Here is a 67858-nt window from a genome sequence, read left to right on the forward strand (position 1 = left end):
AAGGACTTCATCTCCTAACGCAGAAATAATTTGTTCTTGTGATCTATGTGCTAAATGATGCACAATTCTGTTTATATGATACATTAGAACAGAGTCGTATTTACTTAAAACTACGACTATATGCAAATATACATATAATTTTATATGGCCGACGGCCACAGTATTATTTTCATTTCTTAACGCGGGCTATATGGTATTGAGATTTTTTTTTTTAAAGTCGAATTTAGGTGGGGATCCTCGGGAGTTTCCCGAATCAAATAACAAAAACTAAACATTCGCATCACCGAGAATTAGTTTGAAGATTGTCGAAATTCAGAGATTACAATAATAATGTTTACGATAAAATGTACTTTTCGTCATACTGACAACGATAGGAATATTGTCGAGTTTTCTTGTGCATTCTTGACAATGTTAGGGCCCCCTCAATCGCGGGGCCCCGGTGCACAGCATCCGCCGCACCCTCCCCCCCGATGGCCGACCCTGGGTGATAGGAGGAACGAGGGGAAGTTAAGATGGGGACAACAAAGGGAGTTAGGGGAGTGGAGAAACGAGAGCAGACTGGAAGTGAGAGAAGGGAAAGGACGGGAGACTGAGAGGAAGGAGGTGGAAAGGGGAGATCGAAAGGAAAGCCCCTGTAAGTTTGACATTGTATGGTGAGAGAAGAAAAAGAGGACTTTAGAACGAGAGAAAGAAAAAGGAACTTGATTGAGAGGAACCAGACGGATCGCTCCTTTTGGATTAATATCTCAGTGTGAAATAAGAATTGAGTGAATCAGCCCCCTCTCCGTCCGACGAGAAGCCTCATCCACGAGCCCACACAATTTAACCTGCACCATCAAGTTTTGGGTACCCTCTTTCCTTATTCTTTTCTTTCACCTTCTAAATCTTCGAATAAGCCGGCTATATTCAATTAGTTTAAGTAGTAATAGGAACCTAGTATTAAGTAAGACAATTTTAGTTAATCGGATGTTCGGTTCGGGAAAAGGGACAACTAGAATTGTTGGTATCCTATGAAATCCTGTATTTGAACTAGCGAGTTAATAAATAATTGTATTTTATTTTATCTAATCTGGATTGTGTGTCTTTATATAACTCGAAGATTTCACAATGGCGTCCGCACAGGATACCAACTATAACGGCTTGTCTTGCCCGTTGTGCTACCCATGTTCTACCGTAATTTTGTCGTATAAGCACTATTCTGTTTGTATTTGTAATTAATGATTGGTAACATGGCCTCAGATAGCCCTGCCGAAAGCACTATGGTCAGTGACTCAACTGCTCTAAATCCCCCTCTCGTTGTTACTGGATTTTTAGGAATGATCCCCTCTTTCTCAAACTCCCAAGGTGATTCTGTCAATATCATTCAATTTTTCCAAACAATTGAAAACGTCTCAAGATTAGCTGAGTGGAGGGATGATGTAAAGATAGCGGTATTACAGGCGAAACTAAAGGGGGAACCTTTAGATACATTCTTCTGCCTCCTCGACCAATATCCCTCCTCGTCTGGGGATATTAAGCGCGATCTAATTAAATGTTTTGAAAGAAAAGCTAATAAGGAGAGGAATGTGATAGACCAGATTATGTGTATTAAGCAGGGAATGAACGAGCCAGTTACAGACTACATCATTCGGACTAAAACCCTCTATGCTAGGGCTATTAATTAAGAACAATCACAATATGGCCTCATTAAAGGACAACGTCATCATGGAGCGATTCGTGAAGGGACTGAGTACCCGCGTAAAATATAATGTTTTAAGACGTGACCCCAAAACCCTGGAGGATGCGTTCGACTTCGCCGAAGCAGAAGAACAGATTGAAGTGGAATGTGGAAACTACGGGGGGAAGAGGAACATTAACCTTGCGGTCCAAAATCCCTCCGATAATCAAGGACGAGGGAACGTGTCGGTGAATACCAAAGACCCAAATAGCGATCACATTAGAGCATTGGAGAGAGAAGTTAAGACCCTAACCGAATCGGTAAACCGACTGATGCGAACGCAAGAAAAGCGGAGTGGTACAAATAGACCCCGCGCGTGTTTCCTGTGTGGTGACTTAAGTCATATAGACAGGATCTGTCCGACACGTATTAGGAAAGTGTTAAACTAACAGGGAAGCATGGTGAAGATCAGTGCCATGCTTCTACTTCTGTGATAAACCTGACCTCGAGCGCACTTTTGTCGAGTAAAGGTCTTCCCCTTATTGAAGGAAATATTTTCGGTCGTAGTATTAAATTTTTATTGGACACTGGTGCAGCGAACTCGCTGTGCAACCTGGTTGTGTTTGACACCATCCCTAGGGATAGATTCGCAGAATTAAGAATAGAAGATGCAAATTTCGGTATAAGAGGCATCAGTGGGGAAATTAATAATTGTAGGTATCTGTTACATGCCACCTTAAACTTCCAGAATCATCCTTACTCCCTTAAGATAGCGTGTACGAAGTTTCCCGATGATTTTAGAGTACGAGGATATATTGGGTGTGGATATCTTAACAAGGATCCCTAATTTGCTCGATCGGATAAAAGATATTTTCCGCGAAACATTTCTAGCTCCCCGGAGTAATGAAAGCATGTCGTTCAATTGCTCCAACTCTAGCCCAGCCGGTCTACCGAGCCTAATGGGGCTCCATGCCCAAGTGCAGGATAGGATCCATAACATATTTAAAAAATACCCAAATTGCTTCGCTTCTACTATTACTGAGCTCAATGGCACCCAGTCATTCATGCATAAACCCCTCATCGATTCTCCATATCCGGTGAACATCCGGCAGTATAGAATCCCTGAGTGTTACCTGAGAGAACTCAGAAAATTAATCTTCTCATACGTTGAAGCGGGGATAATCGAAGAGAGTTCGTCAGAGTGGAACTCCCCAGTTCATGTTTTAGAAAAAGAAACCGGCGAGTTGCGCATGACTCTCGACCTCCGACGTATCAATGAGGTGACTAAATTCCAAGAGTTTCCTATGTCCCGTGTTGACGAAATCCTCAGCAAGTTTCACGGCAGTCGTTACTTCTCGGTTCTGGACCTTAAATCTGGTTATTTCCAGATCCCGCTACACCCTTCCGTGAGGCACATCTATGCTTTCTCCACCCCTTGGGGAAGGTATCAGATGTGCCGTTTGCCCCAAGGGGCGAAGAATAGTGGCCGATATTTCCAATATGTGAAGTCAACCCTTCTTGGGCGGTTCGTAGGAATAAATTGTTTTGTATTTCAGGACGACGTAGTCCTATTTTCTAGAACCATCGAGGAGCACCTCCAATTAATTGATAACGTCCTGGGTATATTAAGTAAGGCCAATTTAAAATTACATCCTACAAAAAGTAAGTTCCTCATGGAGGAGGCGTGCTACTTAGGCCACGTGATAAATAAAAATGGTATACTCCCCGACCCTAAGAATGTATGCGCTATCAATGATATAAATCCACCCACAAACGTAAAAGGCGTACGTAGCTTCCTGGCAATGGTCGGGTTCTTTCGTGATTTCATTCCGAACTTTGCTAACAAGTGAGATTGCCCTCCCGTTAACGGAATTGACAAAGAAAGGTAAGAAATTTAACTGGGACTTACGGTGCAGAGAGAGTTTTGAAAACTTTAAAAGGTTATTAACTAAACCCCCGTTCTCATTCACCCTGATTTTTCGATTCCCTTCCACATTTACACTGCTTCCGATCAGTGTGCCGGGGCAGTGTTAGGTCAGATTAGGGATAGTAAGTTCGCACCAATTGGATATTTTAATAAAAAGCTCCATGGTGCGGAACTTAAGTACTCAACTATTGAAAAGGAGTGTTTATCCATCATATTATCCCTCCGGCATTTTAAACCCATTATATTAGGGCATGAGGTAAATATCTACTCTGATCATAAACCGTTAACGTATGTGAAAGCAATGAAGAACCATAATAAACGTCTAATGAGGTGGTCGATGGAGCTATCGGATTATAACTATAACGTGTGCCATGTGAAGGGTAAACTAAACCCAGTCGCTGACGCAGTACAGAACCGCAGAATTTAAAAAAAAGTACAGAACTGCGGCTCCCATACATTTTGCAAAACCTACATTTCGGCTCCCATACATTTTGCAAAACCTACATTTCGGCTCCCACTGAACTCTTGCTTCCCCACCCCTGTACTATAATATAACGAACGTTAAAATGATAAGCATATAAAGAGTTTGGTTAGTTTTGCTCCATGGTTCTCAATCCGTTGTCGGCGGATCACAAGTGCTCCGTGAAGCCACTTCAAGTTTCCGAGAAAAAATCAAATATACAATTAAGTTCTATTAATTATTATTATTTTGTTAAATACGGGAGTATTTTAAACTACATTAAAAGTAGCATGTGTAAAATACTCTTACCACGTCTATGTTTTTTATGCAAGTTAATGTTTTCATTCGCAGTGTGTAGCTTTTATTATAATCTCATTCTACTATATTCATAAGGTGACCATATGGTATTCTAAGAGGTAGCAATGAGGTAATAGTGTTACACGTTGACAGTAGTTAAACCTAATGTTGCTTTCGTTAATGGTAAAATGAATGCTATTGCTTATAGAATCTTCCATTTGGTAAAATAATTGGAAGTGCCTATTGAATGTTTTGAGAAGACAATGCTTGGAATTAGCAGTAATAGCATTGGAATTAGCAGTAATAGTATTACCAATTAGCAATTGGAATTAGCAATTGGAATTAGCAGTAATAGTATTACCAGCAGAAGATATTTATTCTGAAGTTAAAACAGTTGCAGAAACGGAATTAGGACTTATAATTAGGACTTATAACTTCCAATCCATACAGAAAGAAAGAATGTGTGAGCTCTTACACCTACGTAAGATTTCTTACGTAGATGTGTGCAAGATACAAATGTCTCCTAACTTACACCCAATGACAAACGCGTTAGCAAAATTGGCAAACTGTAGGCTATTGCTTTGCAAATTTTGTTAACCGCTCCCTCTGTCAATTGGATTAGTATCGCCATATCTAGCTTACACATGAGAAATAACGCCACGGAGTAGTTTGTTCCTCTCAGGGGCGGACTGGCCTAAGCCCTAAAATTTTTGTGTGGAAAATTTATTCCCAGCCCAGCCCAGCCCACAAATAAAAAAAAATGTATTTTTTCTATTTATATTTAAGTATATTCAAAATACAACATTAACAAAAATTACAATAAGCACAAGTCTATATTCTACAATATTAATTTTTTATTTAGAAGTTTGCTTTGTTGAGCAATAATATTAATCACATCATCAGAATGTATTTCGTTTAAAAAATCCTTCTCCACTAACATTAACACGAAGGCTTCTAGATTTTCTTGCGAGATACTTATAAGTATCTTAGCCTGCTTTTAATTAATTTTAACATAGAAAAGCTTTGTTCACCGGACACTTGTGTTACAGACATAGATAGCAGATATTTGTATGCTTGACCAAGTATAGAATAAGCGCCACTTAACATGTTATATCTGAATAATATATTATAACAACAAATAGAGCAATTTTTGCAAGCAATGCAGTAAGAGGATAAAATCGCATCTTTATTAGTTTCTACTTGATCATCAGTAGAATGTTCATTTTCGTTTAATTTTATAAAAGTTTCATTGACATTTTCCTTTAAAATATTCCATGACGATTTAAAATGTTGCAATTCTGAAATAATATTGTGTTGAGTAGCTACTGGATTAAACTGTATTAAAATACTGCTTAATTTTTGAAATGCGTTTTCAGGAATATTTAGTGATGGTCCCGTAAATTTTGGTCTAATGTGCTTTGAACTCGCTGTAAGATGACAGTCGAACTCTCCCCGGTTGCTCTCTCTCCCACCTTCCCTGATCTAGATCGAGGACGTGTGAATTTGGTCCGGGAATGCGACAATTAAATCGTCTTACACTCGTTCCTGTTTACGAAATAAATCGTCGATATATTAGCTTTAGCTCGACAACCAGTTTCCCATTGGAGGGGGTGGGGTCCCGGCCTCACACTACAAAATAGATTATTTTTAATTAAATCGTTTGGAATACAGAGAAATTATTATTGAATAACATTTTTTACTTGCCTAAAATAAAGGAAATAATATAAGTGGCCATTAAATTTGTTATGACTACAATCATTGCTTTGGTGGCTAGGTACAAAACTAATAACGTGCATTTCTATAGTTTAGCATTAAGATTCATAGGAGTGGTGAACAGTTTCTAGCAATGTAAACAAATGACCAATTTTCTCTGTTTAGAACAGCGTTTCTCAACCTCTAAGGAATCGTCGCCCCCTTTAACGTAGTATCGCCCTCTTCAATAAAACCGTTACGTAGTAGCGCCCCCTTCACTCCAAAATTCCGATGCCGAGGGCCAAGGCTAACGCCAAATTCATACTGCATTGAATAGACTAGTCACTAGTATAATGTTATTTGTTTGATTATTGTACGATATAACGAATAAAATATCTAATTATTCTTAATATAATGTTTTACTATATCGCCCAGAAAATTGTTTTTCGCCTCCAAAATATAAATTGTTACTAATCGCCCCCCAACATGGAAAAACGCCCACATGGGGGCGATATCGCCTCCGTTGAGAAACATTGGTTTAGAAGGTAGTTTTGATTATTTTTCTCTTAGGATGCTTTCTGTTTGGGCCGAATCGAGCTAATGTAGTGTTTGACTCAGATCGGCCGAACTAATTTAACTTCGGATACGGGTAGCGCCGGGTAAAATGATACAGGCCTACACATATACCTATATTATACCTAAAAATTAAAATTTACCTTACTTAACAAAAAAATAAATGAATTTTTTAAAATTAAACTTAACCAAACGGTACGTTATATACATATTTAAAAAAAAACGGCCCAAATTGTATACGGCCCATGTGGAATTTTCCACATTTTCCACATGGCCAGTCCGCCCCTGGTTCCTCTTATTTTTTATATCAATTTATAAACGAAAAACGTCTCTAATTATTTCACGTTTTCATTATATATACACGAAATTTTTTTAAAATAGTCTTCTGTATTTTGGCTATAAACTGGCGATTAATAGGTCAATAGCGGAGTAATACGGTTGCATCCTTATGGTCAAAGCTTATTTGAATTGTGTGTTTTGTTTTGATTGATTAAATATAAGAAGAGCTATATTGTATTTGATAGGTTTGTATTCGTTTTTGTTGCTCAGATTAACTATCGATAATATCCTTGCTAAATCCTGCTAGAAATTAAAATAAATTACAGTTAGAATAACTGATTTATTTTAATATCTATAAAACACTTCTTTGACAAAATCTCAGTTCTTATTGAATTAGAATTTGGTAGAAGTTACCTTTAGTCAGCATTCACATATACGTTCTGTTTCGCTTTATATTTTATTAAATGAATATCTACCTGTCTAAAGTGCCCATTTAGTAATGATTTGCTCTAAGTATTTACAGTCGGTACATCACACGTTTTAATTGATGCAAATTATTATTTCAAAATAGCCCCTTTAGACAGATGTTCGTTTAATAGTGACCAAAAAGTGATAGAGAACTGGGCACTTATGCAGTTTGAAAGGTTTTCTTTCATAAAACAGAAATTTTGGGGATGATCTATCAATAGTACATTTTTATGGGTTACTACATTTTACACCTAGACCCTTCATTTTATGAATTGCTTTATTAGAAGGTAAATATATTGAAGTTTATAAAATAAAATAATTTTATAATTTTATACATTTTTTACTTTAGTATCATCTAATTACAGTGGAACCTCGCTTAATGAGCAAGTTGCATAACAAGCAAAACAAATTGTAAAAAAATGACTCACTTAACAAGCAATGTTTTGCATAACGAGTGACAAGGAGAGGGGAAATCCTGGATTTTCGCATGCTCCATCAGACTGTGTTTAGCTAGCATTTAAGTGTCGCTTGTGATCACAAATTTTTCCAAACTTGTGTTCACACATATTACATATAAACATCAACAATCATAACTCGTTATATAATAAACATGCCATCTCATACTAAATTTAATGACCAATTCCAAATTAAATTTTTAAAATGTCTAAATTAAAAATTAATTATTTATAGTTATTAAATTTAATATGAGATGGCAGCATAACTTCCTACCTCTAGTCAAATTAATTAATTTCCAATATTTAATTATAGTCTTTACATAGCCCAGAAATTTGGCACATTGTTTAGTGTCTTCATCAGACATTATCTGTGGTTTTTTTTTTGTTTTCAGCAAATCGAATTTGCATTTCAGGTTGGTTCATTCCATGCTGGAAGAAAAGATGAAGATGATTCTTGCTTCTTAACAATGTATATTGTGTAATTTTCTTTGAATAAACATTATGCATAAAATATTTGAGTATTTTTTCTTCATGGAATGTATTATTGTATTTTACATTAATTTCTATGGGAAAAACTATTTAACTTAATTAGTAAGATTCGCATTATGAGTAAGATTCTGGAACGAATTATGCTCGTTAAGTGAGGTTCCACTTACATTTTGAATTTACAAAATAATTCTGAAAGAAAGCTGAAAACAAATCTGTATAAAAACAATTTTTAAAGATTAACTAAAAAAAACACTGCATTATTAGATTAAGATTATATAAAATTTTTATATTGGCAAATAAATTCATTTTCAGTGGAATAAACTAAAAATTTTTAGATTACAAAGTTCTGAAGTGCGGTACATATTGCATTTTATATTCTCTGAATTAATTTTGCATATTGTTGTTTAGAAGTATGTGATTGTTAATTATACTCAATATAGTCAAAACTGTGTTGGATGAACGAAACAGTTACTTTGTCTTATTTATAGCTGTTGATAACAAACAAGTTTTTCTATCGTATATTTGGAATTAAGTTTGCTTGAACAAAGTAAAGGATTTCAAAAATTAAAAAGCTGACAAAAGAAGTATTTTTTCATCTATTTCTCCTTGTGTATATAATGACAATTTAAAAGTTGTGTACTGCTAAACTGCAAGAATCCATGTCTTCTGAATGAACACAATACACAAACTGGTATGACATTGCATGGGGTACTTGTCCTTACACTTGTTCATTTTGCCCAGAAAGTGTGTACATTTCATTCAGAAAGTGTACACTTTAACATCAATTTGATGTCATATTTTCAGTTTTACATGAACAAGTTTAAAAATGGTCAGTTTGACATCATTTTTAAACTTGTTCATGTAAAACTGAAAATATGACATCAAATTTTTTGCTTATACTTATTTACCTTTTATTTCCTTTTGCTAATCAGCCCAACACTTTTTCTGCTATCATTTTCTGGGGTGGGCTGTAATTCTCGCTGAAATTGTAGTTTTTTAATGTAGTGTAGGACCTACAAAAACTTGTCTTTTTCTTCTACCAGCGACCGCCCGTGTAAGGCTTCACGATCCCCCTGGGGGTTGCAACCCACAGGTTGAAAAACACTGCTATAGATAATGAAATCCCCACATTGAACACATATCAGTTGTCTCTTGTTGAAAAAATTGTTTTACTTTTAAAACCATTCGAAGAAATTACTGTGGAAACCAGCAACCGAGAAACCACCTCATCTTCAATAATTTACACAATAGCGCTTATACTCTGAAATTATTCTTATTATCAAAAGCAAAGAGCAGTAGTTCCTTTAGTGGCAATAATACCACAATAGAAGGACTAGAAAATTCAATAAAAAAAAACATTTTCAGCATATATATTGGGTTGTTCGGAAAGTAATTTCGTTTCTTTTACCACTAGACGGATTATTCGTATTTTTCCCGCCATTTTCATTCTAAACTGTATTATCATTATATATTTTGACAGCTAGCATTTTAAATTAAGGCTTATTTGTAAAAAATTTTGTTTGATTTTCTGCAATTGTTTATTTTTTGTGTCCCATCAAATATGGACGGTCGAAAGCAGCATTTTCGGCATATTTTGTTCTTTTATTACCAAAAAGGTAAGAATGCTGTTCAAGCGAGGAAAAAATTGTGACATGTATGGAGAAGATGTATTAACAGAACAACAGTGCCAAATCTGGTTTACAAAATTTCGTTCTGGCAATTTCAATATTGAAGATGCACGACGTTCTGGATGGCCAGTTGAAAGCCAATGAAAACAAAATAAAGGTACTGATTGAAGCAAACTGCCGAATAGCAACGCGTGAAATCACTAAGAGATTAAATTTTCAAATTGAACTGTTTATGATTATTTGAAACAAATTGGTTTTGTTTCAAAGCTCGCTATATGGGTTCCACATGCTCTTAAAGAGAGATGCTCTCTTTGGTGGGATTTTAAGGAATTTTTTTGAGCTTTTACCAGACAGTTTAAGAATTGATTCGAAAGTGTACTGCCATCGAGTAAACAAATTGAGTAATATCATAAAATAGAAAAGGTGACCAGAATTGATCAACAAAACAGATGTAGTGTTTTACCATGATAATGCCAAATTTCACACAAGTTTGGTAACTTGTCAGAAACTGTTATAACTTAGATGGGATGTGTTATCACACCAACCATATTCACCAGATCGAGCACACTCAGATTATTACTTGTTTTGGTCTATACAAATTTTTTTTAACTGTAAGACATTTACTTGAAATGAAAATGTCAAAAATCACTTGGATCAGTTTTTTGTAAGCAACGATCAAAACTTTTATGAATGTGAAATCATGCTACTACCAGAAATGACAACAGGTATTTGACCAAAATGGTTAATATATAATTCAATAAAATATTTATTTATTATAAAAATATTGTATTTTTTTCCACGGAAAAAAAATGAAATTACTTTGAAAACAACCCAATAGAAAACAAGTCTTTACACTTGTAATCTTTATTAGATCCAAGATTCAAAATGAAATTTCAAAAAAAAGAAAAAATGATATGGTAGAGGAAATAAAAAGATGAACAATTATAGCTTAGATGATAACGATAATTCAAAATCTCAAGAATTAAATCCTGAAGCTTCTATTTCTGGAGATGATCAAGATGGAGGATAATCTCTACGTTTTTTTAATTTATTTGATGCTTCTGGTAAATGAAGAATGAATAAGAGCATGTTTTTAAAAAGGAAGAAAAAATGAAACAAACAAATGTTTCAATCAAGAATTAGAAAAATATTTACATTTACCTCTTATACAAAGGCATAGTGACCCATTTTTGTGGTGAAGTTCAAAAGAACTTTTTCCTAATTTGAGCAAAATAGCTATGAAATATCTAAGTGCCCCAGCATCTTCCATTGAAAGTGAAAGAATTTTTAGCACTGGAGATAACATTTATGAACTGGAAAGAAATAGGCTATGCCCTGAAAATAGTGAAATTCTCATGTTTATGCATTACAATTTAATGGTTTTAAAGTTTGAATATTAAATTTGTATTAGTTTTATATATTTAAAGTTTAAACTTTAAATAAAAGAGATAGCTTTGAATAGGTTATATTATACCTTATAATATGTATTGATAAAAGAAATAATTTAACTTAAAAATTTTTTAAATATTTAGCTTGTCATGTAATAAATAATAAATATATAACAAAAATTTATTATTTTTTATTCCTTGCCATTCTAACAAAAATATTAAAATGCAAAATTGGCTGATTATTAAAACCGATTAATCAGGGAAATGGCCGATATGGCCAATTACTGATTATTTACCAATTAATCAGTGCATCCTTAGTTTTGAGTCTAGAACAGCAGTTTCCAAAGTGTGCGCTGCGGCATCCTAGGAAGCCATGGCTTCCTCACAGGGGCGCCATGAAATATAAAATTTTCATAATTTTACTTCCACTTTCAATTCAATGTGATAAGATGCAATATCTAGTAGATCTGATGCAAATCATTAACTCAGTAATAAAGGTAGCACATAGAATTACAAAATGTAGAAAGCCTCATACCATTGCAGAAAAACTCATTCTACTGGTTGATGTAGATATGGTGAACATTATGACCAGTAGGTCTGCTAGGTAGCAACTTTCAAAAGTGCCTTTGTCCAGTAACACTATTGGTCGCAGAATACAGCACATAGCAAAGGACCTCCAATGTTCAGTTATTGAAAAAATAGAAGAGAAGGAATTTGGGTTGCAGCTGGATGAGAACACAGATAATAATAATGATGCTCACTTTGTTTGCTATGTACAGTTTATTGATAATAACAACATTGTAGAAGACACACTCTTCTATAAAAGTATCACTGCTGGTGCTAAGGCTCACGACTTGTTTGAGGTCCTTGATATTTTTATATTCAAAAATAATTTGGAGTGGACCAAATGCATTGGTATCTGTACTAATGGTACTTGTTCTATTTCTGGGTGTTATAGAGGATTGCAAGACTTTTTGGAAGAAATGACCCTGATGCATTGTGGACCCATTGCATTATTCACAGGGAAGCACTTGCATCAAAATATGAGAGTCCTGCATTGAACCTGAATATGTAGTACATGTAGTATACTTTATAAAAACGGCTGTTGAAGGCAAAGATTTTTCAAAAAACTGTGAGGATGTGAGAACCAAGCACATGTCTTATTTTGTAATATAGCACTTCGAGAAAGTACAAAACATTTTCATAAGAGCGATGGCTGTCTCAGGTAATGCTTTGTCTCATACGTTTGAACTGCGACAGGAAATTTATATTTTTCTTTAAGAGGAAGACGATAAGTATGCCAATAATTTTGTGATTGAAGATGTTTTGGTAAAACTAGCATAATTATGTGATATTTTTGAAAAGCTGAATGCTCTGAATCTCCCTGCAGGGAAGCAACATGCACCTTTTAAAGTCGATTGAGAAAATTTCAGCTTTTATAAAAAAAAAAGAATTAAAACTATGGAAAAGAAAAATAAATGAAGATGGAAGAAAGGATGTTTCCCCTTGTTATTACAGTGTTTGACTTCCAATGGAGTTGATTTCTCTTGAAGTATGAACTGTATTTTTGAAGAAGATTTATCACAGCCTATCCACCTGGTTTGAGAAATATTTTCAAAATATTTCTCAAACAAGTATCATATTGATAAATTTTCATGGATTCAAGATCCATTTAATGCCAGTGCTCCATCTGAATTTACTGCTGTAGAAAAAGAGAATCTTATTGAGTTGTCTTGTGACAATACATTGAAAAGAAAATTTAGCAGTATGGAATTAACTGAACTTTGAATATCAGTAAAAGATGAATATCCCTTCTGAGTGGTACAGCTTGGAGAATCTTAATTTCATTTGCAACTTCTTATTTGTGCAAAGCTGAGTTTGTGGCTGTGATAAAAACTAAGCATTGCACGAAAATTAATGTGGAGAAGAAATGAGGGTGGCTGTTTCCAGTTTGATTCCAAGGTTTGAGAAAATGTGCAGTGATCAACAGGCTCATCCATCCCACCAATTATAATTAATTGAATTTGTTCAATTACATCTTTTTGTTACCTTAAATACATGTTTTATTTATTTTTTACTTAATGTCCTAACTCTAATTAAAAAGATATTGACTGTTTCCCTATTTTGCAAATTGTGCTTGTTAGAATTTGACATTAGGGCACCCTAGGAAAATCTGAATTTAGCAAGGGCACCAAGAATCAAAAAACCACTGGTCTAGAACATTCCTGTTTTTAAAGTACTTTTCTTGTATTTCATGTCATCACATTCCTTTCCAAAATTTTCTTCATGCAAATAGTAACATGCTAATTAAATATTACATTAAAGAATTAGAGAAATGTTAGCAAAAACAATAATTATATTTGATCTTTCTTTTAATTATGTTTTTTGATTCAGCAGGTTATTCAAATCAGAAAATAGACTGCTCATTTCCTTGAAGGTATTGTATAATGTTTTATTTTATATATTTGATATACTTTCTGTAATTTCATATTTAAAAAAAACTGAGTGTTATAAATACAATCAGTCCAAAAAGTTTAGAATATTATTGTACATTATATCTCCTTTATTATGAATTACAGACTTTATTCTTTTTAGCATACTATCAATATGTGGTTGACATTGTAGAAGATTAATTTCAGACAAAAGTTATGTTTTTCTTTTAAATCTTTTGTATTGGTTAGATTAGATACAGTTGTTTTTTATAAATATTTGGGACAAGTCTGGTGAGTTTCCAGGCCAATACAAGAGCTTTATTTTTTTTTAGATACAAATCATTCTTTGCTTTTTTGCATGTCATTTAGCTCCATCCTATTGAAAGATTACATCATTATCATGAAAATGATCTTCCATTGTTGGGATGAGGAAATATTTTAAAACATCAGAATGCACATTACCATTTACTGTCTCATTAAGTACACACAGTTTTTCAAGTTCATTATAGTCAAATGAACCCCACACCATAATTTCAGTGGAAAATTTAATAACTCTTAAAAAATCTAGATTGTTGGTTTCACATTTCAAGTGCCAAACTTTTTCTCCATTATGTAAATCAACACAAAACATACTACTCTCATCACTAAAAATGACTTTTTACCATTGTTTGGATGTAAAATACACCTTTTTTTGGCCCAGGTTAACCATTTTTTTTCTTTTAAACTTTTGTCAGATGAAATCTCTTTTTTTGTTTGGCTACTTTTTAACCCATCACCTTCAAATAATTGTAAACCATTGTTTTTGAAAGTGGTTTTCCAATTACAGATTTCAATTCTTTTGACATCTGTTGCATGCTTGCATGTCCGTTTTGTTTTTAAATTTTTAAAGTGCTGATTTCTGTTGTTTTTGAAGAAATTTTGAACAACCAGAGTGTTTTTCAGCATTTAAACTTCCAGTTTCAGTAAACTTTTGAATTACTTTTTGCACTGTAGCCTGCAAACAATTCATTTTTCTTGCTATTTGTTGTTATTTAACATTTTCTTCATGTAAAGCAATAATTTTGGCTCTGATCCAATTTTATTGTTGACAGTTTATACCATATTACACGCAGATTATATTGTGGTAAAATTTACATATTTTATCACGATATACTTATTAATTTATTTCATATTATTCTAAACTTTTTGAATGTCATGCATTTAAGTAAAAAATTATGACTTTTTAACACTATTTAGAAATGAATTTTTTAACATGAAAATATAGCTAAAAGACTAGACTAAGTATCATTTATTTAAATTTTTCATAATTTTTTATTTCATTGATTTCTTGTTGTTCAAGGGTTGATACTTTATGATGGAGTTAAATTATTCTAAATGTTTTGAACTTGACTGTACATTATTAGGTTTATAGGTTAAATTACCATATATTAGACCTAAAATAATTGCACATTTTCAAATCTTAACGTGTTAAGATTTGAAAATTTTGATAAGATGATTGGGGAAAGAAAATGACTTCAGGTAAACAATTTTGAGTTATTCTGGTTCAAGTTTTCAATATATTTAATATTTTTTTTGTTGCTTTCTAATCCACTGTATTTCAATTTTTGATTTTGTTGGTTTCTAATTTTTAGTAATTTGTCTGTCTCTTACAATTAGATTATTAATTTTCTGAACAAAGATTTAATTTTAAAAAATTATGTTTTATGAGAATACAAAAGTTAATCAAGAGTTGTGGCAGTGACTGTGCACCAAGTAAAAAAGTCATTGGCTGACTGTATATATACAGGAATCATAGTTGCTGATTTTTGGGGATTGATTTCTCTGCCCCAAATGCCTATAGTAATTCTAAACATCTCATTCAAAAGATAGTTGTTTTTTTTAAATAGTGTGTAAAATTTCAGGGTTTTCTGTAAAAGGTTGCCACTTTTACAACTTCCACATTGATCAAAATGAAATGATCCCCATGAAGCTGTTTTACTTTTATTCCTTATTTTTTGCTTTTAAGGATAAAATTGCATTGAAATGAATATTTTTCATTCAAAACGTTATCCAAAATAAGAAAAACTCAAATATATGACACTTTTTATAACAATTTTACTAATCTCATGTAGAAAGCATTTTGGTCAGTAGCTGTTATCACTGAGTGCCATTAACTGAGTACATCATCATCTTGGGTCTTGATGTAATAACACAATCATTAATCAAAAAATAATTGATATCCAAACAAAAACATCTGAGATGTAAAAATTTCACTAAATAAAAAATTATGACAATTTAGATGACAGTCAAATTTTTTATTAGGAGTTTTTCTTTGATAATAATAAACTTACCATTTCAAAGCAGTAACCACAAGATTTTTACTTAAATTAATGTTTTTTACATTTTGCTTTGAAATGCCAAGCTTATATTTATCAGAGAGAAACACTCATTCAAAAGATGCATTATGCAAATAATGCATCTTTTGAATTATCTCATCATTATGCAAATAATGTTTGATTCTATGCAGCAAAAAAACTCTTAAGAAAAAAATTTGATTGTCATCTAAATTATCATAAGTTTTTACGATAATTTTTAGTGAAATTCTTTACAACTCAGATATTTTTGTTTGGATTATTAAATTCCTTTAAGTAAAATTATTAGCTTTCACAAGTAATTCCATTTCTTGCTTGAAATGCTTTTAAAGTTTTACAGAGTATAGCTATTTTAACTGAAAAAAGAAAATTTAATTGAAGTTTGGTTTATTATTTTTCTAAGTTATATTACCTGAATAGGTTATGATCTATAGAAATAATTTCACAAAGCTAAATGTAAACTGGAATTTTATGCTTTTTTTTTTTTATTGAATATTTGATATTGCTACTGAAGAAAGAAACAAAATAAATCTAAGTGTATAAATCAAATGTCTCTTCAGAAAAATAAAACATTTATCAGGTTGTAAAAGTTAAATTTAGACATCTTGAAAAGACACTTTTTTGACAATTAACTAAATAATGATTATAGTTCAGTTTTGTAGGTAATCACCACAATATCAATCATATCTTACCACTTTTGCTGCAAATTTTCAATCCTATGAGCATAGAATGACTAACTTTTTCTTTGAAGAAAGTTTTGAGCATCAAGAATTGTCATTGAACTGTATATTGGTGATAAGGTTCTGCAGGGTATGAAATACATGATAGTCAGTTGGTGCCAAGTCTGGACTGTAAGGTGGATGAGGCAGAACCTGCCAGCCCAGACTGGCTAGCTTCTCTATGGTCATTTTTGCTCTGTATGCTGGCTCATTGTTGTGGTATTATACTTTGTTAGTTTTTGGATGAAGTTCTTTCAACTTGATGTTCAAACAATCTAGTTGTTCACAGTAGAGTTCTTTTGTGACAATAATGTTGGTTGGAAACATCATGATGAAGCCATGTATGGTACTGTACATCCCACCAAACACAGATCTTTATCATCTGCATTATTATCCCTTTGACATTTGCAACAGCTGGTTAATCTTTGTTGATTCAGATAAGTGAACTTTACTTTCTTCAGAATTACTAAAATAGTCAATATCATTAATATCCATTAACAATTTATAAAATTATAACTTCTCATAAACTCTAATTTTTGTTTGAAAGAAAAACTATCAAAAACAAGTCAGATGCTTTCAGATTCCAAAAAGATCATTCAATGTCAAGTGATCAAGGTTTCCAGTGATTAAACAGCCAACTTTGTCGTTTAATGGTTCCTTGACTAATAAAAGAACTGTTGGAGTGTCTTTTAATAAATATTAATAAAATTTAGTTAGTAATTATGTTAATAGTATATAAAATCTATATTAAGTTTGTAATATTTACTAAAACTATTAATCAGGGTTAATAGCAATCAAATGTTGTACTATTTTATAATCTATTTAACACAAATATACAAATTTTTAGTAGTGAAAGGGTTGTGGAAGAAGACGACAATATTACATTTACAGAATAGAGTAAGGAATAAACTCAAATGTTATATGACAGATTAGATATATATACTACTTTTATAAAATATAAAATAAAAGTAATGATATATAAAGAAAATAATTGGAATGTAATAAGTAATTACATTTTATTATATGTATTTAACAGAAAATAATTACATTCACAAATTATTAGATGGACAACTATTTATATGATATTTTTCAACAAAACAAAATAAACGAAGAACTTCTTGATGTCATGCACATTTAACAAATAAAACATTTTGGCAATTATTCTTAACACAGTGTACACTGTCAGTGTTTAAACAAGAAAAACAAACTTGTTTTACATTTAAAAATTCACATTTTTCATGTGTGAGTTCAGAAGCAAACCATGCATATTTAATCAAATTATTAAATATTGATAATTGATGAAGAAGAATTGAATGTAATTTAATTATTCCATTTCTAGTTGTCCAAAACAGTTTCATCGAAAAATCATTACAAAATAATTGTATAGCGTTTAAAATTTCTTTGTTTTACTTGCCTATGAAATCCAACATCTTGGCTAAAAGTTTTACTTGCCTATGAAATCCAACATCTAAAGCAAGCATGGTCAACACACGGCCCGCGGGCCAGATTCAGCCCATCTAATGAATTTATGTGGCCTGCGATCAATCTTTCAATATTAGCTACTTAAGTCCAAATAGCTCGATGAAACATTTTGATGCCTAAAAAAAAAGAAAAATGGCCAACAACTTGCTGTGCATTTAGAGTTAACCCTCCATTACAAATCTCATAAGTACAGTGTAGAATGTTGATAAAGCATGATAATGTGAAAAATGTATCTGTAATCTCTATCTACAATTCAGTCTCTACGGGGTGACATCACAATGAGATCTTGCACCACCTCAAAATCTTCCTAGGGTAGCATCAGGTTTGGGCCCTTTCTTTCCAATTCGGCCTGGCAAAAACTGTTGGCCACCCTGATCTAAAGGTTGACATATAGATGTACTGGTACACTTTGGTGGAATAATTGGTACACATGAATTTTGATTTATAGATGTTTGAAATACTGTTTTATAAACATTAATATTTGTTTTTCTACTCCACAAGTCAATTATTAACAATGAGTTTTCTGTTATATTTGGAGATATTACAAACTATGTAAAAAGTGTATTAACTGCTGTAGATAATTTGCCAGATGAGCTGGATGTAACAGTAACATTTGGGGCATTAAATGGTGATCTTTGAACTCTAGGTCCAAAGGTTCCATGATCTTCTTGTAAGCAAATAAATACATTACCTACAACTTGTCTGTTAGCATTAATTAAATATTGAACAGTGTAGAAATGCATAACTTTATTATTTGGAGAATGTGCAAATCCAACAGTATTTTTTTCTCTTTTATATGAAAGTGTTCTTGATGAAATCATTTCGTATGAAAAACCACACTGATCCATATTGAATATAAAGTTGTGTGAATAAGATGGCAATAAATGTTTTACTGTTTGTTGAAATTGCACAGCTTTTATTAAAATATTCTTTTCGTTTACTATTTCTGTTTTATTTACGAGTTTTGTAATTTTTTGAGATACTAATCTATATTCTTTTTTAAATTTAGCAACCTAAGAATCACTAGCTGGAAACTTAATTGAACTACAGTATTCAGCTGAAGAAATTTCTGTAATGCCCATATTTTTAAATGATTACTTTTAACAATTTTATAGCTGCCTCAAGTTTCATCAGACATTTCTTTGGCATGTTCTTTAATGATTTTTAATGTTTCAATTCTGTTTTCAAGATTTAAATTGTTTTTCCATTTATATAAATCACTAAAATGCTTTAATTCTTTAGTTCCTTTCTGCTGTAGGCTAATATGTGTAATTTCCATTTTAAATGCTTCTTATGTAGTTAAGAATTTCTTTTTGTTTTGTTGAGATTATATTTTTATCAGCTTTTTCATCATCATTTGAATACAGTCGATAACACTGCTGATTATTCCATTTTATATGAACTCTATGTTGTATGAGTCACTTATATTTTACAAATGTGTGTGCCAGGCTGTGAACGGCTCATGTATTTGTAAAATCTAAGTGACTCGTACAACATGGAATTCATATAAAACAGAATAATCAGCAGTGCTATAGGGGGGTTGACTGTACAGTCGACCCCCCTATAATTACGATTCCTATAAAACTACGAAAAAATATACGTATTTTGGAAATGTTGAGTCAGATTAGTGTAGAATCGATTAATTTTATGGAAGAAAACCTTTCAATCAGCCGTAGTCCGTAAACTTGACACGTGTCGGGCTGTGATTGGAACGACTTGTAAGAAATCGGATTCCTAATAAATTGGAACGTATCTATATCTTATAGGGGGGTCGACTGTATTCTGTTTCACAGTCAGTGTCTGCATTATCAACTTCTTTTTCTTGAAGCTGACAAGTGTTTTTTTTTTTTTTTGATCTGAAATATTTTTAATCAAATTATTTTCTTCCATCTGACAAAACGCTTCATCATCTCTACTTACATAATTACTTAAAATATCGCTAAATGCATTAGAAATCATTTTAGCTATCTGTTTATCAATGCCCAAAATAAAAAGCCTACAAATCTCTTCTGTAGGCCAGACATTATCATATAAACGTTTAGATTCTGCTTTAATATTTTGAATATTTACATTTAAGTCTTTTACCATTATCAAAAATTCAAGAATTTATTCTAAATGTAATATCGTCATCTTCCTCTACAACCCTTTCACTACTAAAAATTTGCATATTTGTGTTAAACTAATATAAAATATGACATTTGATTGTTATAACCATGATTAATAGTTTTAGTGAATATTACAAATTTAATATAGAGTTTGTATACTTTTAACATAGTTATTAACTAAATTTTATTAATATTTATTAAAAGACACTCCAATAGTTCCCTTGTAAGAGCAATTACAGCATGAAACTTGGTAGCATAAGACAATTTCAAGTAGACAATTCAGATATGCTAACAAAAGTTTTAACAAAATGTGCATTCTTCAGTTTGAGTAAAATTCATTCTCATGAAACCAAAGCCACATTTCAATTGCCTGTAGCTCTGGAAGAAAATGTTCTTTTAAAACTAAAAGAAGGTAATTTTGAGCTTATAGCTGTCATAGTTTTAGAAATACACCCACTGAAAAATTCAAAAAATATTTTGAGACTCAATTTTTACCAACATTCTGAAGCAAATATCACCACATGAGGTATCTTAAATTTTTTCTCTTTTGCTGTGTTAGAAAGAGCATCTATCAATCTATCAAAATACATGGTTTTAATTTTCTGCCTGATTCACATTTTTGCCCTTAATGTTCTGTTAAGGGCAAAAATGTGGCATTAAATATAGTGATGTCTGAAGAAAAACTTGATTGCATAAAACAAAAGCCATGCTTTGATAACTAATAACGTTAGAACTATACAAGACTATGGAATGCAACTTAGTCTGTTAGCACACTATCTGATTGTCATTCTGTAATTCAATTAAGATATTTTGAATATGCATGCTTACTGAGCTATGTTCATCCAATATTAAGCAAACAAAAATTTGCAAGGATTTTGATTAATTTCTAAAAAGTTTGACTTTTAGTGTAACCGTGTTTTGTTTTATTTTAGGCTATTAGAAACAGCTTCTTTTATCATATTTAGCTTAATGCTTGTAATGGAGTAATAATGGAAGAATGCAGCATTTAAAGTACTTATGATTTATATCCTCACAATGGTTTGGAGCTTGTTGTACTGTACGGATTTGCGTGCCTCCATGAGTTTGAGAGCTGTGCCATTAATAGTTGTACTAAGAGATACCTGTAGTGGAAAGGTCTTAAGGAGATATTGGATTTATTGTGAGAATTTTTACTGATGATCAAACACAGCTGAGGGACAATCTATCAGACTTAAGCCCTAGTCAGTACATAGCTTGCTTGAGTGAGTTGGTAACATTGTGGAAATTTTAATTAAAGAAAGAGATGCATTTGATAATTTTTTTCATCCACATGGCCCATGTAGATTATTTTACTGGTCTGTATAAAATTTTCTTTTAAGACTAGCAGAGGAGTTTATCATTACCATGAGCATCAACAAGTATGCGTAAGAAATGTGAAGACCCCTTAGTCTATTGGATATGCTAGTATACTTACTGTAACAAGTGAAAAATAAGGTGACAATATCGTGATGAAAATATTAAATTACATTGACTTGCAGCCCACAAATAACTTTCTTAAACTAATTTCTCTCTTTGTGTTCTTTAGTCTTCACTAACATTGCATGTAGTTGTTTTTAGTTTTATTTTATATGGTATAGTAATTATGTTAAGGTCTTCTGTTTATTTGTCATTTAGTTAGTTTGTACTATATATTGTTCTTAGTATTTTAAACTTATTTGTATTTAAAATATGCATCTGATTTATATTCCTGTTTCTATGGAGACAACAAACATCAATAAATTGTTAGACCAATTCTCTCTGATGGAATCAGTTGTTAAAACTCTAGTCTGTGACAAGTCTCACTCCTGCAGTTTTACATTTTATTCTATGGAGCTGGACATCTTAGATTTGTCAACAATTGATGTGGAAAGTATATTTAATGAAAAAAATTATCATTTCCAGTGCTAAGGGGCATACACTGTTTCTATTGTAAAATGGCTTTGTGACAAAGATAATTGTTGATGAAATTTGACATGGTTGATGAAATTTTACATTTAATAAATTATTAGCCCCAGGTCAGAAATACATTGTTATTGTTATATATATATAAATCACTAAAAGTTGACATATATTGTGTATGTGTATTTTTTTCTTTTTTACTTTATAAACTAGTTTTTATTTTTCTTATAGTGAGAATGTCTTATATGCTGCAGCATCTTCACAATGGATGGCAGGTTGATCAAGCTATCCTCTCTGAAGAAGATCGTGTAGTTGTTATTAGATTTGGTCATGACTGGGATCCTACCTGCATGAAAATGGATGAAGTATTGTATAATATTGCAGAAAAAGTAAAAAATTTTGCTGTTATTTATTTAGTTGACATCACTGAGGTACCAGATTTTAACAAGATGTATGAACTTTATGATCCATGCACAGTAATGTTTTTCTTCAGAAACAAGCACATCATGATAGATTTGGGTACTGGAAATAATAATAAAATCAATTGGGCTTTGGAAGATAAACAAGAAATGGTAGATATTATAGAAACTGTGTATCGTGGTGCAAGAAAAGGAAGAGGGTTAGTGGTTTCTCCAAAAGATTATTCTACAAAGTATAGATATTAAAGTTATTTACTTTGAATTGTACAAATATAATAAAGAATAATTTTTGTATATTCTTAAGATAATTTTGAATTTACAAGTTCATTTATAAATACATTTTTAATATAGTTGTTACATGTGTTTTTTTACTCAATACTTGAACAATAAGAATAAAATAATGAAATGTTTAACATGCTAGTTGGTAGATTAAAATTTTCTAATTTACTTAAAATACTTTTTTTTTAATCCATTCATTTTTTTTAGTAAGGTGAGCATTTTTCCAAGAAATCCTAAAATAAAATTTCAAATGTAAAAATTTTAAATTATTATATGAATAAAAAATTTTATTACATACCTTGTCATATTTAGATCCAACATACTTTTTGAGATGTATAAGATATTCAACAGTAAATTCAAAAACAGTTGCTTTATCTGTTTTGTTACTCAAACCTGGTACTAAGTTACGCAATGTTTGACAGGCATTTTTAATACGATTTCTAATTGAAAAGGGTAATGTAAATGACATGTAATTAGAAAAATATCTTATTATACATACCTTCGCTTCCTTTCTTTTTCATTATGATTTTCTCGACCACTGAATTGAAGATATTGTTCATTATCCAATAATCTAATAACTTGGTTAATATGTAAATTAGGTGCAGATATTCTAGTCACTTCACAATTCACTGGTGTATTTTGAGGTGCTCTAAAGTCAAATAATAGATTATTCAAACAGAAAGTAATTAAATTATGAAATTTTTGATACCTTGGATAGTCTGGTGAAATATTTTCAATTTCTTCTCCACTACTGTTCAGAGGTATTGATGTGCCAGATACTGGAGTAGAAATAAATCCACTGGGAGAACTTACAGATGTATAACACTTGGGATTCATCTAATAAATTGCATAAATGTTTAAAACTATTAAAATGTTCTAATTTTAATTAATTGAATACCTTACTTGACTGTGTTGAGACCAAGTAGTAGTATTAGTTAACAGACTCATAGAAATATTTCTTGAGTGATTAGCTAGATTTGGTGAATTTCCTAGAGTAACTTTAGATCTAGATACTTCCTCATAATGTGATATTGGAACTTGTTTTAATGAATCAGATAAAATTGGAGTTGAGCATTGCTTTGGTAAAACACATCCTGAACACTAATACAGAAAAAAATTCTTTTAATTAATAATAATTATTATTATTTCATTAATTTAATCATTTTGATAAAAATATTACTCTTTGCCCAAACTGTATCTGGCATAATGGATTGAGACTAGTAAGAGTTGCATTTATGGCATTTTCAGTAGAGTATAATTGATCCTGTACTGTTGTAGAAATGCATGTGTTATAACATCCTTCAGAATCTTGATTGGTAGTGATATTAATTGGTGAGAGTCTTGTAAATGATACAATCAATTCTGAATTACTGCTTGATTCTGTAGGTTCCAACTATTTTAAAAAAAAGATAAAAAATTAAAAATGTCATACTGTAATTCAATAATAATTATAAATATATGCATTAATTTTACAGTTGATGAGATTTCTTTATCCAAAATGTTTTAAAAAAATTTATTTAGAATCTTTTTAAAGATATAGATATTTGATATCTAAAATAGATGCTTTAATCATATAAATAAAATATAAGCAAAACTTTTACCAAGTTACTCAGCAGTGAGAGACTACAATCTTATATCACCTAAGGTTAACTGAGAGAAATTTCTTTAAAGTAAATTTAAAAAATTGTTCAAAAAATAGAATATTCAGTTTCATATTTTTGAGCTTCAATTTGAAAAAATTGTAATCTGTCCATCTGTTTTTCCTTAATCTTGAGAATGGAGTTAGGTAGATGAAAGATGACACCAGATATGGAAACCCAAGGAGCAGGAGGCCCCAATTAACTATACAAGAACTTCCGAGGCAAACTGGAAGTCATGTTATTTCAATTCAAAAATTTTCCCCTGAAAGATGTTAGATAGGTGACTGGCACAACTCTATTATTAAAGGGAAAGTATGAAGTACAGAGGCAAGCCACTACTAATTTGAGATGGAGAGCATATATTTTAAATAAATTAAAATTATGATTAAAAATTGTAGCCTGGCATTTTGACAATGCCACAATAATTACATTTAAATTATTCTAAATAAATTTACAAATTTAATTCATACATATTTTAAATTTGTATTTATACAGTACTTTCTTTCTTTCTTTCTTATCTTATTAATGTGGAGACTCTAGCCTGTTGGCTTTTTCTCCGAATCACTCCGCTTAGAAAGTAGGTAAAGCGGTTGGTGCGGTGAACAAAACGCTCCAAGATTTTGATATGTTGGCGAGGAGGAAGGTCGGTATGAGGCCAATATATCGGAGTTAAGGTTTGGACGATCGTGAGGTCCAAGGTTAAGAGACGGCCTAGCTCTTGGCGGGCCTGTGTATATTGCGGACAGACAAGCCAATAGTGGACAGAAGTTTCTGGTGAGCCACAGTGGGGGCAATCTGGCGAGGCACGTTGGCGTCGAGAATAGAGGAAATTGTTCAAGGGGGCCGTATTGGTTCGAAGTCTAGCCAATAGGGTTTCTGTGAGGTGAGATGAGGCGTGATGGTATATCCAAGGTACGAAAGGTCAGAGATGGTCATGATTTTTTCCCTGAAGAATGGTAGACCAGGTATCGGTGTAGTTGCAGATGATTGGTTCCCGCATCTGTCGTATGAGGTCACGTGCCATGAGAGGTCTCCACCAGGAGCCGATGGGGGTGTCATGGCTAGTGGCTTGGTCTGCCTCTTCATTTATGTGGATGCCAACATGACCAGGGGTCCACTCGATTTCAAGGGGTGTTGGGTGAGAACTGATAGTTGCAGCTAGGTCAATAATAACCGCTGGAGAGGAAAAATTTACGTTGGCGACTGCCTGGAGAACTGATTTGCCATCTGAGACAATGACCGTCGGAGTGTTAAGACGGGCGCTGAGATTAACTGCCCGTTGGATGCTGAGAGCCTCCGCACCGAAGACACTGCAACTCGTGTGTAGTGACTAAGTTTCCTTGACCGTTTGAGCCGGAAGAACCATTCCGAAGGCCATCCGTAGGTGTGATTTTGAGGCATCTGCCCCAATGAGAGTCCAACCCCGCCAGTTGGTAGAATGTAGATCATTAAAAAGAGCATTCAAGGCTGCTGGAGGTTGGCTGGAAGCATTTGGAAAGTCGTCAAGGCGAATTCCAGGTTGGATGTTTACGGGGCTCGGGGGTACGTGTTTTTGCCCGTAGAGGTGAGATGGATAGAACTTTTTGACGAATCAGGGAGAGAACCCTATAGGCATATGGGACCTGGAAGGGGCACGGGCAGTTGTCTAGACTGGAGGCTGTGCTGAAAATTTTGTAGAGAGGGCTATAGTGGCCTTTTGAGAGGTAGGTGATAGCATGTGATATAGCCTTCTGACGCAGCCTAGACTGGAATGGAATATAGCCGGACTTGGCATATAAAGATAAGAGCAGAGTAGACTTGGGCACGCCCAAGGCTGTGCGAAGGGCTTTGTGAATGGGTTTTTCGATGCAACGGATAGTGGTTGGGGGGTCCCTTCCAGGAGAGGAGCGCCAAATTCCGTCATCGGGCTAAGGATGGTGTAGATTAAGCGGAGGAGGTTGGCTCTCCTGGCACCATTACTACGAGAAGCAAAAAATTTGAGGAGGAAACCGGCTCAAGTCACTTTGGTTCTTAAGAAAGTCTCGTGGGCATGCTAAGTGAAGTTATACAAAAAATGAAGTCCAAGGATGCGGAGAGAAGGGCGCTGAGGGATATTACCTCAGTTAAGAGACAAATTAAGTGGAGTTTGGGAAAAAAATCGACGGAAACACTTTTAGTGGCGGAAAAGGATAAACTCCATGTGGCTGCCCAATGTTCTAGGTGGTCCAGGGCTAATTGAGCTATGCGAGCTGCTTGAGAAGGTCTAGTACTCAAGGTGAGAATGTATAAATCGTCCACGTAAAGGACGGCGGTGACATTGGGGGGAAGAGCAGTCCAAAGGTCCGCCATGTATAATGTAAATAGAATGGGGACAAGAACGCTTCCCTGGGGGACGCCTTGGATAAAGGCGTGAGGAGGTGACAGCACTCCGCGCCAACGGACGCGAAAAGAATGATGTAATAGGAATGATTTAAGCCAGGACAAGAGTCTCCCTCCCATACCGAGAAATTCTAATTTAGCTAGGAGTCCTTGGTGCACAGAGTCATATGCCCCTTCTAGGTCGAGTGCGACTAGGTACACCCAGTGCTTTCTTGCTCGAGCCACGGCTATATGATGGTGTAACCTAATAAGGGCCTCTTCTACCCCTCGGTAGGGGAGAAAGCCAAAGTGGTGTTGATGGAAGATATCTGAATGAAAGGTCCATTTATGGATTCGATACAGGATTAGCTGTTCGAATAGTTTTGCGACGTGAGAGGTAAGAGAGATCGGCCTATAAGAGGCGCATATTGTCGCTGGGCGACCTGGTTTAATGATTGGAACAACAGTAGAAGAGGTCCAGTCTGGGGGGGCAAGACCCTGAGGCCCAGAGATCGTTTGAGATTGAGGAGGGCCGAGAGGCCCACAATTGGGAGTGTCCGTAAGGCGTGTGCGCTTACGCCATCTGGGCCTGGTGTAGTGTTCCGAAGACGGTGTATGGCCCAGTGGAGTTCAAGTAGATNATTAAGTCGTATACCGAACAAAAGTCGTATACCGAGCAAAATTTGTTTCGTCCAAACAGGACGTATTCCGAATTTGACGTATTCTAAAGCAGACGTATACCGAGGTACCACTGTATTATAATATAAAAATATCAAGTTGAATTTGTCAGAAACAACCAAGTAGCACCTAAATAGGGGCCAGTTTCCTGTAAAAGACCTCCCGGGAGACATTCCGCCTCGGCAGATCGCCCATGTATCGCGTTGCCGTAATCAAATAAACCAGCCGTGCTGTACAAAGGTATACCTGTACTTATTTCCATTATAATCACATTGTTATTTTCTTTTCATTTATGTACTGGTAGATAAAAAAGTTGGAGTAAAATTTTTTAGAATTTTTCTATTTTTAATTATTTAAATTAAACATTTCGCCCGCGATATCGATATATACGAGGGCTGTTTTTTTCAAGCTCCGATGGTCCATGAAACAAAGACAAGTGTAAGTAACAAAATAAATTTATTACCAAAAGTTAGGTACAAACATTGTTACTTTTCGACATAATCACTGTGAAGACTGAGGAATTTGTCATATCTGTGGACGAGCTTTTCCATCCCCTTGTCATAGAATGTTGTCGCCAGTGATTGAGATGGCCTTAACAACATTGTTTTGAAGATCATCATTAGTCTCAAGCCTCTGCCCTGCTAGCCATGTTTTCAGTTCAGGGAAGAGATGAAAGTCTTCACCATCTTTAAACACCCAGCCCCGTATAGTCCCGATCGACTTCCACTTCTTTCCTGAACAGAAAAAGTGGCTAGGAGGGCAGAAGTTCTAAACTAATGACGATCTTCAAAAAAACGTTAGGGCTCATTTCAAGTCATTAGCGGCAACATTTTATTCTATGACACGGGGATGGAAAAGCTCGTCTTCAGATATGACAAATGCCTTAATTTTCACAGTGATTATGTCGAAAAGTAACTATGTTTCTACCTAACTTTTGGTAATAAATTCATTTTGTTATTTACACTTGTCTTTTTTTATGGACTATCGGAGCTTGAAATAAAACAGCCTACGTAGTTACTAAATTTAGCTATAGTATCAGTGGACAAGTAGTTTAAAGGCAGGTTACGTTGCACAAAATAGGCTAGAAAATAGCGTACACAATTTAGTTTATACAGTATATATTAGTTTGATTTACTACTATTGTTTTTATCCAGTTGTTTTAAACTTGGAAGTGGATATGAAAATAATTTATTTAATTTTAATGATTTGTTATATTTATAATTATCAGCTATTTCAATAAAAACTTATTCACGTAATTATTTCTACGTAATAANTTACATACCTTGTCATATTTAGATCCAACATACTTTTTGAGATGTATAAGATATTCAACAGTAAATTCAAAAACAGTTGCTTTATCTGTTTTGTTACTCAAACCTGGTACTAAGTTACGCAATGTTTGACAGGCATTTTTAATACGATTTCTAATTGAAAAGGGTAATGTAAATGACATGTAATTAGAAAAATATCTTATTATACATACCTTCGCTTCCTTTCTTTTTCATTATGATTTTCTCGACCACTGAATTGAAGATATTGTTCATTATCCAATAATCTAATAACTTGGTTAATATGTAAATTAGGTGCAGATATTCTAGTCACTTCACAATTCACTGGTGTATTTTGAGGTGCTCTAAAGTCAAATAATAGATTATTCAAACAGAAAGTAATTAAATTATGAAATTTTTGATACCTTGGATAGTCTGGTGAAATATTTTCAATTTCTTCTCCACTACTGTTCAGAGGTATTGATGTGCCAGATACTGGAGTAGAAATAAATCCACTGGGAGAACTTACAGATGTATAACACTTGGGATTCATCTAATAAATTGCATAAATGTTTAAAACTATTAAAATGTTCTAATTTTAATTAATTGAATACCTTACTTGACTGTGTTGAGACCAAGTAGTAGTATTAGTTAACAGACTCATAGAAATATTTCTTGAGTGATTAGCTAGATTTGGTGAATTTCCTAGAGTAACTTTAGATCTAGATACTTCCTCATAATGTGATATTGGAACTTGTTTTAATGAATCAGATAAAATTGGAGTTGAGCATTGCTTTGGTAAAACACATCCTGAACACTAATACAGAAAAAAATTCTTTTAATTAATAATAATTATTATTATTTCATTAATTTAATCATTTTGATAAAAATATTACTCTTTGCCCAAACTGTATCTGGCATAATGGATTGAGACTAGTAAGAGTTGCATTTATGGCATTTTCAGTAGAGTATAATTGATCCTGTACTGTTGTAGAAATGCATGTGTTATAACATCCTTCAGAATCTTGATTGGTAGTGATATTAATTGGTGAGAGTCTTGTAAATGATACAATCAATTCTGAATTACTGCTTGATTCTGTAGGTTCCAACTATTTTAAAAAAAAGATAAAAAATTAAAAATGTCATACTGTAATTCAATAATAATTATAAATATATGCATTAATTTTACAGTTGATGAGATTTCTTTATCCAAAATGTTTTAAAAAAATTTATTTAGAATCTTTTTAAAGATATAGATATTTGATATCTAAAATAGATGCTTTAATCATATAAATAAAATATAAGCAAAACTTTTACCAAGTTACTCAGCAGTGAGAGACTACAATCTTATATCACCTAAGGTTAACTGAGAGAAATTTCTTTAAAGTAAATTTAAAAAATTGTTCAAAAAATAGAATATTCAGTTTCATATTTTTGAGCTTCAATTTGAAAAAATTGTAATCTGTCCATCTGTTTTTCCTTAATCTTGAGAATGGAGTTAGGTAGATGAAAGATGACACCAGATATGGAAACCCAAGGAGCAGGAGGCCCCAATTAACTATACAAGAACTTCCGAGGCAAACTGGAAGTCATGTTATTTCAATTCAAAAATTTTCCCCTGAAAGATGTTAGATAGGTGACTGGCACAACTCTATTATTAAAGGGAAAGTATGAAGTACAGAGGCAAGCCACTACTAATTTGAGATGGAGAGCATATATTTTAAATAAATTAAAATTATGATTAAAAATTGTAGCCTGGCATTTTGACAATGCCACAATAATTACATTTAAATTATTCTAAATAAATTTACAAATTTAATTCATACATATTTTAAATTTGTATTTATACAGTACTTTCTTTCTTTCTTTCTTATCTTATTAATGTGGAGACTCTAGCCTGTTGGCTTTTTCTCCGAATCACTCCGCTTAGAAAGTAGGTAAAGCGGTTGGTGCGGTGAACAAAACGCTCCAAGATTTTGATATGTTGGCGAGGAGGAAGGTCGGTATGAGGCCAATATATCGGAGTTAAGGTTTGGACGATCGTGAGGTCCAAGGTTAAGAGACGGCCTAGCTCTTGGCGGGCCTGTGTATATTGCGGACAGACAAGCCAATAGTGGACAGAAGTTTCTGGTGAGCCACAGTGGGGGCAATCTGGCGAGGCACGTTGGCGTCGAGAATAGAGGAAATTGTTCAAGGGGGCCGTATTGGTTCGAAGTCTAGCCAATAGGGTTTCTGTGAGGTGAGATGAGGCGTGATGGTATATCCAAGGTACGAAAGGTCAGAGATGGTCATGATTTTTTCCCTGAAGAATGGTAGACCAGGTATCGGTGTAGTTGCAGATGATTGGTTCCCGCATCTGTCGTATGAGGTCACGTGCCATGAGAGGTCTCCACCAGGAGCCGATGGGGGTGTCATGGCTAGTGGCTTGGTCTGCCTCTTCATTTATGTGGATGCCAACATGACCAGGGGTCCACTCGATTTCAAGGGGTGTTGGGTGAGAACTGATAGTTGCAGCTAGGTCAATAATAACCGCTGGAGAGGAAAAATTTACGTTGGCGACTGCCTGGAGAACTGATTTGCCATCTGAGACAATGACCGTCGGAGTGTTAAGACGGGCGCTGAGATTAACTGCCCGTTGGATGCTGAGAGCCTCCGCACCGAAGACACTGCAACTCGTGTGTAGTGACTAAGTTTCCTTGACCGTTTGAGCCGGAAGAACCATTCCGAAGGCCATCCGTAGGTGTGATTTTGAGGCATCTGCCCCAATGAGAGTCCAACCCCGCCAGTTGGTAGAATGTAGATCATTAAAAAGAGCATTCAAGGCTGCTGGAGGTTGGCTGGAAGCATTTGGAAAGTCGTCAAGGCGAATTCCAGGTTGGATGTTTACGGGGCTCGGGGGTACGTGTTTTTGCCCGTAGAGGTGAGATGGATAGAACTTTTTGACGAATCAGGGAGAGAACCCTATAGGCATATGGGACCTGGAAGGGGCACGGGCAGTTGTCTAGACTGGAGGCTGTGCTGAAAATTTTGTAGAGAGGGCTATAGTGGCCTTTTGAGAGGTAGGTGATAGCATGTGATATAGCCTTCTGACGCAGCCTAGACTGGAATGGAATATAGCCGGACTTGGCATATAAAGATAAGAGCAGAGTAGACTTGGGCACGCCCAAGGCTGTGCGAAGGGCTTTGTGAATGGGTTTTTCGATGCAACGGATAGTGGTTGGGGGGTCCCTTCCAGGAGAGGAGCGCCAAATTCCGTCATCGGGCTAAGGATGGTGTAGATTAAGCGGAGGAGGTTGGCTCTCCTGGCACCATTACTACGAGAAGCAAAAAATTTGAGGAGGAAACCGGCTCAAGTCACTTTGGTTCTTAAGAAAGTCTCGTGGGCATGCTAAGTGAAGTTATACAAAAAATGAAGTCCAAGGATGCGGAGAGAAGGGCGCTGAGGGATATTACCTCAGTTAAGAGACAAATTAAGTGGAGTTTGGGAAAAAAATCGACGGAAACACTTTTAGTGGCGGAAAAGGATAAACTCCATGTGGCTGCCCAATGTTCTAGGTGGTCCAGGGCTAATTGAGCTATGCGAGCTGCTTGAGAAGGTCTAGTACTCAAGGTGAGAATGTATAAATCGTCCACGTAAAGGACGGCGGTGACATTGGGGGGAAGAGCAGTCCAAAGGTCCGCCATGTATAATGTAAATAGAATGGGGACAAGAACGCTTCCCTGGGGGACGCCTTGGATAAAGGCGTGAGGAGGTGACAGCACTCCGCGCCAACGGACGCGAAAAGAATGATGTAATAGGAATGATTTAAGCCAGGACAAGAGTCTCCCTCCCATACCGAGAAATTCTAATTTAGCTAGGAGTCCTTGGTGCACAGAGTCATATGCCCCTTCTAGGTCGAGTGCGACTAGGTACACCCAGTGCTTTCTTGCTCGAGCCACGGCTATATGATGGTGTAACCTAATAAGGGCCTCTTCTACCCCTCGGTAGGGGAGAAAGCCAAAGTGGTGTTGATGGAAGATATCTGAATGAAAGGTCCATTTATGGATTCGATACAGGATTAGCTGTTCGAATAGTTTTGCGACGTGAGAGGTAAGAGAGATCGGCCTATAAGAGGCGCATATTGTCGCTGGGCGACCTGGTTTAATGATTGGAACAACAGTAGAAGAGGTCCAGTCTGGGGGGGCAAGACCCTGAGGCCCAGAGATCGTTTGAGATTGAGGAGGGCCGAGAGGCCCACAATTGGGAGTGTCCGTAAGGCGTGTGCGCTTACGCCATCTGGGCCTGGTGTAGTGTTCCGAAGACGGTGTATGGCCCAGTGGAGTTCAAGTAGATGAAACGGGTAATCGTCAAACTTTGGGACCCCTAGCCAGGAATCATCAAGGGGAGCAAAAGTGTGCCTTGGGCGGGTACGCCCAAAGAAGGATGTAAAGGCTTCTGCCTGCTGCATGGGACTGAGTAGGTAGTCTATTGTTTGGATTATATGTTGGGTGGCCATGATCGCCGGCAGTGATCTCAGTCGACGGAAGATGCGATAGAGTGTGGATGGGGAGAGGCATACAAATGACCCCACCACTCCCGACGAGCCTGACGGGTCTTCCGACGAAGTTTCACTCCTAATTGTTTATATTTTTCCCACCAGGAGTGAGACTCCCACTTGCAGGCTAGGCGGAATGCATGATGTTTAAGCGCTCTTAGGCAGCTGTATTGAGGAGTCCACCATGGTGGTTGACCCGAGGATAGTATGGAGCGAATTATTGTATTAGAGGAAACTGTCTCACGGATAGTGTCTACAAAGGCATTATACGAGGTGGGAATCGATTCCTCGGTAGTCCAAAGCTGATCAAGGTTATTTGAATAACGACTCCAGTTTGTTGAAAAGTGTAAACTAGAGGTAGTCGTCGGGTTAGGGGTGCCCGAAATGGATAGAGTGATTGAAATAGGAGCATGGTCACTGGTTAAGGTGTCCACGCAAGGGCTCCATAAGGCAAAACCTAATAAATCCGAGGAGCAGAAGGTCAGGTCTATAGCTGATGATCCGTTTGGATGGAAATAAGTTGGTTCCCGAGTTCCAACAGCATAAGTTTGCGGATAAGAACCAATCGAAGAGGGTGCGGCCCGCGTTTGCACTTGTTATCCCGATAAGGATGATGAGTGTTCCAGTCCCCGCACACTATGCAAGGGTGGTGATTGCCCCACAAAAAGGGTCCAGTGAAACAGCCGAAAGGATGCCATGTGGGGAATATACATTAACAAGGGAGAGAGGAGCCCGTGGAAAGTATACCAAAGTCTCTTGGTATTCAGTGCCAGTGATCTTGGGATCAGGGGGCAGCTGGCGGGTGGGCCACCAGTGAGAGACCGCTGTTAGGAGACCCCTCCCTGAGCAGAGGTGTGATCCTGGCAGAAGAGAGTGAATCCTGGAATGAAAAAGACCACTTCAGGAGTTAGCCACGTCTCTTGTACCAGGATGATGTCCATGGTACGTAGCCAAGATGCCACCAAAAGGAGATCTCGTTTAGAACGAAGACCTCTCGCATTCCAGTGTATCAAGCAGAGATTTTGCAAGTTGCTTGAGGAGTTAGACATTATGCTTGGGGGGTATTGGGCGGGTAGCGGCAAAGTTTAGCCTTCTCGGCTGGGGAGGCAATGCAGGGGTCTTCAGTTAGTCTTGTGGACCCCGTGGAGTACGTGTGGTCCATGTCCGAATTTGGACCTTCTGAGTCGGATGCCGCCAATGGATCGGTGGGACGAGGTTTAGATCCTTTCTTCTTCTTTGGGAGTTGTGCTGGAGTCAAAGGGCCCGTCGGGTGGGAAAAGCGCTTATTTGACATGGACACGGTCAGATCCTTGTCTAGACTCGGCTCATGGAGGGAACACTGAGGGTTAAGTGGGGTAGGCTGAATGATCAAGCGAAGAAGACTTAACTCCGCGCATAGCTTCTCCACTATGGATTTCAATTGGGAAATATGATTGGTTAGGGTCAAAATGTCATCTGTCTGTCCAATAGTAGAGAGAGCTGGCTGTTTTTCACTATGAGGGGTCCTCTCAGGCAGTTTTGGGGGGGAGTTGAGGCCACTCTTGCTTATAATTTTGGGGAGTTGCTCTGCGAGCGCTTGGCTTCTAGATAAGAGCAGCGCTGGATAGCGCTGAATTTTAACAGGCATACATACCTCTTGCTGATAGGCTGGGCAGCGGGGAGAATTCGCAGAATGTTCTCCTCCGCAACGCACACAGCCGGCCGCAGTGGCGGTACATGTGATCGGGTCATGGTCAGCCCCGCATGTAATACATTTGCGGCGGCATGTTGTGGGCGAGTGGCCAAAATTGAGGCATCGCCTGCATTGGGGTGGACGGGGAATATATCGCTCACAGTGGTATTGTTGGTAATAGATAGTGACGGATTCCAGCGGGGAAGCACTGGCCACTGAGAAGTAAACCGTGGAGCTTGGCACGATGTTATCCTCGTCTCGTCGTGCAAAACAATGTATCTCTAGGATTGGAAGGTGGGAGTCTGAAAGTATATCGTACATTTGTTAAATAAAGAATTTTCTCTCAGTGAACTTCAGGATATAATAAGATTATAAGAAAAACTTTTATACATGCAATAATTAACTTAAACAATAGTTGATATATTTTTTATTCAAATTTCAATTCAAATGGTATAGATAAAAGTAAATGAGAGTTAACCAATTAAAGTTAACGTTGACGTTCTAGGATTTGAATCGCATTTATTCGGTTCCTGTTCGATTTTGTACTGTTTGAGTTTATTATAACAATGGCCTGAAGAAGACCCTAGTAGCGTTGAAAACGTTTGCCAAGAAGAATAACACTGGAGATTGAAAGGTTTTTATTCAAGTGGAGAGAATTGTAAATGAGAGTTACATTAATATTTGTGTAAGCATTAATTATGTATGTTTCATTTCTAAAATGAATTATATTATTAAATCTTATAATCTGTACTACAGTTTATAAAATATTCTAGTCATTTACATTGTGATATTTCTCTTAAACAACTCATTGCGGATGGATTTTTTTTTTAACTTTTCCAGCTGTTAAGTGATTTTATTAAAATAACTTTTATAGTAATCATACTATTAATAAATAAATTGTGTGTGGTTACATCTGTTAAGAGATTTTATCATAACAACTCTTTTTATATTAATTATTATAAAATCACAAAACACTTAATTTTGAGGGTAGAGATAAGTTTTATAAAAGAATTCTAAATGTTAATAACGAGTAAAATGTTCATTAAGTCCAATCTTTCTCAAAATATGACACACCATCTCTCTTCCCAACCCTTTGGTATTTAATCACCAAAATTTAATATCATCAATACCCCTTCTATACAAGTTACCACACCAAATTTTGTTTCTTAATCATTACCTCATCCCGATATATGAAATGAAATAAATGCCAACATTTCGGTGGATATGTATGTGTATGCACACATCCATGAATTTTTTCCCCATGTTTTTAACTTTGGGGGTTTCAGGAGATCTCAAAATATGGAGATTGCAAAAGTCAGAGGGTTAAACTTGACACGATTCCAACATTTCCTCCTCTTACGTATACATAATAGCTGGGAAAGTAAAAGTTAAGAAAAAATATCCAGCAACGAGTTGATTAACTTTCCCGGCAACATTTGGTGGTGCTATCTGTTTCGATAGTTAAAAATATTAAGTTATTTAATATATTACAAAATGACAAAAAGCTTCATTTTGAGAATAGGGATGGTTTTGTAAATGATCATAAATACAAATGTAGTTTTTTTTTTAACTCTCCGTCTTGAAAGCACTCAGAAGGCCTCTTTCAGCAATCCCATTATGGGAGCCGGATGGCTGAGTGGTCAAGGTGGCAGCATACCACTCTGGGAAACCTGGGCTCGAATCCAAACGGGTCAAAAAATCCCCATGAATTTTTCGGGGGTGGTCTGTTCAGATATGTTGGGCCCCGTCCCTCACCACCCGGCAGCCCTATTGTGGGCCTGGCCGAACCCATAATGGGCTTGCAAAAAGAGGCCCTCTTAGTGCCCACAGGGCAGAAAGAGTTAAAAAAATCCCATTATGGGTTCGGCTAGGTCCTCAATGGAGCTATTCGGGTGATGAAGGATTTGGCCGACATATCCAGATGCACCACCCTCTGAAAAATTCCTGGGGTTTTTTGACCCGTTCAAATTCGATTTCGGGTCCCTCAGAGCAGTAGGCTGCTACTTTGATCATTCAGCCATCCGACCATCGTATACAAATTTAGTTATCAAATTTTTTTTTATTACATTAACAGCCTTTTCAAATAAATTGGCAACTTTTTATTGTAAGTAGTAGTGTTACCACCCATCCGGTTTTCACCCGGACAGTCCAGAAATTGACTCACTGTCCAGGTGAACTATTGATTTTGTCCGGGAATTTCGTAGAAATTGTGAAATTACAAAGCAAAGTTCTTGCAAATATTTTTACAAATTTACACTATTTTAACAGCAAAAGAACTCGCACTCACTGAAACTCATCTGCAATTCTGCCATGTTAGTCTGTTTACGCCGACATGTAGCGTGTAACCTATCACTTTGTTTTTTGTTTTTTTTTTTTTGTTTACATGTACGATCGTACACGTCTCAAACAGAGCTAAGTTATCTGTACATGTTCTTTCTTAATTTAGATTACCTGCGTTACTCCTACTCAAGTCCCTAGTCCTAACTGTAACTGATTTAGAACCGGCATGCACGTTATTCTTCACATTGTAAAATGACATTGCGCATGCGTTAGGAACTTCTGTTCGAACAAACCTGGGCCGTGTTCAGTAACGTAGAACACCTAAGTTAGAATTCTGAGTGGCTTAGTGGGCGGAGCTAAGAATACATAAAAGAAGCTAGTGGTGGGAGGAGTCAAGCAGCAGTTAGAAACGAGTTCAACATTGCAGCATAACTAGACTTAGCAAGAATTCTGCATTACTGAACATGGCCCTGACCTGCCGTCCGGGTCAGCGATTTTGATAAGGTGGCAACACTAGTAAGTAGGCCTAATATTTATAAAATATACCAAATATTTAAACTTACCTTTATTTGCATATCTTTGTTGCATGCAGAATTTTGAGAAATGCTTGAATTAGGCTGATTTTCTTCTATATTTTTGTTGTAAGCAATCGAATTAGCAGTCAATATTCTATTTAAATATTTAAATAAATCATAATTACTGTAAAACCAATATAAAGTTAAAAAATATATTTATAATATTTACATTATAGTNATATTGAATTTTCTTAATAAACATATTTTCACAAAATTGTGGAAATAAAATTGTAAAAATAATAATAAAAAGTGGAAATTAACACTTTCAGCAAGAGCGGCATGTAACTCAAAAAGAGCCGCATTTGCCCATGTCTGTTATAGTACTTTGTTTGTTTTTCCAAAATTAAAATAGTAAATGAAAATCTATCATTATAAGCATTAATCCTACATTTCTAATCAATAGTTGTATGATATTTGTACACTCAAAGATTAGATATGTAACAGTTACATAATAATGCACATTGCTTAAACCAGCGATTTAAGAAATTTAAAAGTACAGTGGAACCTCGGTATACGACCTTAATTCGTTCCTGATGTTTGGACTTATACCGAATTGGACGTATACCAAACCAATCTTTCCCATAAGAAGTAATGTAAAAATGATTAATCCGTTCTCATGTGAAAAAAAATGGCTGGCTTTAACACCTCGTTTTCCTGGCTAGTTCCTGCTTGATTTTTCATGAGATCAGCATATACCTTTTTAGCTTTCTCGCAAATAATTGGTTCTGATACGCTGTCGTCAGCGCACTGTTTTTCAGTTATCCAAAGCAAAAGCAATTTCTCAACATGATCTAATGTCTTCAATCTCTGTTTAGAACTTGATTTAACCCCTTTCACAACGTTAGCAGATTTAATACAGTAATATCCCGAACTTACGCGATAGGTGGGACAGAGCGGTAACCGCGTAAGTCGAATTCGCGTAAGTCGGGGTATAATTTTGCATATAAACACATACAAATAATTTTTAATTGGGGCCGGAGAATAAAGAAAACAATACTTTAGAAAAAAATGTTTAATAAAATCTTAGATAATACATATGTATAACAAATTAGGCCTATATTATTTTACAATTTTTCACATTTACTTGATTATTACGCCATAATTTTAACATTGTTTCCATCTCAGCGATAATACTGTGACGTTTACGAATGATGCTTGAATTTAAAGATTGAGCATTTTTCACATTTTCGAGAATTTTTCTTTGCCTTTTATAATTGTTCTGACCGACAATTCCAGTAGATCAAACTTCTTTGCCAATTCACAAATTTTTATTTTTGTATCGAAGTCTTTAATAATGGGTACGTTCGTAAAGTCAAACGAGTTAAACGCGTTAGTAACGAATCGTTCGAAAAGTCTAACGAAATAGGAATAACGATGACGTCATTCTCGCTTAACTCGTTCGACTTTACGAACATACCCAATGTTAACTTTACATTACAAAGATAAAGTTTTTCTTTTCTTGTTTGATGAAGAAGAATTAGTTCTACTTCGTTTGGATGACATAGTAGTCTCTCAAGTCTCCGTAGATATAACAAACACAGAAATAAATAACACAAAATAAATTGTAGCTATGTGTGGATTCCGCGCGACACATCCGAACATGTAAGCTGAACAATAGTGTGGGGGGAGTGAGTAATCAAGGGTTGCGTGGAGCTCAAACAAAAGACGAATCGACGAGATTTGAAAATCGCGTAACTCTGGGTTCGCGTAAGTCGGGGTATTACTGTAATGTCTTTATTTTTCGCGATTGTCGATATCGTCGTTCTCGGAATACGGCATGCAACAGTTAAAATCTCGAACACGCATGCCACCTTCATATTTCTCAACAATCTCTTTTTTCAGTTCCATTGTGATTCTAGTCATTTTTTAGTTTTCTGTTGCTTTTCATTTGCCTTTTCGCAATTCATGATTAATAAAAATAATAAAATTTTACTTACAAATTAAAATCAGAAGAAATTTAACAAAGTTATAAACCGTGGCACCGCGAACGTCTAGTCTGGTCTAGTACACCGATAATGCTACTTATTCATAGATGGCGCGTATAATTGAATTTAAGTCGTATACCGAACAAAAGTCGTATACCGAGCAAAATTTGTTTCGTCCAAACAGGACGTATTCCGAATTTGACGTATTCTAAAGCAGACGTATACCGAGGTACCACTGTATTATAATATAAAAATATCAAGTTGAATTTGTCAGAAACAACCAAGTAGCACCTAAATAGGGGCCAGTTTCCTGTAAAAGACCTCCCGGGAGACATTCCGCCTCGGCAGATCGCCCATGTATCGCGTTGCCGTAATCAAATAAACCAGCCGTGCTGTACAAAGGTATACCTGTACTTATTTCCATTATAATCACATTGTTATTTTCTTTTCATTTATGTACTGGTAGATAAAAAAGTTGGAGTAAAATTTTTTAGAATTTTTCTATTTTTAATTATTTAAATTAAACATTTCGCCCGCGATATCGATATATACGAGGGCTGTTTTTTTCAAGCTCCGATGGTCCATGAAACAAAGACAAGTGTAAGTAACAAAATAAATTTATTACCAAAAGTTAGGTACAAACATTGTTACTTTTCGACATAATCACTGTGAAGACTGAGGAATTTGTCATATCTGTGGACGAGCTTTTCCATCCCCTTGTCATAGAATGTTGTCGCCAGTGATTGAGATGGCCTTAACAACATTGTTTTGAAGATCATCATTAGTCTCAAGCCTCTGCCCTGCTAGCCATGTTTTCAGTTCAGGGAAGAGATGAAAGTCTTCACCATCTTTAAACACCCAGCCCCGTATAGTCCCGATCGACTTCCACTTCTTTCCTGAACAGAAAAAGTGGCTAGGAGGGCAGAAGTTCTAAACTAATGACGATCTTCAAAAAAACGTTAGGGCTCATTTCAAGTCATTAGCGGCAACATTTTATTCTATGACACGGGGATGGAAAAGCTCGTCTTCAGATATGACAAATGCCTTAATTTTCACAGTGATTATGTCGAAAAGTAACTATGTTTCTACCTAACTTTTGGTAATAAATTCATTTTGTTATTTACACTTGTCTTTTTTTATGGACTATCGGAGCTTGAAATAAAACAGCCTACGTAGTTACTAAATTTAGCTATAGTATCAGTGGACAAGTAGTTTAAAGGCAGGTTACGTTGCACAAAATAGGCTAGAAAATAGCGTACACAATTTAGTTTATACAGTATATATTAGTTTGATTTACTACTATTGTTTTTATCCAGTTGTTTTAAACTTGGAAGTGGATATGAAAATAATTTATTTAATTTTAATGATTTGTTATATTTATAATTATCAGCTATTTCAATAAAAACTTATTCACGTAATTATTTCTACGTAATAATTTCCTTAATTGATCATTTAAATTTTCATATTTTTTTACATTTAAATTTAATTATAGCTTTAATTTGTTTCTCTGCTTTCCGTATCTAATGTTTTGGGATCACATTTTTTACCGGCTTTCTTAGTTTTAACATATTAGTTTTTTCCTTTAAAAAGCACTTTAAATAGTGTATAATAATATATCATGTTTAAACATTTCTGTCTGTTTCGTCAATCTTCTTATCTTGGTTTTCATGCCCATTTCTATTTCTTGATATACACTACAATGTGGATAAAGTTACTGAATTTCGAATTCAATTTTAACCCCCTTCGTAAAAAAGTTTACCATTTGAAAAGTTTACCATTTGAACAAGTTGAAAGATTACTACGACTTTGTAACAGTGCTGATAATATCCGGGTTGACCAGTGCCTGGTTACAGGACGCGAACGACCGGATTTCCGAAATTGTACCGTATTTGTATATTTAAATTTATTTTCATTTTTATATATCAAATTACAAATTTTAAAATGAAATGTATTCTTTTAACTTACTGACTTTCTTTCTCTGTATTCTGAGAGCTGCAAGTTATTTCAACAAAATTCTGCGATTTAATACTTTTTAAATTTTTTGAATGCTCTATTACTTCTTGTGCTCTCATTTCTGGAGAACAATTAGTATTATTTTCAGCATGTTCAATAGAAATGTCTCTGAAATTATTAGTTATATTAACTAATTTAAATATTTGTAAATATTTTGTTACATTTGAAAAATCATAAAAAAATCTTACGTTATATGCGGATCAGAATGACCATTTTTATTACTAATTACATCAATATTTTCTAAATCTGTGGTTGTTGCCCTTTTCTTGACTGGTGGACTAGACGTATCTGAATTATCTTGATTTATTACACAGTTGTCAGTTTGATTAGTATCCATACTAATATATAAATAATAAAATTTTAAAAGTTTTAATTTATTTTATTATTCTACTAATTTTAATAATAAATTTGGAGCATATTAGATTGTGAACAATTTATCAATGAAAAAGAGCCGTTTGTATTATGTTGTTAGAATAAAACTTGCACACGTTTTTCGTAATCTTTTCCCGATGTATTCGGGTTTATATACTTACTTGTTAGAATAGAACAAAATTCATTGTGGAACGTATGACATTATTTTTGACTGGTTATTTATAACAACAAAAAAAATCAAAAACTCTTACCAGCAATACTTTTAATTATGAAAATCAAATGTTTCTAGTATTTTCTTGCATCCATCATCAATTGAAAGTGTTTTATTTATCATTCATTGGAACGTATTGAATTCAAGATTTCCATTACCTACATACATTTAACTTGAAAAAGATTCATCAGAAACATTTGCAAGTTTACATATAAGATTTTATTCTAGTGACATCATTTTTTTCATTGATAAAGAATTTTAATATTCTGCTAAATATTTATAAATTCTCTACTATAATTAAGAATAAGAAATAAACAAAATAAAGTTTTGAAAAAATAATATAGATCACTTTAAAAAATTAGTAATATGTTCAATCACTAATAGTTAAAAAAGTAGAACGTAGTTTAATTATTATCATTATTCTGTTTTTGTTGCTAAATGATGTTTCGTATTAATTAATTTCTTCAACTATTTATTCGAAAGTTTTGAGCTTTTCTCTTTGCAAATATTTAAAAATTTAATAAAGTTTCAAACAACTTATACTTCTGATATACTCAGGGTCCTCGAAAGAGTAACTGGGGTTTTCCCCAGGCCCAGAGTAAACTCAAGGGTTTATAGTCGTTTTTATTCCCAATAATTAATGTTATTTTTGCTAACAAAAAGTAAAATATTTAAGACTACGCTTTTTTAAATAACGCAATATTCTACGTGTTTCATTTGCAAAAAAGACAATAGGCACCTGGACATACTAGGAAGGATATAGCCTATTGTATTTCGACGTATCATATTTATTTTTTTCAGAATTAAACGAAACTAATTAATAACAATTGTAATCAATAATACCATAAAAAGGATGATATTTTAGTCACTTTTAAATAATTAAATGTTACGTTAATTTCGTATGTTAATTACGGTTGTAACCTTTATATAAGCTGGCAGTCGTAAGAAGAGACTGAACCACTTTTCAATCAGTAGTTATTAGTTAATTGTTTATTAGTATCTCATTCTCTAATTTCCTGTCCTTTGATTATATTTCATATATCTGAGAATAATGCTAAAATAACATACAGTATTGTTATTTGTGATCAAAAGATTATTTCTATCGTTTATATAAAATTCATAAAAGTGATAGAACAGATTATAAATAAGTTACCAAAATACAATGATTTGAATGAGGTACTGTATTCCTATTTCGAACAATTTCTGGATCCTGAGCCAGGAAATTCACCTGGAGCGGGGAGCCGGAGAAAGGAGCCATGATTAGAACCCTTACTCCAAAGCCTTGCTTTTCAACTGCCATCCCAGTCTCTGTTACCACTCCTTGACGGGTCACATAGATCCACTCCCAAAATTACGTAACGCATATCCTAGATCAGGTGTGAAGTCTTTATAAGTGTGACTACCAAAATCGCCAAATCTATGATGCAAAATTTTTCTCGTGCTAAACCGAAATTTTTGGGAGTATATTATCATTTGGTGTATTTTAGTATTGAGTCTTTTCATATCAAAAATCCACATATTGTACAGTATACACACTTTAGAAATCCGATAAATGTTTTACGAAACACAAAAAAATATACATAAAAACGATGATGGGCGTTTATTTTTTTAACTGCGGGTTGCATGCCGGAAAAAAGTCGTTGGCGTGTCAATTTTCGTACGCGTGTCAAGGGTTTCCCATTTCCTTAATAGATCAACCCCCTTATTTGTAAGGAATAATACAGAACTCGGAAACGTTATATTATTTTTATTAATTATGTACAAAACAGTAAAATAAATAGCAGGATTCACGAAGCAATGTGTGTGGCGACGTGTTATGGGATTTTATTATTAAAATTTTTTTATCTTTTTAATTATTATAAAATGGCAAAAGGCTTAATTTTATGGGTAGTGACGAGTTTCATGTAAAACTGTAAATGCTAAGAACGAGTAAAATCTTCGTTAAGTCCGACTTCTCTCGAGATATGACACGTGATACCCCTCTATCCTCCCTCGACCTTCAACCACCAAGATTTAATAGCATCAATGCCCCTAGTATTCAAACATCCATACAAAGTTTTGTTTCTTAATTTTTACCTATCCCGAAGTATTGAACGAAATAGACGCCAACACACACACACACACCCATAAAATTTTTTCCCGTTTTTACTTTTACTTTTTTTACTTTTTTGGGTTCAGGGGTTTCAAAACGTGGAGACTTGCAAAAATCTCGGATGGTAAAATTTGATACAATTCCAATACTTGTTATCTATACATAACAGCCGGGAAAATAAAAACGGGAAAAAATCCGTGGATGTGTATGTGTTTCGTTTCATATCTCAGGATAAGGTATAGATTAAGAATCAAGATTTGGCACGGTAGCTTGTATATAAAGGGCATTAGTGCTATAAAATATTGGTGGTGAACGGTTGAGAGGTGGTCAAGTGTTATATCTCGAGTGGGGTCGGACTTAACTAAGATTTTATTTGTTGTTAGCATTTACATTTGTTTTTTTCCTTTAAATTCATTTCTACCCTCAAAATTAAGCCTTTTGTCAGTTTATAATGATGAAAATATAAAAAGTTTTTATAACAATCTCATAACAGACGGCATCACACACAATTTTATTTATTATGATTAATGATATAAAACTTATTTTTTAAATAAACTCTCATAACAACCGGAAAAGTTACGCAACTCGTTGCTAGATTTTTTAAGGAGTAGTAGGCTTTAAATCTGCTGAATACCACATATTTCATAACCACCACATTTGGTACTAAAATAACATATGCTAATGACATACAGACTAGTAATATGTAGTTTATTCTCATCATTTCACTGATCAAGTTTAGTTTGAATGTTCTTCATCACCAATATAGGCTTAATTATGGTTGCATAATAGCACGAGGCAGAGAGTGGAAAAATAAAATTACATTTCCGAAGCCCGTAGGTATCATACGGATTACTCAAGACATTACGAATGCAATAACTTATCGAGAGGCATGAATTTCTATGTATCGAATGAGTTGTGCATTACATTCATTGGTTGAGTTTCAATTCGGTGTGTCTGTGAGTAGTTTTGTCAGTCATGCATCGAAACAATGAGTCGACTCACTTTATGAATTGATACGAAACATTCGAGCCGACCTCTTGCAATCGAATATTAATTGTGAACAAAGAAGTCAAACTGTTCGTTTATTTAAGAATTAAAAAGCTTTAGCAGTTTTCAATGGCAGTTCGATCATGACAAGTTTTAAGCGATCAGAGTGCGAGCTAACGATGTTTCTGCTCATCTTGGTTATTTATATAAAAACAATTCGCGAGTCCTGGAGGATTGATTAATGTGTTCTTTTGTATTGTATTTAGATATTCTGTTAATCTGTAAATTTTATAAATTGTTAATTGCTTTAAAATCTTAAAATATATTTACCTGGTAAACTTATTAATTTCCAATAGGTACAAACATACCTTATATAACGTATTACGCTTATATATATAAATTCACTAGTTTTAGTAGCGCGTTCCTTTTTTCGAATATCAGCGATATGATGTCGTCTGTTTTAATTAAACTATTTCCAAATCAGAAAAATTTTTGTAACTGGTAAATGTATTAAAAAATTGATTTTGTTTTTTAATGTAAATTTTAAAATATTTTATTATTATTTTGATGCGTTTATTTCTGATCAAATAATTTTGAATTAAAAGAAAATTATTTTGTATTGAAATTTGAGAAGGTGGCAACAATGTCTTTTTAGTTTTAGCAGAGTCGGTAGATTAACTGGTCTTTCGACTTCCTATCTTCGCTCGTTGCTAGAATCAGAGTCGGTAGATTAACTGGTCTTTCGACTAATAGTTCAAACTTAGCTAGAGACAATATTTGCCGCTAGTTGGCGCCACTGTTAGCAGAAGAGATTTATTCTTGCTATGTGTATACTGAGGTCAGTGATTTCGACTTATAATAAGTGTTTTTTAGCTACATAAAAATGCTAACGTGCTTTGTGCCAGGATGCAAGGCATGATATAAGTCATCGAACGAGAAGAGACATTTATTTCGTGTTCCTAGCGATAAGATTGAGGAGTGGATGCGATGCATTCCACCAGACAAGATGCTAACAAATAAATGTTACGTTTGTGACGTACATTTTGCGAGTAGATTTGTTTTAAAAACCTTCTCCCATGTTATAAATGGAGAGAAAGTAGAAATTCCACGAGATCGCTGGGCATTAACGTCGGATGCATATCCATCAAACTTCCCTAATTGTCCTAAGTACATTAGTAAGTCTGTACCTCAAAAACGATCAACGCGATGTCTCACAAGAAATGAAGAACTATCTAGGAAGAGATCGCGAAAAGACAATACCAAAGGTAAATATAAATATTTATGTTTTTTATGTAATCTTAATCCTCAGTGAGTCATGTAATTTTTTGCCCTTGCCTGAGTCGCAGTGCGTCTCTCGGACCCTGTGTTTTAATATAAAATTAAATTTTATCTATATTTAAGGAACATTTTATATTTAAAAAATGTTAAGATTGAGCTGGGTTTGTGAGATCCACTGTGATTCACTGAGGGTTATCTCTATGTGGCCCATCTTTCCTTATAAATACTTTAAGATTAATTGTCTGATATTTTTTTTTATCAATCATTAGATTTGCATGATACACACTCCCAAGTAACAACTGTAGAAAAGGAAGTAGAAGAACNTGAAGAACCATCTAGGAAGGGATCACAAAAAGACAATACCAAAGGTAACTATTTATGGTTTTTATGTAATCTTAATCCTCAGTGAGTCATGTAATTTTTTGCCCTTGCCTGAGTCGCAGTGCGTCTCTTGGACCCTGTGTTTTAATATAAAATTAAATTTTATCTATATTTAAGGAACATTTTATATTTAAAAAATGTTAACTAAAGATTGAGCTGGGTTTGTGAGATCCACTGTGATTCACTGAGGACTATCTCTCTGTGGTCCATCTTTCCTTATAAATACTTTAAGATTAATTGTCTGATATTTTTTTTTATTAATCACTAGCTTACCCGTCGCGCATTGCTGCGATCTCAGAAGAGATGAAATTCAAGCAAACTCGTTATAATAAAATTAAATTTTCATTTTATCATTTTTATTNATATTTAAGGAACATTTTATATTTAAAAAATGTTAACTAAAGATTGAGCTGGGTTTGTGAGATCCACTGTGATTCACTGAGGGCTATCTCTCTGTAGCCCATCTTTCCTTATAAATACTTTAAGATTAATTGTCTGATATTTTTTTTTTTATCAATCATTAGATTTGCATGATACACACTCCCAAGTAACAACTGTAGAAAAGGAAATAGAAGAGAAACTGAAAACTCTTCGAACAGAAAATCTCTAGCTTCATCAAGAAAATACTGAACTTAAAATAAAATAGTTGTTGGCTGATAAACTTAATTCCTTAACACCGAGACAAAAAGTTGTAATTTTCCTTGTAAGTAAAGTTTATTTTCCTTTGTCTCCTCTTTCTGTGAAATTTGACACTGATGAGTCATTGTTTACACAGCTGGATGACCTTGAGAACAGCTGGAGTCGGATTTCCCGGGGCATTCTCATAGACGTCTCGGGAGGACNTTGCTTAACTTTTCCGGGTGTTATGAGATTTTACTGAAAAAATCTGTTTACATTATTATTATAAAATAGAAAAACGCTTCAAATTTTATTTTCCTTTGTCTCGTCTTTCTGTGAAATTTGACACTGATGAGTCATTGTTTAGACAGCTGGATGACCTTGAGAACAGCTGGAGTCGGATTTCCCGGGGCATTCTCATAGACGTCTCAGGAGGACAAGGGTTTAAAGTAGGGTGAATACTAGCTGGCCTTATATTTTTAAATATTTTTAAAAAATTAAAATTTTAATTGCGATTTCCGACCCCCTTCGAAATTAATTAAATTTATACATAATAAAATTAAAAAACTATTGGAGGTCGTTTTTGACATCAGAAAGTAGCTTTAAATAACTTTACCGAAGGAAAATCCGTGCGCTACAACTTTAGAACAATGAATTAAATTTGATAAAAAAATCCCATTAAAAACAATTAAGCCTTAATCGAACATTATCAAAGGCTAATTAAAATCGCGATAAAATTTCTTCGCGCGGGGAAAAATTTGTGGACCCAAAAACCATTCCAAAAATTGAAAAAAAAAAAATTTGTCAAAAGTGGCCTTAACGACCGAGTTTTTCGTAACGCTATGTAAACTTAATTCCTATTGACGAGTTAACTCGTCAATGGGAATTAAGGTGTTTGGTTACTTGACTGTTTGCTTTTAAAAATTAGGTCACCATCTGTCTATGAATTTTTGAGAAATAATGATTACTTGCCTTTATCCTGTCAGTCTACACTGCATCAATATATCAGAGGCATTAATGCCAAATTTGGATTTGATAAAGATCTTTTTGTTATTTTAAAGACAAAATTGGAGACTATTCCACGAACAGAATGCCAGGGAGTTTTAATTTTTGATGAAATCACACTTCAAAAACATATAGAACTTTCTAAAGCTACTGGTGAAATGATTGGACTTGTTGATTGTGGTGACAATTCTGTATTGCCACAGAGTGAATTTACAGCAGGTGATCATGGCCTAGTGTTTATGTTCAGACCTCACTTTGCTAGTTGGGTACAATGTATTGGCACATTCTGTTCAAATAGCTCTGTCCCAGGTTCTACTGTTGCAAAACTTATTTTGCAAGCAATTATTCATTTAGCACAGTGTGGTGCAATAGTCAATGCAATAGTTTGTGATGGTGCCAGCACAAACAAAGCAGCTTTAAAAGCTCTATGAATTTGTGCAGACACAAATAATATACAATGCTCATTTACAAACCCTACTGCAGATAGACAAGTACTAGCTATTATTGATGTACCACATATTTTAAAATGTATGCAAAACAATCTTTTGAAAAGTAGATACTTTCAGGTAAAACTAAGAAAATAAAGTGTTTTCACCTAATTTATAATATAAGCCATTGCATTATTCTGCATTTTTACTTTTAGTTTCCTGAAGGAAGGGTAAATTGCAGCATTTTAAAGCAGTTGTTGATGAAGATTCCAAATTACCAAAGGGATTAAAGGTATGTCCCAAAGTGACAGAAATACATGTTAATCCCAATAACTTCCAGAGAATGAGTGTATTGCTGGCAGCTCAAGTAACACATTTTTTACTTATATAATCTTGACTTGATAAGAATACTTTTATTTATCTCATTTATTTATAGATATTTAGTAATACTTTTGCTGATGCTATGCTGTTTTATAAACAGCGTGAGGTTGCTATCCTAAAGAATGCAGATGTTACAATAAGTTTCATACGTCACATCAATGCTCTTTTTGATGCTTTAAATCGTAGATTGCCACAGGAAGGAATCAGACATGATTCAAATGATCTCAAGGTAATAGTAATGATTCACTACAAAAAACTATAAATGTTTTAATTAACAACTTTTTTAAAATAGGTTATTGAAGAATCTCTAGAATGGTTAAATAGATGGGAAGCATTCAGATTACAGATTAGAAGCACTGATAAAAAGGGATTTTTGAGCCACCAGACAGCAGAAAATCTACGCTTGACACTGACTAGTATCTTAGCACTCATCAAACAATTGCTTCCAAACTCATATTATATCCTGACAGCTCACTTTAATCAGGACCCATTAGAGGTAAAACTGACTTAGTGTAATGATTATATAATCTTGTATTAAACTCTTAACTTATGTTTTCTTTTCAATTAGCGTTTCTTTGGAATGATAAGACAAGGAAGTGGAAGCAATTCTCATCCCACAACAGTACAGTTCTTATACTAGTACAGACTGATGACTGTGTACAGTTTGGTTTGTCCTCCCAAACAAGCATCAGTTCTAACTGATCCTGGATCTTCCCTTATTACTTTAAAAAATCTTCTTCATAGTCATAAAAAACCATTTAGGAAATTCAAGAACAATTGGAAGAACATTTACAAAATTTGCTTTCTAATTCAAGCCTGTCCTATGGAGATACTAGTGATAGTGAATTATTAGATCGTGATTATTGTGCACCAGAAACATTTATGTTTATTCTAATTATTTAGGAGGTTACATTGTTTATCATCTACTGCCATCACTCGGTTGCAAAAATATATTAACAGCAAAACCTGAAGATGCTGCACCAGAGAAGACATTTACATTCATCAAATCTCGAAGAGGTTTGTTATATCCAAGCTATAAGCTTTGCCAATTGATGTACTGGGCAGAAAGCAAAGTATGTGGCATACATTACAACATTGTATGAAGTGACATCTTGTAGTAAACGCATAGTAGTTAGTCAATATGGAGAAATATACTATGCAGGAGCAAATGATTATCAAAACTAATTACAGGCACAAGGAAAGTTTTGCTGCAACTGTAAGCAAATTATGCAGCATTTTCGATTGGAGAAATGTTCCATTTGAAACAATGTGCAAATACTGATTTGAAAATTTGAACAAACATGCTCAATTATGGATAGCAAAAGAACTGGCTGTTTTCACAGTCAGCTGAAAACATTGCCACAAGCAAAAGAGTGGTTGAGTGTGCTGAAATATCAATTTGCCATTGGTCACTGGAATTAGATATTACAAGCACCATGCAGCAGAGTTTGAGAAAAGACCTGCATCTGCACTCATTCAACATTCAACTAACTCAGGTATTGAAGACAAATAACCATTTGATGCACCAGGTATTCATCAGTTGGGTGCTGGAGAATCAGCAGGTGAATGGCAATTTTGCTAAGAAAATCATCTTAAGTGATGAGACACATTTCTACCTTGATGAGTATGTCAACAAGCAAAAATGTTGCATTTAGGGCATGGAAAATCTTTGTGTTGTTCAAGAACAACTGATGCATGAGTGACAATTTGACATGTATTTTGGACCAGTGGAGTGATTAGGTCATACTTCTTTGAAAATGAGGCTGAAAATGCAGTTACTATCAATGATGTGCATTATTGCAAGATGATATTGGCATTTTTGTGACCTCATTTGGACAGCATGGATTTGAGTGACGTGGTTCCAGCAGGATGGCATGATCTGCAATATGGCACATAAACAACTGAGTTGTAGCAGAAATTTCATGGGTGACTCATCTCACACAATGGCGATCAGAATTGGTCACCAAGATTATGTGATCTGACAGTGTGAGACATTTTCCTCTGGGAATTTGTAAGTCCACAGCTTATGCCACTAAAATAAAAACGATTCCTGAATTGAAAGTGAACTTTTATGTATTTTTGAATCATCAATGGTGACTGTGAAATGACAAATTATGAAGAGAAAATTCTTTGTATTCTTCAATACAGTTGACCCCCCTATAACACGGGCTCCTCCTATACTTCGGATTCCTATATCACGGCAAAAAAATTGCAACTGTATTCGTACAAACACGCTAAAAAAAACTCATATAATTTGGTAAAACATCATCGCCGACTTGTGTTGCGACAGGATTGGTCGAACCTAGACCAATAGCGGATATTGCACAAACCGTTGAGTTTAAACGAGCAGCGGACCTACTAAATGATGAACCTACTAAAAACCATTTATTATTTAACGTCCATAAAAATTATGGACGTTAAATAATATATCAAGACATCATAAATATAAGACATCATTAATATAAATTATATTTATATTAATGATGTCTCCAAAGTTCAGTGAATTTTTCGCAAAAAAATAATTTATCAGGAAGCACGCGAGCACCATTCGATGACATGCTCCATGGCGAAAACAAGCTTAAGCAATGGCGTCGTCGAACGGTGCACGCTCGGTAAGTAATCCTACGATTTTTTGTTTATAGCATAGTTTATATGGATTATTCCCAAAAAATTATACGTATTTTGGAAATGTTGAGTCAAATGAGTCTAGTATTGATTAATTTTATGGAAGAAAACCTTTCAAACAGTCGTAGTCCACTGCAAAAGTGCCGGGCTGTGATTGGCTCACGTATTCAAGGACTCTTAGAACATCAATTTCATAAAGAACAGAACGTATCTATCGTGTTATAGGGGGGTCGACTGTATTTTTATTAAGATGATCATTAAAAAATGTGAAAGAAACCATTGCACGTTGCAGACATATTTATTTGTCATTATGATCTTTCTGAAACCATCAAAGGCATATATACCTCACCTTTAGTTCTCCCCCATTCATTTTCTGTATGTTAATTTATACTTGCTATTATTAGACACTCCTATTTGAATCTGTATCTTGAAAGTTGATAAGTTTCAGTAATTTCCCTCATATAAATAATAACTCTTACAGAATTATTTATAAGCTTATTGTTAATTTCATTCTATTCTAGTTCTTTATAGTTAACAGCAGCTGAATGATTGGATCTCCATATCTGTATCATATTAATTTTTCTAGTTATTTTAGCATTTATTATTTTAATATGCATTTAACTAATATTATTTGACAAGTAAAACAAAAGTTAAACAATAAGAAAAGTTATTTGTTGTTTGATGATCATTTGTCTTTCAATATTCAATGCAATTTAGATGGTTCCATTGTAAATATTGTGTGTTTTTTCCAGTGTCACTTACTTAAATTACACTTAAATGAACTGCTAATGGAAATAAAATGAAAGATAAGTGAAAATAATGTTTGAGATAATAATTTCTGAAGTATATACAGCCAATGTGGCTGCTGAAAGTGTAGGATATACAGTTGTGCAAATTATTTGAAGGTTTTATTTCCATTATAGCAATTTTTGTAGGGTATATGCTGGTGTAGGTGATCTGCAAGAAATTATAGTAATTGAAAAATTTACTTATTGTATTTTCATGTACTATTAAGAATTTATAACACACAAAGAGATGAAATGATCATATTTTAATAGTTTATTTTACATACCATATATATGAATATTAAATTTTGAATGATACAAATGCATAGTTAAATTCAGTTTAAATTTTAATCTTTTACAAAAAATGTTACATTCTATGTCAAGTTTCTTTTGATGTAATATTTATATGCAAAATGAATATATTGTATTTAAACAAAAACTATTTGTTAAATTGGAATTCCAGAATTCCCCGAATCTTTTTCTTGCTGTTCTTTAATTTTTTGCCATTTCTGAACTAGAGATGGAATGTTCTTCATCTTTAATGTCAAACCAGAAGATAATTTACACTACAGTAGAAAATATATTATTTATAAAATCAATTGACTAACTTAACTAGATAAATTCACAACTTACCTTTTTCCTTTCTTTCTTTGGTGGAAGAACAGATGTGTTTGATACTTCTGTACTGTTTACTGATATAGAATCATGAATTTTATTTGATGCACATTCAAATGTGGATTGACAGACTGAAGAATGTGGATAATTCACAGAAGTTATTAAATAATGATTTATCACTTTATCTTCATTTGAAGATATTGAAGAATTTGGAGGCTTGATTATAATTGCATTATCTGTTACACTTGTAGGAATCACAGACATTGATGATGAAGGTGAAGATTGATAAGATAGCTGTGAATCAATTTTTAATTCATTAGGAATTTGTAGTGATGTTGATATGGTTTGTTCATCACATTGGTCATCAGAGTCAATTTCCATTTCCACATCTGCAATTTCTCCATCTTCTAATTCTGTGCTGTCTGGTGGTGGTGGTGGTGGACTGTTTGGTGGTGGTAAAGGAGGAAGAGGAGGTAATGGAGGTTGAAGAGGTTTATCAACACCTGGTGGGGAAGGTGGTGGTGATTCTGTTTCATGACTAGCTACTCTACTGCTCCATGTTGTTTCTGCTTGATATCCTGAAATTTTCAAATATATTTATCAAGCTATTTTTCAAGTATTAGTCTTATAAAATTAAATGTGCCACATTTAATTTTATAAGAGATTAAAAAAATAATACATTTAAATATTGTGTTAATATAATATGTTTTTTGATAATTCTGGATCTAATATTCATCTATTTGAAAAAAAGCATCTATATAGTTAATGATAAATCATGATACCAATGAATGAATTGACATTCATACCATTGATTTGCCACAATTGCTTGTAAACATAAATAATAGTTCACATGATAGCCAAATATTCTCTCTGAAATTCTGAAATCAGAGAAAATATCTGGCTAACATGTGAATTATAATTTACATTTACAAGCAATTAAAGTTTTCTGCTTATAGTGTGCTAATTAACCAATTATTTACTGACCAAGATATATTAGATATAGCTACATTTTAATATAGAATAAATAAATGAATTACAAACAAATGACATATATAATTCAAAACAAACTTTTAACCAGTTTCATTTTTAGAGAGAGTATATGATAAATCTTTTATTATAAAATTTATATCACAAAGCCATATATAGTGAGAAAATGACTAAGCACAAATCTTTAAAAAACAAAAAATAATCACACATTTAATTCCTGAGTAAAGTTCTTTGACTGATTTTAGAGTAATCAATTTCAATTCTTTTAATGTGTAGAGTTTAGATATCTGAATATAGAATTCAATAAAATATTTATTTTTTGATAAATGAATATCTGGGATTAATTGCTTTAATTAATGCTTAATTAAACACTGACTGTATCAAAATAATTTTTCTGTTGCTACATATCAACAAAATAAAAATATTAAGTATTTTTATTTAATTAAAACTTACTCATTAATAATTATAAAATCATTAAACTTAAAAAAGGATAAAATAATTGAAAAGTGCTGTACCTGTATTAGATGCGTATACTGAAGGAACAGATGCAATTTGTGGTGCTGTTGCTTCTGATACAGATGAAGAAACTAAAGAATGTTGTGGTAATTGAGTATTTTTCCTTTCAGCAACATTTAAACCATTAGAAACTGAACTTTCTGAAATGGCTTCAGAATGCATTTGATCTCCAACTGTCTGCGGGTATTCCCATTGTGTACGTCCAGTCCTTTCATTAACATAAAAGTACCTTTTGTGTTGCCTGTAGGAACGGGATAAGGCAGAGGAGAGGAATAAATAATAAAATAAATGTCAGAATTTTAATGTAAAACAAATTATACATACCTGAAATTAACTTTTAATTGTTAAATAAAATTTTAAGAAAACACAGATAATGAACATTATATATGAAATAATTTCTTACCTCTTTATTGGTATTTCTAAATTTACACTAAGTTTTAATTATAATTTATATGCTAATTTTTATTTTTGGCAAATATTTTGTTGAAGATTTATTGTTATATATTTCCTACAGTAGTGGTTCCCAACCTATTTTAATATAGAATTGATCTTACCTTTGTAAGATGTAGGCTGCTTTGTAGTTTAAAGATCCCTTTGTTGATTTTGCTGCTTAGGAAAGTATGATCCAATAAAATCGAATAAATAGTATCAAATGAGAGTTAATTTATTTATTTATAATTAAAAATGTTGAATTTATTCAGAACGGAAATATCATTTTAGTTCACTTTTTTGAATTATAATAAAAGGGATAAGAAAAATAATTAAAACTAGTGTAGGTTGGGAACCCCTAGCAAATAATATCTTAAATTGTAAATGTAAATATTCAATTAAAATACTATTTTTCTTTCTATCAATAATGTAATTTTTAATGATATTTAAACATAACTCTGTTATTTTAACATATTACACAATCATTCTTTAAAGAAATTTTGATGGTTAACAATATAAAAAGCAATATGATATACATATTGATAAAATGTATGAACTGTGACAAAAAAATCAATTATATGATAAAATAGATTTTATGTGAAAACTTTCTAATAAATTATGGTAATTAATCATCATTCGTTTCCTTAAAGTTACTTCTTTATTTTTAATTTGCAGATACAATATAAATAAAATTGTATTAATAACTAATAACTTAAATCTATAATTGACTGATTTATAAATTTACATATTATATATAAATTATTAACAAAATACATTAACAAAATATTTTCCTATGTTATAAAAAATTATTTTACTATCTCATTGATATTTAAACAGAAAATTGTTATTATTCAGTTTAATTATTATTTACAAAAAAGGAAGACTATTTTCAGTATTTCTGTATGTGACTTTTTTCTATGTAGAAATTTTACAGCAATCAAGTTGAACTTTCCAAAAAATTAATAATAATTAATATTTATTTTAACATTTAAAAAAATGACCAATTCTGTTATTATATTTATAAGAAACATTAATCTATAAAGAAAATCAAAAAAGCATAAAAATGAATTGAAATTTTATAATAAAAAAATTGAAAGGATTGGTTGCTTCTAACAATAAATTTTTTTTCTTCAAACTGCATAAATAAACGCATAAATGCAACGATTTTTGTTTTTTCTAGTTCTTCTATTTAAATATTTCTTACAAAACTAAATTTGACAAAATTCTCATTATTTAAAAATGCATTATTTATTTTTCAGAAAAATTAGTTGTGTTTATTATTTAGATTGAATTAGTTAGGGTAATAAATAGGTTGTAATAAATTGGAGAGCTTATCTTTATCATCTGATGTGATAAACCCTCCAATTTATTACAACCCTATTTATTAGGCAAACTAGTTCAATCTAAATTAAAGTTGTGGACTAGAAGCATTAATATTAATATTGTGTTTATTATAATAATCTTTTCATGGAGAACTTATGCATTTTCAGTGAGACTTTTAAATATTTACACTATTATAAAAATATATTCTTTAATTTAATACATGACAATTTTAATTATTTTATTTAAGAAACACTAATATCAAAATTAATTTATAACTATTGAATTTTACAGATATTGAATATATAATAAAAATGTTTAGTCCTTTATAATTAAAAAAAGCTATAATTAAATTTTAGACTTATAAGAAATTTTTAGATTACATTAGAGAGAAAAAATTTTTATTGTACATCTAATAGAATTAAATAAAATTACTTTTAACTTTTAATATTTAAATTTGATAATATACATATATTTTGTCCATGTTTTGTGCACATAAAACATTATTCTAAATTTTTTATTATAGCCTAACTATATTAAGTTTTATTATATTAATGATAAATAAGTCATTAAATGAGAAAATATCAAATTTTAGAATCCATAAATACACATTTAAACTCTACTTGTATTTAAGTTTTAAACCTCAAAAATACAAAAACTTGATTGCTTATTCAGTTTTATGAATTATCTTGATTAAAAAAATTTTAATATTGCATTTAAGAATTTAAGAACAAAAGTTTAAAAATAAAAAAAAACATAAAACAAACATATAAGATAAAGAGATATCTGTCCTACCTCAGGACTCCCTGCCAATGGATGTCTTCAACTTCTGCAGCAGGAGGGGCAAGCAGTCAATCCTCAACATGTACCGTTGGTTTCATACTCACACCAACTAATTACTGTATTATGTTCTTACACTTAAATCTATATAGATTTCAGCAAAATTTTTTGTTTTTCTTTCTTTTTTTTTTTTTTTTTTATAAACTTGCCAACTAAAATTGTATTTATTTACTGGCAAGTGATTGGTAATTCTTTGTTAATGAAAGCATTAATTTCTACTATATATTTTTTAAATTAATATTTATATAATTATTACTGGTGTTTAAAATTTGTTTTAAATTATAAATGTCTTTTAATACCTTTACCACCTTAATACTCTGAAAATAGTAGTTGCAGTTTACAAGAATGTAAATCATTAAAACAATTTGCTGGTTTTCTTCATTGTTCAAAGGATATAATATCCTTAGTAGCAAAGCTGTTTTTAACTTTGCTACAAAATGACACAGCATATAGTTTTTTAGAGTATCANGATAAATAAGTCATTAAATGAGAAAATATCAAATTTTAGAATCCATAAATACACATTTAAACTCTACTTGTATTTAAGTTTTAAACCTCAAAAATACAAAAACTTGATTGCTTATTCAGTTTTATGAATTATCTTGATTAAAAAAATTTTAATATTGCATTTAAGAATTTAAGAACAAAAGTTTAAAAATAAAAAAAAACATAAAACAAACATATAAGATAAAGAGATATCTGTCCTACCTCAGGACTCCCTGCCAATGGATGTCTTCAACTTCTGCAGCAGGAGGGGCAAGCAGTCAATCCTCAACATGTACCGTTGGTTTCATACTCACACCAACTAATTACTGTATTATGTTCTTACACTTAAATCTATATAGATTTCAGCAAAATTTTTTTTTTTTCTTTCTTTTTTTTTTTTTTTTTTATAAACTTGCCAACTAAAATTGTATTTATTTACTGGCAAGTGATTGGTAATTCTTTGTTAATGAAAGCATTAATTTCTACTATATATTTTTTAAATTAATATTTATATAATTATTACTGGTGTTTAAAATTTGTTTTAAATTATAAATGTCTTTTAATACCTTTACCACCTTAATACTCTGAAAATAGTAGTTGCAGTTTACAAGAATGTAAATCATTAAAACAATTTGCTGGTTTTCTTCATTGTTCAAAGGATATAATATCCTTAGTAGCAAAGCTGTTTTTAACTTTGCTACAAAATGACACAGCATATAGTTTTTTAGAGTATCATCTCCATAAAAGATGACACTCGTACAAAGATGTAACACACACGTATAAAGTCCGTACCTGTCCCAATCACAGATCCAACCAGATGGCATTGCATTCATTTCATACTGTCTCAAGAAATCTTGTACGTCTTGCAGCTTATTTAGAAAATAGGAAGATGACAAAGCATTTTCTTTCCAATCAGTAAACCTTGTCTGAAATATACAATATTTACTTTTAGAAGCAATAAGAGAAAACTTAAATTTATTTTTGTGATATATTTTTTAAATATATACATAAAATAAGATAGTTAATTAACATATATATATATATACGTGGTGCTGTTGCTTCTGATACAGATGAAGAAACTAAAGAATGTTGTGGTAATTGAGTATTTTTCCTTTCAGCAACATTTAAACCATTAGAAACTGAACTTTCTGAAATGGCTTCAGAATGCATTTGATCTCCAACTGTCTGCGGGTATTTCCATTGTGTNGTGGTGCTGTTGCTTCTGATACAGATGAAGAAACTAAAGAATGTTGTGGTAATTGAGTATTTTTCCTTTCAGCAACATTTAAACCATTAGAAACTGAACTTTCTGAAATGGCTTCAGAATGCATTTGATCTCCAACTGTCTGCGGGTATTCCCATTGTGTACGTCCAGTCCTTTCATTAACATAAAAGTACCTTTTGTGTTGCCTGTAGGAACGGGATAAGGCAGAGGAGAGGAATAAATAATAAAATAAATGTCAGAATTTTAATGTAAAACAAATTATACATACCTGAAATTAACTTTTAATTGTTAAATAAAATTTTAAGAAAACACAGATAATGAACATTATATATGAAATAATTTCTTACCTCTTTATTGGTATTTCTAAATTTACACTAAGTTTTAATTATAATTTATATGCTAATTTTTATTTTTGGCAAATATTTTGTTGAAGATTTATTGTTATATATTTCCTACAGTAGTGGTTCCCAACCTATTTTAATATAGAATTGATCTTACCTTTGTAAGATGTAGGCTGCTTTGTAGTTTAAAGATCCCTTTGTTGATTTTGCTGCTTAGGAAAGTATGATCCAATAAAATCGAATAAATAGTATCAAATGAGAGTTAATTTATTTATTTATAATTAAAAATGTTGAATTTATTCAGAACGGAAATATCATTTTAGTTCACTTTTTTGAATTATAATAAAAGGGATAAGAAAAATAATTAAAACTAGTGTAGGTTGGGAACCCCTAGCAAATAATATCTTAAATTGTAAATGTAAATATTCAATTAAAATACTATTTTTCTTTCTATCAATAATGTAATTTTTAATGATATTTAAACATAACTCTGTTATTTTAACATATTACACAATCATTCTTTAAAGAAATTTTGATGGTTAACAATATAAAAAGCAATATGATATACATATTGATAAAATGTATGAACTGTGACAAAAAAATCAATTATATGATAAAATAGATTTTATGTGAAAACTTTCTAATAAATTATGGTAATTAATCATCATTCGTTTCCTTAAAGTTACTTCTTTATTTTTAATTTGCAGATACAATATAAATAAAATTGTATTAATAACTAATAACTTAAATCTATAATTGACTGATTTATAAATTTACATATTATATATAAATTATTAACAAAATACATTAACAAAATATTTTCCTATGTTATAAAAAATTATTTTACTATCTCATTGATATTTAAACAGAAAATTGTTATTATTCAGTTTAATTATTATTTACAAAAAAGGAAGACTATTTTCAGTATTTCTGTATGTGACTTTTTTCTATGTAGAAATTTTACAGCAATCAAGTTGAACTTTCCAAAAAATTAATAATAATTAATATTTATTTTAACATTTAAAAAAATGACCAATTCTGTTATTATATTTATAAGAAACATTAATCTATAAAGAAAATCAAAAAAGCATAAAAATGAATTGAAATTTTATAATAAAAAAATTGAAAGGATTGGTTGCTTCTAACAATAAATTTTTTTTCTTCAAACTGCATAAATAAACGCATAAATGCAACGATTTTTGTTTTTTCTAGTTCTTCTATTTAAATATTTCTTACAAAACTAAATTTGACAAAATTCTCATTATTTAAAAATGCATTATTTATTTTTCAGAAAAATTAGTTGTGTTTATTATTTAGATTGAATTAGTTAGGGTAATAAATAGGTTGTAATAAATTGGAGAGCTTATCTTTATCATCTGATGTGATAAACCCTCCAATTTATTACAACCCTATTTATTAGGCAAACTAGTTCAATCTAAATTAAAGTTGTGGACTAGAAGCATTAATATTAATATTGTGTTTATTATAATAATCTTTTCATGGAGAACTTATGCATTTTCAGTGAGACTTTTAAATATTTACACTATTATAAAAATATATTCTTTAATTTAATACATGACAATTTTAATTATTTTATTTAAGAAACACTAATATCAAAATTAATTTATAACTATTGAATTTTACAGATATTGAATATATAATAAAAATGTTTAGTCCTTTATAATTAAAAAAAGCTATAATTAAATTTTAGACTTATAAGAAATTTTTAGATTACATTAGAGAGAAAAAATTTTTATTGTACATCTAATAGAATTAAATAAAATTACTTTTAACTTTTAATATTTAAATTTGATAATATACATATATTTTGTCCATGTTTTGTGCACATAAAACATTATTCTAAATTTTTTATTATAGCCTAACTATATTAAGTTTTATTATATTAATGATAAATAAGTCATTAAATGAGAAAATATCAAATTTTAGAATCCATAAATACACATTTAAACTCTACTTGTATTTAAGTTTTAAACCTCAAAAATACAAAAACTTGATTGCTTATTCAGTTTTATGAATTATCTTGATTAAAAAAATTTTAATATTGCATTTAAGAATTTAAGAACAAAAGTTTAAAAATAAAAAAAAACATAAAACAAACATATAAGATAAAGAGATATCTGTCCTACCTCAGGACTCCCTGCCAATGGATGTCTTCAACTTCTGCAGCAGGAGGGGCAAGCAGTCAATCCTCAACATGTACCGTTGGTTTCATACTCACACCAACTAATTACTGTATTATGTTCTTACACTTAAATCTATATAGATTTCAGCAAAATTTTTTGTTTTTCTTTCTTTTTTTTTTTTTTTTTTATAAACTTGCCAACTAAAATTGTATTTATTTACTGGCAAGTGATTGGTAATTCTTTGTTAATGAAAGCATTAATTTCTACTATATATTTTTTAAATTAATATTTATATAATTATTACTGGTGTTTAAAATTTGTTTTAAATTATAAATGTCTTTTAATACCTTTACCACCTTAATACTCTGAAAATAGTAGTTGCAGTTTACAAGAATGTAAATCATTAAAACAATTTGCTGGTTTTCTTCATTGTTCAAAGGATATAATATCCTTAGTAGCAAAGCTGTTTTTAACTTTGCTACAAAATGACACAGCATATAGTTTTTTAGAGTATCATCTCCATAAAAGATGACACTCGTACAAAGATGTAACACACACGTATAAAGTCCGTACCTGTCCCAATCACAGATCCAACCAGATGGCATTGCATTCATTTCATACTGTCTCAAGAAATCTTGTACGTCTTGCAGCTTATTTAGAAAATAGGAAGATGACAAAGCATTTTCTTTCCAATCAGTAAACCTTGTCTGAAATATACAATATTTACTTTTAGAAGCAATAAGAGAAAACTTAAATTTATTTTTGTGATATATTTTTTAAATATATACATAAAATAAGATAGTTAATTAACATATATATATATATACAGTGCATTTTTGTCATAGAATGCAATGGAACGGCATTCCACCACTTTTTTTTGATATATTTTAAAAGTTTTAAGAGAATTTTTGAAAATTTGATGTTTGGTCCGCATTGAATTGCTCTGTGGAGCATAGAAGATCGGCAACAAAATTATTAAGATGGTCCCTGGTCCTGCTCCTGCTTGTGTGCCAAACCATGTGTACGATGCATGTGTAGTGCAAACTTAGTTTGTGGTGACTGTGACATACTGCTCGGCTCGTGTTTGGTCATGTCATGATTTGATGGCAATGCAGGAATCGCAGTGCTAATTGTGACTGGTGATTGTCATTTTGACTGTTTTATATTTCACTAGTAGTCCAGGATGCTCCATAGTGGGTGTTCCACCACCTTTTTTTCCCAAAAAAGCACTGTATATATATATAAGTTAATTAACTCTTATTTTTTCAATAGTTATGATTTCTAAAACATGCAACTGCTTTTAATATTTTAAAGTTAAAGGAATTTTTATCACAAATTTTATTCAAATGTACCTGTAATTGCAGTAACAGTTGATATAATGATGATAATTCTGCTTGTCCAGAAGTTAGAAATGATAATTTATCTAACATTAAATTTGATAATTCTTGAATTTGCTTCTGAAATTAAAAATGTTTACATTAATATGCATGTTGTTCTTAATTATTTTAACTTTTATGATATATATACAGTAGAACCTCTAAATGTTGAATTTGAAGGGACAAAAAAATGGCCAATTTGAATTATGGAGAATTCTACATATTGAGATACTGTACATAAAAAAATCAAAAACTTTTTATTCAGATGCAAAGTATAAAATCAGTAGAATAAGAAATGTAATTGTGATATATTTAAGTTTATGATATTTACTAGAATAATTATTAGAACAATATATCAGGTTTTGTAAGAATGATTTAAATAAATATCAAGAATTTAGTACACCACAAACTTAACTCTCTATGCTATAGTGAATTTATTCAAAAATCAAATTCTGCATAATACATTAAATTAAATTTTGATATTCCCAGCAGCAAGCCAATTACAATTCATTTCATATGAAGTAGACTATGTCATTAGCTGCTTATCCATTGTATTAAAGCTGCTTTACCCAGGCAATAATGTGCTGAAAAGATTCATGAAACTTAATAGGTTGGTTGGCACCTGCTGAGTTTGATTAGATTGACTTAAGGAGTTACAATGTTGAGATATGTGAAATTTTTTGTTTGACTTTAAAAGTAGAAATATACATTATATTATATAGGTGTTCACCAGGATTGACAATCCAATTTGACGTAAGGAAGGACGGATTCAAAAGTAGAGGTTTTAACATACATATAAGATTATAAATCAAAAACTGTGTACTAATACACTGCCATTAAACTTTTAAGAAATGGGGAGCTTAGTGGAAAAATGACATACCAAAAAACTAAAGAAATGAGTTATTAACAAATTTGTGTGTCATTGATCCATCTTCTAACAAAACTTTCATGGTTCAGTTGCACGATCTACAGTTTATATACTCTGTGGATCATGCAACTGAACCACTCAGCAGCTGCCAACCCACATTAAAGTGCTGGTAAATTGAAACACAAATCCTCATTTTTTTCAGAAACTTCCTAATGTAGGACACACTGTTTTTCCACCAGCCCCTCAAATGATTCCAATAAATTAAAACTATAGGTTACACTTTTTGAGTATCAAAAATTCATTATTTCTATATAATATCTTCACAAAAGATTTCCAGAATAGAAAAAAAAGCACTAAAATTCTTTAATGTCATTAAAAACTTTTTAAAAATACACAGAAAGCTACTTAAAATATAGTAGAGTGTCGATAATCCGAATCAATTGGGGAATGGGGTTGTTTGGAAAATCGATATTTCGGATAATTGATTCTGTGTGAAAAAATATATTAACCTATCCCATGTTGAAATTTCTCTCCGCACGTTGAATTTTCATCGATGTTAAGCCTAACGTAAACTTTTTAAAATAATAATCGTGACTATTGTATCGTTAAAAATTATTACTTTATTTTGTACAGACAAAATAAATATATTGAAAAATATAAAAACAATAACAAATTATACTTCAGAAGTTAATTTAGTATCAAAAACGTAAAATATTTGAGTAGCCCAAGACATAGCCAAAGATTGCAGCGCCACAGCACTGGCGAAAATTTAAATTTGCAGACTGGAAGTCTTTCGGATAATTGACGTTTCGGATAATCGATGCTCTACTGTACTTTTTAATTCAAACAATTCATCTTCAGGAAATCAAAAGATTACTGAAGTACTTATTACAACTATTTTAGTAGTATTCTGATTTTCCAAATGATCTGCCCAATAATAGTTTGGCAGATTGTTTGGAAACACTAATAAATCAGGTTGGTTGTTATTTATATAGTTTTTTGCCCCATATTTTGAAAAAATATTTAAAATTTTTGTTTCCAAGAAACATTATTTTGTACAGTTTCTAATTTTAAATAATGGGAGCTTCCCTACTTATGAACATTAAACTTACAAACTTTCATATGTATAAACAATTTGACCACATATTTAAAAATTTAAATTTTTCATGGAAGTTCTGAAGTTCTCTTGTCACTTGTCAGTAACATTGGAGTCAGTCTTTGCCCAGTAATAAATAATAAATTTTTAATAAATAATTAATGTGGATTTATTTCTATTGCATATCATCATTTTTTTGCACAAATTTAAATGTTACATTGCCACTCATGAGGGGGCGTAGAGAGTTGGTAACATTGGAGTAATGGTGTTTTTCACTATTGTTTGCAATTTTTATAAACTTTTACCAAGTGGGTAAATGAAGTACATTGAAGGATCTAACACTAACAATAAGTGGTTATTCAGTGTAAAAAATGTACTTTCTAGGTTAGTTTTTGATTTATGACAAAACCTCAAAAACCTGTTTCTAAGTAGGGCGTGCCCATGTAACAATGTCTTTGCCTACATCACACGTGTTTTTGGAACATTGCCAGTTTATACAGCAATGATGCCTTCCAGACATCTTCCTGAAGATGAATCACTGAATTTAAAAGCACTGAAAAAGGCTTTCTGTGGATTTTTTAAAAATATTGTATCTATATTAAGGCATTCTAGTGTTTTTTCTATTTACATTTTGTAAAGTTTCTGAATTATTTCCAAGATAAACATTTACTAATAAAATTATAATAGATTTGAAGAAAAAACTTTTTCTATGTATTTGTAAAAAATGCATTTTTATAAAGTGAGAAATTATTATTTTTTTTTCAATTTTTTGTTTTTAAATTTTGTTGCATGTTATCTTCTTCTAACTTCATATAATAGTTTTGGAATCTTCATAATATGGAAAAATCACTTTACCTTAAATATATCCAAAAACAGCATCCTTTATTTAATCAATAATTGTTGAAACTAGCACTTATATCAAGACACTAAACACTCTGTGAATCTTCACTTTTGCTAAGACACACAAGCAGGGCAGATAACCCAGGCAGATTGTAGATAAAGCAAGATTATCAACTTTGTCATTGAGAAGTGTATACATAAAATATTAGGAGAGCATGTTAAAGCTATAAATATTCAATCAAAAACCCATAAGAGGTGCTAGCCCAATTATGTGAAATCACTTGATGAATGAACATATCACTGTTCTAGATTTTTTCCTTGTACCCATCTATTAGATTAGAGTCTTGTTTCTATGCTCTTTATGATTTTTTTTATTTCAGATTGTTCCTTCGGTGCAGTCATACCACCAAGAAATTTTAGATTTGGCTCACACACTACGCTACATATCCTTTACATTTAATGAATATACTTATCTGCAAAGACGAGGCATTCCCATGGGAAGTCCCATCTCGGGACATTTGTGAATTAATAGTAAGGAAACTAGAATCCAGAAAACTCCAGAATTTTTGTTAGGTATTATCCTTTATACCTGTTATGTAGATGCATCCTAATTACTTGGAAATTGAAGTCAGATGTAAACAGTACTACAGGTATTCAACAACCCATATGGATCGACTTTAAAGCTACACCAACTCAGCAACATGGAGGCCCATTTCCTGGACATTAACACCACTTTCCAGAATTTGCTTGTGAACACAAATATCTGTGACAAGTCTAGCTATCTACCACTTTTCATCTTGGCTATCTCTAATGAGCCAGATAGGTATAAGGTAACTGCATTCAGGACTTTAGTAAAAATGAGCCTATAAACACTGCTCCAGCATTAAGGACACCATGAAGGAACTGGAGCATGTAGAAAAATTTGCAATTGGACATGTGTACAGTAAAAAACTTATTTGTAGCATAGCATGCAGATTAGACAGGATCAATAGTATACAGCCACATCAAATAAACACAGTAACACAACCACAAGCAGGTAATAAAACACACAATTTTAGATTACAATAGTAGACTAAGATCCACCTATGTAATAACTTCTAAATACAGTAGACCCCTCCTATAACACGGGTTCCTATAATTATGATTCCTATAAGACGGTGAAAAAATTGCGACGGTATCCGTACAAACTGGTAAAAAAACTCCTATAATTCGGTAAAATGTCATCGGGCAGCCGAACTACTTTCCGCCGTCCAGCGCCACGCTACGGAGAATTTAGGCAGGTAAATTGAGTTTACTATCGTCTGTACAGTATTATATATAAATTAGGTACTGTACATATAATTATATATTAATTATATATAAATTAGGTACTTTTTTTTTTCATTTAATAGTCATCATTTCCCCTTACGGGGATCAGAATGTCCTTGTCCCGTTTCCACATAACAAGGATTGATAATCTTTTATTCAAACATGAAAATTAGGTACTGTATATATAATTATATATTAACTTAATTTATTGTAACTTTATTATAATTATATATATGCTTTCTGCCGTCTAGCGTCACGCTACGGTGAGTTAGGCGACCTATCGTCTGTCCAGTACTGTAATTTTATACATTTCTTGTGAAAGAAACATTTCTTATTTAACGGCCATAAAAATTATTTATATTAA

The 67858-nt window shown here is 32.6% G+C and overlaps 4 protein-coding genes across 5 annotated transcripts; 1 reads left to right on the forward strand and 3 right to left on the reverse strand.

Moving 5' to 3' along the window:
• The first annotated feature begins 20642 nt into the window (after positions 1–20642).
• On the forward strand, positions 20643–22984 carry LOC111617833 (thioredoxin-like protein 4A). The gene is made up of 2 exons (XM_023359144.1): positions 20643–20814; positions 22551–22984. Exons 1-2 carry the CDS (start codon positions 20643–20645, stop codon positions 22982–22984), a joined length of 606 nt encoding a protein of 201 aa, XP_023214912.1.
• Positions 22985–23087: 103 nt separating this feature from the next.
• LOC111617856 lies at positions 23088–24413 on the reverse strand. Its single transcript, XM_023359182.1, has 6 exons — positions 24198–24413; positions 23921–24118; positions 23727–23854; positions 23517–23666; positions 23316–23457; positions 23088–23250 (listed from the first exon to the last, which is right to left on the reverse strand). The coding sequence occupies exons 2-6, from the start codon at positions 23963–23965 to the stop codon at positions 23221–23223; spliced, it is 495 nt and encodes a 164-aa protein (XP_023214950.1). The 5' UTR covers positions 23966–24118; positions 24198–24413; the 3' UTR covers positions 23088–23220.
• LOC111617834 lies at positions 24177–46057 on the reverse strand. The gene is made up of 10 exons (XM_023359145.1): positions 45971–46057; positions 42129–42278; positions 41893–42048; positions 37991–38096; positions 29837–30049; positions 29560–29757; positions 29366–29493; positions 29156–29305; positions 28955–29096; positions 24177–24410 (listed from the first exon to the last, which is right to left on the reverse strand). Exons 2-10 carry the CDS (start codon positions 42275–42277, stop codon positions 24177–24179), a joined length of 1476 nt encoding a protein of 491 aa, XP_023214913.1. The 5' UTR covers position 42278; positions 45971–46057.
• A 6430-nt stretch (positions 46058–52487) lies between these two features.
• LOC111617858 (formin-binding protein 4-like) lies at positions 52488–59245 on the reverse strand. Of its 2 annotated transcripts, none has more exons than XM_023359184.1 (4): positions 59089–59245; positions 55221–55462; positions 53737–54296; positions 52488–53669 (listed from the first exon to the last, which is right to left on the reverse strand). In XM_023359184.1, the coding sequence occupies exons 1-4, from the start codon at positions 59127–59129 to the stop codon at positions 53550–53552; spliced, it is 963 nt and encodes a 320-aa protein (XP_023214952.1). In that variant the 5' UTR covers positions 59130–59245; the 3' UTR covers positions 52488–53549. The 2 variants fall into 2 exon arrangements, with proteins under 2 accessions (XP_023214952.1, XP_023214953.1); XM_023359185.1 differs by lacking the exon at positions 59089–59245 and adding an exon at positions 57766–58272 and having other exon boundaries at positions 52489–53669.
• Positions 59246–67858: the final 8613 nt, after the last annotated feature.

Source organism: Centruroides sculpturatus, unplaced genomic scaffold (assembly GCF_000671375.1).
Source record: "Centruroides sculpturatus isolate CEXI.00-Female unplaced genomic scaffold, Cexi_2.0 scaffold104, whole genome shotgun sequence".
In the NCBI taxonomy this organism is placed as follows: domain Eukaryota; kingdom Metazoa; phylum Arthropoda; class Arachnida; order Scorpiones; family Buthidae; genus Centruroides; species Centruroides sculpturatus.

What these genes read in the sequence shown, in the direction of transcription:
- LOC111617858 (XM_023359184.1), bottom strand. Translation starts at nt 59,129, where the DNA reads ATGAATGCAATGCCATCTGGTTGGATCTGTGATTGGGACAG. An exon ending in AGTATACGCATCTAATACAG is followed by an intron (nt 54,297 to 55,220) that starts GTACAGCACTTT and finishes TGAAAATTTCAG; the next exon opens with GATATCAAGCAGAAACAACA. An exon ending in CAAAGAAAGAAAGGAAAAAG is followed by an intron (nt 53,670 to 53,736) that starts GTAAGTTGTGAA and finishes TTTCTACTGTAG; the next exon opens with TGTAAATTATCTTCTGGTTT.
- LOC111617833 (XM_023359144.1), top strand. Translation starts at nt 20,643, where the DNA reads ATGAAACTTGGTAGCATAAGACAATTTCAAGTAGACAATTCAGATATG. An exon ending in TCTTTTAAAACTAAAAGAAG is followed by an intron (nt 20,815 to 22,550) that starts GTAATTTTGAGC and finishes TTTTTCTTATAG; the next exon opens with TGAGAATGTCTTATATGCTG.
- LOC111617856 (XM_023359182.1), bottom strand. Translation starts at nt 23,965, where the DNA reads ATGAGTCTGTTAACTAATACTACTACTTGGTCTCAACACAGTCAA. An exon ending in CTTGGTCTCAACACAGTCAA is followed by an intron (nt 23,855 to 23,920) that starts GTAAGGTATTCA and finishes GCAATTTATTAG; the next exon opens with ATGAATCCCAAGTGTTATAC. An exon ending in TTGGATCTAAATATGACAAG is followed by an intron (nt 23,251 to 23,315) that starts GTATGTAATAAA and finishes ATTTTATTTTAG; the next exon opens with GATTTCTTGGAAAAATGCTC.
- LOC111617834 (XM_023359145.1), bottom strand. Translation starts at nt 42,277, where the DNA reads ATGGATACTAATCAAACTGACAACTGTGTAATAAATCAAGATAATTCA. An exon ending in CATTCTGATCCGCATATAAC is followed by an intron (nt 42,049 to 42,128) that starts GTAAGATTTTTT and finishes TAATAATTTCAG; the next exon opens with AGACATTTCTATTGAACATG. An exon ending in ATTTCACCAGACTATCCAAG is followed by an intron (nt 29,306 to 29,365) that starts GTATCAAAAATT and finishes ATTTGACTTTAG; the next exon opens with AGCACCTCAAAATACACCAG.